Here is a 72,089-nt window from a genome sequence, read left to right on the forward strand (position 1 = left end):
AGAGAGATGTTCCGTAAGGCGTCCGTATATTTAACTTACGCTTTATTAACGAAATTAAGCACCCTAGTACTGATAAAGCCTTTAAAAAGTTAAGGCTTGTTGTATAAGCTTATAATGACTAGGGGAAGGACTTAGTCCTTACGCAATCGCCTATAATTTAATAGGTTAGTTAACGGATTATACTTACGCTTACGCCTAGACTATAGTAAACTAAACCTATAGCCCTCTACTTACAGGACATCTTATAAGCCTATATATAGTCGAATATCTACCTAAGTAGGGATATCTTTATACGGCTACTGCTTGAGCTTAATTTATAACTAGGAACAATCTTATAGGTTATAAAACCTCTCTACGGAGTACCGGAAGCTGGAAACTACTAGTTTAAGATGTATTACTAGCATTATATTAATAAGCTTAAAATGGAACAGTCGACCTATAACCCCTGCCTCCTATATAGCCTATTAAACGGCTTTGGTATTGTCGGGCTCTAAATAGATAATACCCTCTTCCTAGTAGACTAGACCTTTGTAGACGCTAAAGAAATTAAATTATAAAAGGCTAAGTTCTTAGTAAAGCCGTGAGAGCAGTTAACTAAGTAGGCTCTAATTAAGTTTAACAGAGGCTTAATTATATAAAAAGGCAACTTAATCTAACTGACCTAGGAACGCCAAGCTTAAAACCTAAAGCTTGTTATAGTAAAGCCTACGGACCTTACTAGTTCCTATAGAGAGACCTATAAGACCGTAAATATAAAGGACTAATACGCTGCATAGCGTGTAAGAGGCGCCTATATTGCTATAGTCTGCTAACCTAAATCTGCCTATGACTTATCCTTTACGGCCCAGGTAGTAGATCCGTAAGAAGAAAATATTCAGCAGCTTAATAAGCGCATTTAGTGGCAAATTAACAATGTAGTAAGGGGACTTACTTTTGTACCACTAGACCTAAGTTCCCTTAGCTTACTGGTATTTACGGACGCCTCCTTTACCAATAATAGGGACCTATTATCGCAAATCGGCTTTGTAATCGTACTTATGGACCGTAATTAGGATGTAAATATACTGTATTAGTCTTTAATTAAGTGTAAACGAGTAACCCGCAGTGTACTAGCTTCTAAACTATATATACTAGCTTATGGTTTTAATATAGCAGCCGCAATTAAATTAACGGTTTAAAAGATTCTATAACTGGAGCAGTTACCCCTGGTTTTGTGCACCGATTTAAAGTCCCTCTACGACTGCCTAGTTAAACTAGGTACGACATAAAAGAAGAGGCTTATAGTCGACCTAATATGCTTATATTAGGCCTATAAACGACGTGAAATTGCGGAGGTTAAATAGATTAGCGGTAGAAATAACCTAGTAGACGCTATAACTAAGGCAAAACCGTATTAAGCCCTTAAAACCCTAATTGATACAAATAAGCTTAACCTAGAAGTTATAGAATGGGTGGAACGAGACTGACGGAGTATTTACGGAACGTCTACGGCCCGTCAAAAGGCCGTACGATTCATTTTATGGACTGTAAGCAGGACTTATAGCCAGCTTAGGGCACCGTTTGGAAGGTAGCCCAGAAGGCACCTCGGGAGGAGTTTCCTATGTATTTTCTTTTATGTTCTATAGTTCTATTAAAGCAATTACGGAGACTATATATAAGTGGCTTTATTTTTTAAGTACCGCTAGTATATAATTACAGCACCTGTTGTACTAACCGCGTACCTACGCGTTCGGTACGCCAGGTACGCGTTTACGCGTTTAGTGCACTAACCACTCGCTTACGCGTTTGGTGCACTTATAAAGCACTAACTAATTAGGGGGGGAACGCATCAGTATATAGACCACGTAGTCTGCTTTAATATAATTGACAGTTACTATCTAAATAAGCATATAATACTATATGTATTTTGTGCCCGTGGATACGACTTACTTATGCTATTAAGTTAGTACGAATACTTTCCTTTAACCTAAAGGCTGCCTTTTATTTATTGCCTTCCTTAATCCTAATCTAATGGTACGCCCATCTTAGATCTATTTTTGTAAAGATTTGCGCATTACCTATTATATCTTAGATTTCGCTAATTAAGGGTAAAGAATACCTATCCTTTCTGTTACGGGACTTATACGCTCTTACGTCTTTGCGCGTTTTGACGTTCTTAACCCGTGCTTATGTTTGTCCTAAGACACCTACGTATATTCCCCTACAACCCCTATTTATACCTGTACCTAACCTGTTCTGTTTCTGCATTTAAATGTCTTTATATTAACTACGCATAGTTACGCGTACGTAGCCTTCTTCAATTACTACCCTGTTTAGTACATTGTATTCTAGCTTATGCCTACTTCTATAACACTTTCTAGTAATGCTGTTTAACTGCCTATAGTTAATATATAGCCTTGGTTTGCTATTCTTCTTTAGTATAAATAGTAGTAGATAACCCGTTAATAACTGTAATAGTTTAATATATCCCTTTTATAAGTTTTCTTAAATAAACTCTTTTAATGCTCTACCTTCTTCTTTAGTAAGCTTATAGATTAGAAAAAACCTTAAACTTATTTCTAGTTCTAATTCTATCTTATAGTCCTATACTATATACTCTAATAGCTTTTTACTTTTTAGTAACTATAGTTTCTTACCATACTTATAGTATCTCTTTAGTATATAACTTAGTCCTTTTTCTATTTTTTTATAAGTTATTTCTACTTAGTACTATACCATCTTAGCTTATTATTATATTTTGCGGCGTTAAGTATCTCTAATATTAACCTAACCTATAATCTAATTAATCTTTAGATTATATTCCTATAACTAAAGCATTCCTAGTACTGCCTTATTATTTCCTAATAGTAATGTATTAAAAGACATCTTAATTTATCTCCCTTTAATAGTTAACTAAATAGGTCCTGTTTTGAGATTAATAATACCTCCTCTATAGGCTATTAGATCTCCTAAAATTATCACTAATAGGTAAGGATACTCCTTTTTCCTATATGGTAACCCCATTCTTTTAACTGCTACTAGTAAAATATGGTTCCTTATTACTCCACTATCTATTAATGCCTTAAACTGCTAATTTTACTATTTAACTTATAAATTTAGGTATTGTCCTTAAATTCCTTTAAGGGTTTAAGGCTCTATTACTAGTTCCCTCTAGTTTTATAGGCCTCTACTTTTTCTAACTATTAGCTGCTTAATCCTGTTTATACTTAGTCCTCTTTTAGCTAATACTTAGTTCGCTTTTTATTTTTAATATACTATAGACATATATTCTCTAGGTATTCCTACTACTATTATCTATTTAGGTATTCTTCCGTAAGGAATCTTCCTAGCTAAAGTATTAAGTCCCCTTAGCTTTGCACTTCTACTAGGTGCCAACTATATATATATTTAGCGTTTCTATAATTTGCCTTGTCTGGTGCCTAATATATCCTTATTATATACTTTTAGTTCTTATCTTTTAGTGCTTTATATATATTATCTATATTATCTATATACGTAATCTATGCCAATATATAGTGTACTTAGTGTTTTAGGTTAACTCTTAGCTTGTCTTTATCCTTAAGTTTAAACCTTTCTCGTATTAATCTAAGCGTTATAACTTCGTTTATAGGTACTAAGATTTGCCTTTTACTTCTCTAGTCCTTTAATTACTCCTTTAGATCTTTAGACGTTATAATTAAGGCTTTAATATAACTTATAGCCTTTTCTACAATTGGATAGTCTTAGACAACTTTTTTGTTTAGCTATATATAAAAATCTTTCTACTCGTTATTATGTCGTTATCTATACTACTTTTAGTATAACCCTTTAAGTATATACGGCTTATCCGTAAGGAAGTATCTTCTTATTACTATATTGTAACAGCCCTTTATATATTATTCCTTAAACCTAATTAAAATCCCTAAATCCTCTTCTTGTTCTAGTTTAGTAAGCTACTTAGCTCTTAGTATACCTATTCTAGGCCTATTAATAATTCTTTATACGGGTACTTTGTCCTTTATACGACCTAGTATGCTAGATCTCTTATCTAGTTTCTAATTTTGCTATAAGGTAATTCTTACCCTAAATTCCTTTATGGTTTCTTTCTTTTCGCGTCTTATAAGTGGATCTTTAAAGTCTTCTTGCTTCTTAATCTTATTAATAGTCCGTATTCGTGTCTTAAAGTCTTAGTCCTATAGGGTTTTTAATCCTAAGCTTGCTTTTATTTTAAGCTTAGCTCCTACCTTAGTCTACCTAGGCTTAGGTATTCTTATTTTGTCTTAAGAGTCTTAAATCTTACTTATCTTGTCTTAAGAGTCTTATGCCTATAGGAAACTCTATCCCAAGCTTATTTATATATCTTTAAACTAAGCTACTACCCTACTCTATCGGTTTCTATCTATTATAGGTCCTTAATTCTACCTTATCTTATCTTAAAAATATTAGTTATCTCTTATCTCCTCTTAAGAATCTTAAGCCTTTGGCCTTTTACCTTTATTAAGTGCCGAAGTGGTTTACTATCCTACTTCTCTTATATCTTGTAAAGCAATAGACACCATATCTAGTGGTATAAGGGTTATTTTGGCCCTTACTCGGCTGTATCGCCTAGGAGCTCTAAGGGGTAGCCAAGGCCTAGCCGAAGGCTAGGCTTGGCACCTCCTTATAAGCTCCTCGGGCTTGCAGCCCTTTCCCTCCTCATCGGTTCGTCTCCGTACAAGGCTATTGCCTACTCTTTACTATATCGTCCTCTTCCATCGACTCCCTATATAACTTATGCTTGGCTTGCCTACTCCCTACCGTATACCCTGGCAATACTACCTTATACGTGGGGTCTTAATCCCTACTAATGTTCCCTATTCTATAGTGGAATTATTCTTTACTTTTTTATAATATCTCTAAGGTCTATATACTCCTAGTAAGCTACTTTTATCGCCTTATCGTTACTAGATGTTTCGCCTATATCGAATTTATTGTCCTTAATATCCGATCTACGAACTAGTTTATTAGTTCCTCTATACTCTAAGGTTTTTAGCTCCTATGGCTAATAGCTTACGCTATACTTAGTGTCTTTATAAATTTAGTATGCGTTATTTAATAGAACGCGAAACTTCTAATTAAATATTCTTTTGTTTTTTATAGTATACTATTATCCCTTTATATATATATGTCTTTTGCTAGTCTAGTTCCCTTTATTATATAGTAACTCTAACTATCTTTATAATCCCTTGCGAAGTAACCTTGTTTTCTATAATTTATATAAGCTTTATCTTTAAACTATTAACTTTGCTATAGAGTCCGCCTAAATATCTTCTGCTACTAAGATCCCTAGTTTAGCCTTTACTCCTTAGTCCTATAATTACTAGATCCTTAACCTTTAGGTTTTTATAGTTTTTTACTCCATCTCTTATAGGCTTCTTTAGTACTACTTAGGTCTATTAGCTCTGCGCTATACCATATTTTTTAACTTAGCTTTAGTTATTACGTACTCTACGCCTTATATAACTGTGGAACTCTATCCTAGCCTCTCTTAGCCTATTCCCTTTGGTAAATCCAATTATTAATCTTAATTGCTTAATCTATTAAATCCTATAGGGTGTCTATATCTTCTATTAAGATAATTACGTCCTAGACTTTAGCCTTAAGTCCTTATTTATACTATACTATAAGCGCCTTATTATTCCACTTAACTTATATAGCTAACGTCTGGAACTGCTTGGTATACTTAATTACTAAGGTTTATTGTATAATGTCTTGGAGTTTTCTTTCCGCTATAGTTACTGCATTTAGGTCTCTAAATATTTATATAAATTGCTCCGTAAACCCTCCCTAGCTTAAGAATATAAACCACACCTCTTAATTAGTAGTTATTATTCCGTTTGCCTATATTTCCATAAGGTAAAACTTAAACTACTTAAGTGCTTTTCCTAATAGGAATAGTCCTGCATAGGCTATTTAATCTATAGGTATTAACAGCTTTGCTCCTTCTTATATAACCTTAAAGTACATTTACGTAAGAAATCCTTTAAGCTTTAATTTTTCTCCTAAGTACCTTTTAATCGATAGTAACTTAATCTTTACTACTCCTATTCTATTAACCCTTTCTTCTGGCGCCGCATTGTTTATTATTAACTAGTTAACTATCTCTTATAGTTATCCGACCGTTATAGGTTGCTATAAATTAGTATCTACTATACTGGTATCACCTCCTAACCTTAAAGTAGTTGCCGCCGTTAATAGCGTTATAGTGGCTACTTTTAGTGGCATATTATTTAACTTTCTATATTTGATACTCTAACTAGGTAGTAATTATATAACGGAACCTTATAGCAAGTACTATAATATGCTCGTTAATAGGTTAGGTGTATAGGTAATGCAAATTAAAGTTAACAACGTAATAATAACTAGTGGAGTAGTTGCCTAATAGATTAACTCTAATTATATTCTAAGAATTACTATAAGGAAGGAACTATCTAGGTAGGGACTGTAGTCCTTTAAATACACAACTGTACTCCTAAGAAATCCTTCTTATACGTGATATATATGTGCTCTGCTTAGTCTATTATAGATTATATAGATTACGTTATATAACCTTAGTTACTATTCTTTATTACATGGTTCTATCGGCTCTATCCTAAACCGTACTTATATTAACCAACTAGTTTCGTCTAACTCTTCCCTAAGTAGTCGTAACATCGTACTTAAAGCGTCTGTAATACTAATTAATTTATTATAAACTGGTAGCTAGAATTTATAGGTTAAAAGGAGTACGCGTAGAAGTATATTTAATAGGAATTAATTAATTTAATATAGCTAGCTATTAGGGAAGAGCTAAAAGAGTAATAGGGGCAATAAAAAAGGTAGCGGCAGTAGTAGCGGCATTATTCTTTAAACTAATTAGTAGAGAGAGAAGGGGATAAAGGGTTAGTAGATATATATAAAGTAATAAGATAATTAATTAGGCGAGCATTTTAGATATATTGGTTAAATATAATAAATAGATCTGCGTTAGAATATATTAATAAATATAAGGTTAGGGAACGTTTAAATAAGTAACTATTTTACGTAAAGTATAAGGTATAAATAATCTGCAAGTATAGTAACTACTAGGTTAAAATTCTTTAATATTTATAGAGAACGTATATAAAGGCTAAAAGGCTATAGTATATACTAACTCCGCGATAAAAAGGATACTTATTTTTTATTTAATTGCTTACTAGCAGAGATAAAGAGGAGGGTAGATTAAACATTTACGCCAAAAGGCAAAAGATTAAAAACGCTTATTTAGCGTTTTAAATAGCTATATTTAATTATAAGCTAAAAGCAAATAAGTATAAAAGCGGCATTATTAGCAGACTAATAGTAATTAGTTTAGACGCAAATAAGGGTAAATAAGTTAAGGCTTAAAACTTTATACTAGTTTTATTAGCAATTATAATAGTAATATATATATTAGTTGCCTACTAGATATATAGTACGGTAAAAAGAGATATATAGCCTATAGAAATAGAGCTTAAAAGTATATAAGAGTAATATAAAGGCGCCGTCTACGTTTAAGCTAGTAAAAAAGATAGTCTACTAATTTATAATATTAATAATATATAGTAGAGTACCTACTTTTATAGATTGGGTTTTATATATAAGGAAAGAAGGGTAGTATAGAACGGTAATAAAATCTTAATTAAGAAGTAGAGCTTTATGCTAGTAGATTTATAGTTAATAGTTAAGGGACTATATAAAGCAGTCCGATTATAGCCACTATAGGAATTACTCTTATTAGAGGTTAATAAGTAAGGTATAGTCTAAGAGGGGACTATATAACTACTAGATTTAAAGTTAAAAAAGCTATATAATAACTATATAGAGATAATAAAAGGCTAGAACTTCCTAAAAGATGTATATAACCTATTTAAAGAAAATAATAAAAGATAGCTGTTTAAATGGGTATTAGTAAAGGAGAAGCTAAAGAAGAAATTTATATATAAAGAATAGAGTAATATAAAGGGCAGTAGAGGCATTCTATAGAAAGATTAAGGCGTATTTAATTATATATAGGCGGTACGGAGATTTAAGGAGGGATTATTTATTTTAGTCTATAACTAGGGGTATACTAGCATAAGGGACGAAAATTATAAGTATTTAGTATAAAAACGGCGTAAATAGTAAAGGTATTAAAGGGGTTTATATTAACGGAGGACTAATTTTTATTTATAATGTTATACTATAAAGAATATAGCGCAAGTAAGAAGGTTAAGATTATTTACTACTTTTATTATTTTTATTATTATTATTACTTCTACTATTATTACTACTTCTACTACCTTTATTACTTATATTACCCTATTACTATTCTTACTACCCTTATTACTATTTCTATTATTACTTCTACTTTTATTATCTTTAATATTATCTAATTTACCTCTATTACTACTACTATACCTATTATTACTACTCTTATTTTTATTATATTTACTACCTTTACTACTTAATTTATCTATATTACTATTACTATTAAAATTACCTTTATAGCTACTTAATCTACTACTTTTATTTTTACCCCTATTACCTCTACTATTACCTTTAATCTTTTATTTTTACTATTTTTACTATTACCCCTACTATTACTTTTACTTTTATTACTACTAGAATCTTGTTATTGGGGAAGACGCAGCCGGATTTAGAGGTTCCTCCCCCCCGTTTTAGGAGGCAGTTTCTCCTCGCTTAAACCTATATCTATTACCGCTTTTATAATATACTAAGCATGCTAAGGACGGCAGGGTCTCCCTCACTTACCTACTAAACCTAGAATTGCGCGTGTAGCCCTATAACGCACCTCTCGAAGCTCCCTAAATAGCCCTTAGCGGCTAACGTTATTTAAGAAGCTATAGACGTCCGCCACCTACCTTTATCCTTATCCTCCGCCAAAAGCACTACCCTTATACGACAAAACCTCCCTTCTGCACTACGCTCCTTCAACCCTTTTCCTATAGTAGCTACGTATGCATTTTCCCCTATTATTATATCGTTTACTTCTAATACTCGATTTCTAGGTTTCTACCTATGGGGTTTTTTTTGCCTTATCCCGCTCTTAAGAACGCCAATCTCCCATAGAGCCTTTTTTAGCGTTCCCATTAACAGCAGTCGCTCTTAAGCTAGCTTCTGCGTATAGGCAACTAGCAGCTACTAAAGCACTAAAATACTACGCGTTTAACCACTATACCTTTTTAAAGTAAGAAATAGCGAAATATAGATCTAGCCTCTAGCTTAGACTCTAAACCAGGCAAGCCGTCTTATTCTAAGCCAGCTTTAGACTTAGATTTGAGCTCTAACTCTAGAGCTAGGGAAGACGCCAATTCTAAGGGGGAATATTTACGGTAGAGGATTGCGTATTATAAGGACTAAGGAAGGGCAAAGTTAAAATAGAAGCCCTAGTCTACTTCTCTTATTAAGCATAAGTTCCGGAATTAAGAAAAGTTCATTTATATTTAAACCAAAATTTACCTTATAATACTAATAATTTATACTTAGGTTCTGCCTAAAAGTTAAGTCTAACCTAACCGAGGCCCTTTATTAGTGCGCGGCTAACACGTTTAAAATATACCTCAAATAGCGCATAAAGAATTCTTAAATTAAGAAGGAAAGTATAACCTAGGCGTACTAGAGACAAATACTATGCAAATTTATAGATATAGCAGGCTATAGTATAAACAATAGCGCAGAACTTGATATATAAGATATAGGTAATCTTCGATTTTTTTAAAAAAAATCCTAGCTAATTTATTACAGTAGATCCTAACCTACTTAACGCCAATATACAAGCTAGACACGTTAGAGAAAGAAAAAGATGCTATATATATATAGGACTTATATATAATTATTAATGCCTATTAAATAATAGACGCGAAGCCTTACTATAGTCGTTTTTAAGTACAGATAGGAGTAATCCTCCTCCTCTTTAGTGCCACGGCAATAAGACCCTAAGCTCTTATTAAAAGTTTAAGCGCGAGAGGCTCTAATAAAGCGCTTTTATATAAACATATTACAATCCTAAAAGTTCGCGATGCGAAAAACTTTAATTAAACCATAACTGTCGCCCTCGTAAGTCTTATATATATTAAGAATTCTAGAGGCACAGGCAGATAGTATATAGCGACGTTAATTAAAGACGGCGCAAATGGTGCTAATAGACCTATAGTAAGAGGTTCATTTTCCGTCTTAAAAGCATTCTAGCTTTTTATATCCTATCCTATCTTATAAGCCTTACTATTACGGATAATATATTTTAACGCTATTACACTTTACCGGAAGAGATTTTTAGACTTAAAATCCTAGCAAAAAAAGAGAGTTTTAAAGTAAAGTTTAAAAAGGAGATAGAAAAACGACCTATCTTTTAAGATATTACGATAATGGCTAGTTATAGGGGAGTGTCGGACACTAAAGCATTCCCTTACCAGAAATGCCGCAATTACTACGTATAGTTAGGCCAAGTGGCTAGGTTTAAAAAATCGCTTAAACTTTACTAGCTATAATAAGCGTCTAGAAGGAAATTAAATAGTAAGTACCTAATTTAATATAAGTGTATATATTAACTAAGTTTTCTAGGCGCCCTTACTCTAGAAGAGCGAAATTAGATAATAGGTCATTACGGTAATACCTACTAACAGTTTTATTTACCTAATTTAATTAAGCGCGATTTCTAGTCAATCTACTTTAGGACTCCATTGCAGGACGACCTTATCCAACATACTGCACGGATAGGGATCTTAAGGGATAAGCGGGCCCCTATAGGTCTAACTAACAAGTAGAAGCTTAAATTCCAGCTAGAACTTAATTAACACCCTAATATTTTATAGCTTTGCGAGAAACGAGAGCGATATAAGCAAAAGATCAGGAGCCGGGGATATCACCCTATTAATACCGCGAAGGAAATAAAACTATATAACCATTACAATAAAGCTAGACGTAAACTTTATAGTATTATAAACGCCCTATACAAACAAAAAGAGGACTAGGTTATTCTCAATTTTTATAACGCCATTAACGATCACGATATTAAAAGATGGCTTAGTGGTAGCGTTGGGACGGAAATTCCCACCCATTTAGCTGTATAGTATGAATTTCGCGAATATACTGCTATTGCTAAATTACTATCTTAGCCGCTAAATAAGCTTAAAGAAGGACACGCTATAAAACTCTATATAAAGTTTATCCGCAATCTCGTTAAGTATTATAATTAATAAAAGAGTTGGCAGAATAGGATCCTAAGCAAAGCTATTAGATTTTAACTTAGGTCTAAAGTAGACTAAAGTATAATAGGCGTAAAAAGAGGTATAAGTGACGCCAATACTAGTACCTATTAATAGGTAAAGCGGCAGAAAGAATAGATTAGCTTAGACTCGCCTTTTTAAGAAAACCTAAATAAGACGCGGAGCGCGGACCTAATTAAGGAAGAGGGTGTTAAGATAATATAGCTACCGTATCCTATAACGTTTACTAATCTTATTTACCTTATCTGCATCAGCAATAACCAACTCTTAATACTAAAGCAGACCCGCCCATTTATAAAGAAGGATACACTATAGAAGTATCTTAATAATCACGTTATAGAAGGAGTATTTAGGCAGGGGTTCCACTATAAGCATCCTTATTGCTTAGAGTGGATTAAAGGACTTAAGCATTTTAAAAATCACGCAGCCCTTATGCATAGCGTATAGCATCCAATTAAGAGGCATCGCTAGGTAAGTCGCCTTACCTATATGAGAATCCTATAGAAAGGTATATAACTAGTAAATTCAGAACTATACGTTCCTTATATATGGGACCTTTTCTTAGTTATTACGCGCTTATCTTATTATTCTTTACCACTTTTTATTTTATTTTAGTCTATTATTATCCAATCCTATTCTAGTATTTAGTAGAATAGATACAATAACTGGGATTTTGTAATTCGTTTAGGGGGGTAAGGGGTAAGGGTAAGGGTAAAGGTGAGGGTGAGGTAAAGGATAAGATGAAGGGTAGGGTAAGGGGTAAGGTAAGGGGAGGCTAATAGGAGATAGATAATACAGTTACTATATAATATCTAACGGACCGACTATGGATAAGATATACATTCGAATTTCTTAGATCAACCTAAACGGAGAAAGGAAGAGAAGTATTATATAATGACTTCCTACCTAAGCCGATCTCCTAAGCTATATATCTTTACTTATGTATAATACTTATACCTTTTGCAACAAAGTATATAAGGGTAATTAGGGTCGGATAGATAACTACTATCCTTAATATAATATATAAACTCGGCTCTATAACCAATATTATAACAGGTCCTGGTCGTGCAGAGGGTATTAAAACAGTTATTAATGTTTTCGCTTTTACGCTTAGCCGCGGCATACCTCGCCTTAGTAGATTAAAGCAGTAATTCTGTTTATTATAGCTGAGATTAGATAGCTTAAAGTTTTAGTATAAAATTTTCCTCTATATCCTTAGATGCGGTAATCGCTATCCGTATAATGCCAATAGCGAAATTGCCTATAACGTCCAGCTCTATAAAGTCCTTAAGTTTAATAAGCTCTTTAATGTACTTGGCCGCTGTTAAGGTAATTATATTATATAATACTAAGTCACCTATTAGGCTAAAGACATCCTTAACAATATTAGGAAACCCGTCTGCGGACTAGCTAGTTTTTAGAATATATTAGATTTTTATATTTACAAGCTCTTTTAGCTATAGTATATTATAGTAATCGGTAATTATATTAATATAAACGTGATGAAGTGTAATATAGGCTGTCGTTAGCCGTATTATTATATCTTTATTATCGCCACTACTATTGTCTAGTTTATATAGCAATAAGGTATTGGCGTCGTCAATATTAGATCCTTACTCCTCCTTGCCATTCTTATAGTCCCTCTTGTATATAAATTAGATTATCCTCTTAACGGTGCCGGAATTGAACTCGTTAATATTTATAATATTAGTCGCCGCCTCCTACCCGTTAGTTAGTTAGTTAGGGTTAATTCTACTAGATGTTTAGTTAGCTTTTACCTAAAAGCCTCTATTATAGGCAGCTATAAGTACAGGAGATTAGGTATATATAATCGCTTTATAGACTTTAAACTCCAGCCCCTAGTATATAAGTTTTAAGTCGCTATATTTCTCGCTATCTATAAGCTGCGCTAAGCCGAATAGAACACTCTTAGATGGCATATTTCTCTAGTTTTAATTACGTCTCGAGTAATGTTTAAGGGAGTGATTTGGTGTTAAATAGGATGATTAAGAATAAGAACTCTGCTTTATTAAACGTGGCTCTAGAGCCTCTATATATATATTAAGAAGTCATTATTAGCTTCGTCTAATCTGCGACGGATTTAGCTAGTTAGTTAGAGCTTTAAATATTAGTCGCTTAACTAAGGACTAGTATAACTTCTAAAGTTCCAAGAAGGGTAAGTGGTGGGGTATACGGCCGCAGCGCCTAGAAGCAGTTAGTAGTTATATAATAGAGGCTTAGTTAGAGGACGTGTTCTTATAGCTTAGGTTAAGGCTTTATACTCCTCTAAGCCACATTAAGGAAAGTTAAATAGTATTATATTCCTGCGTACCGGCCCACTAATTATACTATTTTACTTTTTTCTTAACCATATGCTAATATAACCCGCACGATTACCCAGCTTGTAAGATTAGCCATGCTTATATAGTTTATAAAAATTAAGCATTGGGTTTTAAAAGACTACTTTTATATAGCCTTTCTATCTTTATTACGAAAGAAGTATATTTATACTAGGTATTTTAGTAAGGCCGGGAGAAGAGGGCATAGAGAGGGGGTTTAATTTTAGTGGGGGTTGTAAGTATGGGCGAATGTAAAGGTATAAGGCGCGAAGGGCTTTAGGCTTAGTTATAGAATGATAGCAAATCGCTAGATTATTATATAAGCCGCATAAAATCTTATATTCTTTAAACGAAATTAAGCAATTTAAGTAATGTAGTTCCTCTATATAAACTTAACTATTCCCTATACGGAAGTACTAAAGCTATCGCAAGTATTAGGGTAGTAAAGTACGCCAATCTAGCTAAAAAGGGAGGCGTGGTAGCCCAGTTGGTATTATTAAGTTCCTTTACCTCTTTATCTAATTATTTTAAAGCTTCCTTTTTACCTTCTATAAACTATATATTGCTAGAAAAGCAATTAGACCTTATTAATGTTCTATTGTAATTAATTTCCGGTATAACTAATTTGCTACTACGGTAATATGGCACGACCGAAGTTATTTAAATAATTATATTATATATCGGACCTATAGCCTAGCGAATATTGGGTTAAGTATACAGAATGCCGATAATCTTATAAATCTTTAAGATATTAGGGACCTGCTACTTATAATATAGGTAATTACTTACTTTTACTTTACGTAAATCACCTTCTTCCTATCCTATAAAGGTAATAACTCGTTTTTTATCCTCCTTAGAAATCTCTTCTCCTAACTTTGGAACCTAATAGGCTGACTTTTAGCTTCTATTAGACGTATCTATCACGACAATAGGTACCTAAGAGTAGCGATTAGATTACTAAAGATATAGAAGGGGCGGGTTACATACTACTTGCCTTAGTAGGTAAGTTGTCGCCGGTCTTTAGAGGTTGTTAAAGGCCTTTAGAGGTCTATAGAGGTCTTAGAGGCCTATTTATATATTAATTAGTAAAACCCTAGCAGAGGCAGTGCATACGTATTAATAAGGTTAAATTACGTAGCAGTTCTTACTAGAGCAATAAGGAAGTATATAGATTTAAGTTAGGCTATAAATGGCATAGAATGCATAAAGGCAGGCCTAAATATGACTTACTAAACGGCATAAATACGAGAAGACGCCTATTCTAGCCTTACTATAGGTAGTAAAAGATTAGTAAAGGGTAAGACTAAGTATGCTTGCAGAATATAGGAGGCTAACCTATTATAAGTAAAGAAGCCTAGCTCGGCCGGCTATAAGTATAATTGCGTAGCATAGGGGGAGGTGTAAATTGGTACGCTATAATTATACGTGGAAATGCGAAAACGTTATATAATAGCCTTCGCTATACTATTTATAGAAGGAATAGTTGCTAGCGGAGAGATATATTCTTCTTTAAATTAATCCCCAAAGCCTTAATCCCGGCAACTATATCCTCCCTATATACGTCCTTATATACATCCCTATCTTTATCCCGGTTCTCTTCTATACTATACCTTATATTGCAATTTCTATCATCCTATATTTTACGCTCTATTTATTATAGGATTTCTTTTCCACTATTTATCTTCTTAACTGCACCCAAAAATGTAAGAACTTTATAATAATTCCCTTAGTAAATAAATTCCCTAAAGAAGGTTTTCTAACCGTAGTATTAGTAATGGGCTAAAGTATAGCGGATAGCTAGTAGCACTAATAAGGTGGGGGTATAGTAGACTTTAATTCTGAAAATATAGGGAGTAAGAAGAAAGTGAAATGGGAGAAATTGATGCTATTTAAAATAAGAATTGATAATCTAGTAGCTAAATAGTAGGTTTTCCTAGATATATAATATATACTATAGATATTCTATATAGTTAAGCCCCATCTTAAAGCCTAGAGTACGTAAACCCTCCTTTATATTACTCTTTTCTAAGTCGCTAGGAGACCCCTCTAGTAACTTTAACTATTTAACCTTTAATTTTACCACGTTTACATTTTTTATAATTTACTCCCCGCCTTATATTAGCCCTACTACTTCTAATAGAGTATATAACTACCTTTTAATCCTACCAATATGAAAATATATTAGGACTTAAGCGTACTTGGGTTTAATAGGTAGATTATAGCGGAAACTAATCCATTTTAAAACCTATAAAGCTTAAGATTTATTAGAAATTACCTAGATTTATAACCTACTTTAATAAATTTAAACTATTCTTTTCCCTAAGCGTTAGAAAAGACTCCGGCTATTTTATTATAGCCAGTTTTAGACGTTTTAAAGAGTATATAATACTCTTCTATTCTAGGCATATTTAATAAGGATAGGTATTTTCTCGGTAGTAGTATAATGTAAGAGGTCTAGGTTAGTTAGTGAACGTTTTAGCGGGTAGTAAATTAAGGTGTACTTTATCCTTACTCCTAAGGGCTTAAACAGTCTAACTTAGAAAGAAAAAAGTATTAAATGTAGTACTTATTAGTTCTAAAAGTATAGCTATATAATTATAGATAGGAGCGGGGGTAGCGATTAATAAAGATTGTTAAGAGGTTATGGTGCGTGCCATATGCCATTTATAGGCCTTATTACAGCTAGGTAAGAAGTCTAGGCCGCTAGATATATTAAAGGGCAAAAAGGGCACTATAAATACATCTACGCGGGATAAGATACCGAGCGTTTAATGTATATAGCGGCCCACATAGCGGCTATTATGCATATTAATCTTATTTCAGCAGTGTATTTAAGGCATTAAAAATATTACCACTAAATCCTTACTAATAAAAATGGTAAAGCCTAAGTATTACTAGTGACGCTTACTTAAGCGTTAGGGTGTTAAATATTTAAGGCTCGTTTGAAATGCTAAGCATTTTAATATCCGTACGCGTTGGCGAATTAGTATACCTAGCGCGCGAAATATAAATAGGCCGATAAGCCTACCTCTCTAAACTGCCCCACTACTTAGATAATTTTACTTATAGCGAGCTTATAAAATTGGATATAGTAATATAAAAAATAAGTGAGTATAAAACTCTAATAAAGGATTATCGGAATAGGATATATATAGTATCTGTAATTGATAAGTTGTATATAGACCGTATATAATCTAGCCTAGAGGAGACGATATAGAAGATCTAGAAGACTACGCCAACTAAAACTGTATCTATTATCGCCTTAATGGATACTACGGAAAGTAATAAAGCGTGTAAGCTTGCGAAAATAGTATATTTAACGTAGTTTACTTTGGTATAGTAACTCTAGCGGCTAACGTAAATAAGGAATTTAAGTTAAAGATACTAGAAATACTACTAAAGTTAGGAGTTAAAGTAGTTGATATAAACTCTTTATATATAGGCTTAATAGTCTATTTTACGGGATGACGCATTTTAATGCAATATTTAAACGATTTAGTGGTGTGTATATTAGCTTTTAGCCCTTATTAGGACTTCTAGGTCCTACTTAGTTATATTATCCCGTATTTAGAGAGCGGGTGGGGCTATTACTAGGCTAGTTTATAATGGGTAGAATAGAACGGGAGTGGAGGTGGCATTGATGCAATGATTATAATGCCGATTATTAGCTAAGCTTAAACTGCTGGTTCTGCTTAATAAGGGATGTTATTAAACTACTATTATACCGTATTAAAAACCTAAAACCGGGGTATATAATAATATAAGAGTTTTAGAAGAAATTTACTAATACTTATAAGCAGAACTTATAGCAACCGCACTATTAAGGGACTTATTATATACCTATTGCGCGGAGCTATAGCTTATCTATTCGCTGTTACTAATCGCTAATAGCGTATTACCACTAATTTAGTCTCTATACACCTATTGCGCCTTATTATAGCCTATTTATTCGCTATTACCAATTCCTAGTAGCGTATTACTATTGATTTGGTCTCCGTATATCTATTGCGCCTTATTATAGCTTATCTATTCGCTGTTTCTAATTACTAGTAGCGTATTACTGTTAATTTGGTCTCCGTATACCTATTACGCCTTATTATAGCTTATCTATTTGCTATTACTACTAATGTCTATAGAATTAGAGCCGCTAGGGTTTCTATTTAAACACGCTATACTATTTATATTTAGGTATCTTTATGTAAGGTTGCCGCGGGTATTAAAAGGGGTGGGGAAATCCTGTAATAAGCGTTCTTAACTAAGGCGTAGTATAAGGGATTTGCCCGCCGGCTTAGAGGCTTAAGGATATTATTTAATAAATCGTAAAGAAGATGTTCTATAGCCTATAATAAATTAGAGATACTACTATTTAGAAGTATAACTACTCTTATATATTTATATGCTATTTATTAAGGCCGTTATTAGTAGCTAAGGAGGGTGCGATATTATTAGATCTGCGCGTTAGTAATTATGCGCTAATATAGGATCCCTAAGTTTAGTAATTTCTATATAGGGGCGTTTATAAGGGGAGGAAATTCGCTTTTCTGGGCTTGGCTAGGGTGGGTTAGTAGTGCTAAGATGTGTTAGTTTAAGAGAAAGCATCTAACTAGAATAAAGCTCTTAATACTGTCCCATCTAAACTAAATATTTTTACGCAATTTTGAATATTATAAAATAAGACCGGTGCCGTAAAGCTATAAGAAAATCATTAATATTAGGTAAATTTAATCTCCGGTAGGCGTTATAGGTAAAGGCTAAGAGAACTAATAGCCCTGCCCCTTTAAGCCTTTATATAATATAAAGCTTAATTCTATATTTAATAGCTAAAGCCGCTTTAGTAATGTTATAATATTCTATACTTCTTATAAATAATATAAGATAGCTAACTCCCTTTATAGAAGCGGCTCGACTTTTAACTAAACTTTTAATCCTTAACGCACCTATAAACTTTAATTACTATTTCTTAAAAGAATCCGCAAGCGTCTATTGGCTAAGAAGTTTTCGAAAAATAGTGTTATTTAATAAATTGCTGTTGGTAGTAATAAGATCCTTAATAAGGGGATGTTCGTTTAACCACTTTGGTTTACTAATAATGGCCTTTAGATCTTTCCCTATAGATATATTAACAAATATCTTAATCTTAGAGAGGTTTGCTAATAATGTGTTAAGCAGGTTTATATATCTAGGTAAAAGGGGAGGTAGAGAAGCAACCTTATTTCCTAAAGAAGGCTAGACACTCCCTAGAGAAGGCTAGATAACATTATCCTTATTTCCTAAAAAAGGCTAGACATTCTTACTCTTTAGAGAAGGCTTAACAACATCCTTATTCCTTAGAGAAGGCTAGACACCCCCTAGAGAAGACTAGACGGTATTACCCTTATTCCCTAAAAAAGGCTAGATATCCTTACTCCCTAAAAAAGGCTAGATAATATCCTGATTCCCTAAAAAAGGCTAGATATTCTTACTCCCTAGAGGAGTATAGAGCGAATTATAGTGGCCGTGTTTATTCTTTAAGAGAGGTGGTAAATATTAAAAGGTGTTAATAGGAAGCTTTTGGAGCCTTTAAATAGTATATATAATATTAGGGAGATAAGGTTAAAGCTGCTTATTAGAAGTATTATGGATAAGATTTAGGGCTACTATAATGCTAAAGTCTATAATGGTGGGTTATAAGTTATATAATTTATATTAAGATAAAAGAGTAGTTAAGTATAGTTCCCCTCCACTCTTGATTCCCTAGTAGGTCGCTAGCGCCCCTAAAACTTAGAAGAGCCTTGCGCCAATTATATCGCTTTAATTAAGTATCGCGCACTCGATTAAAGTGATGTAATTGGCGCAAGGCCCTTATTGGAGCTGCGCTAATATAGTGGCGATTATTAACCTCGCTTTTGCTTATAATGCGCAGTTAAAAATTAGACCTCTTTTTTAGCTAAAATAGGAGGTAATATAAGTCGTAAACTTAATTGGGTGTGTAATATAAAATATTTAGTAATATAGCTTGTTCCGTCGCAGAAGGCTATAAGCCTTAATACTATTAGAGGATTTCTTTTCTAACTAACGCGTAGGATATATAATTCGTAATAATTTCTTCCTTAAGAAGCTAAAGAGTAAGACGCCTTAATAGATCTAAGGATGTTATCTAAAGGAAAGGACGCGGAAATACCTAATATATAGAGCTGATTTCTGCCCCGTTATACTAGGGATATATAATTACCTTTATCGCCCGCTCTGCTGGTTGCCTTAATGCGTCTTTTATATTTTTTATTTGTTACTACCCTGCTTTACTATTTTTACTACTCCTTTTAAACTATTCCTTAGCTTGTCCTATTTCCGCTAACTATTTATAGCCGCTCTTTACTCTTTAATATGGATACTTATTTAACTATTGGCTTGCTTATTAAAGCCGCAACTCGCTAAATTACGCTAACTATTAGTTTCTTAAAGTGTTATATTTAGCTGCCTCTTATATTAATTATTAGTACTTTAATAGCCGCTTATAGTTGGGATTAAGATTCTAGATATGGTGTATTAATTACTAAGCTTTATTAATAAGCAAATACCCTATAATCTGTTAAGGTGGATTTAGAAAAGGCGTCTTCTATTACTAGGATTAGTTAGCCTATAGAGAGCTTATAAAGTGAGGAAATGATACCTTTTAAGTTAGACAATTCTAAGCGTTTTGGCACTAGTCTATCGTCTAATTAAATTACTGTGGGCCTAAGTAACTAGTAAAGGGCATTTAGGGGTTTGGTAGATCTTATATATATAATACCGACAAGTCCCCTAAATACTTAATAATATAATATTAAGTGAAATTCTTAGTACTTGCCTAGATAAGACTCTAACAGATAAGACTCCGACTTATAAAAGGACTGCGGATATACTCTCTTATAAAATAATTTATTCGTTCCCTAAGCCTCTATAGGATTTCCTTAGTATTCTTTATAGAAGAACTAGAGAGCGAAAAGTATAGGATATTATCTATATATCTGCTTTCTCTAAGTTAATATATAATCGCTCTAACGCATTATAAGTCTAAGTATATTTAATATCTCCTATATAGTATCTATTCTAATTAAATTGCAGACTATAATCTAGGCGATTCTCTAAGACTTGCAGGACTATATTAAAGAGAAAGGTGTATATAATGCTCTATTATAAAAGCTATGTCTACTCGTTAATATTACGGACCTTTAATGGTAGTTTTGTGTATCTAGCTTAAAGTTGAGATTTCGGTATATAATTAAAATTAATCCTTTAGTCTTTAAATAAATCCGCTTGTACTATAATGTGAATTTACGTGCATACGTCTAAAATTCTTAAAATTGCAGCGCTTGTGTATTAAGGGGGGTTTATATTAGTAGCGTTATTGCATTTATTAGCCGCCTAGTGCTCTATTAAATGGGTATATTCTGCTAAATGTTCTCCTAATTGCTGCTAACGCTTCTACTATACCTCTTGCAGTTTAATATAAGATGCACTTTAATTAATTACTCTGGCAATGCGATCTATTACTATTATTTTTAATAATAATGAAATTTATTGGTCTAGATAATAAGGTTTACTTTACGGATATTCCTAATAAGTTGAGAGCGACCAGTCCAGTGTCTAGCGAGGGTTTTACTAATAATAGTTAATCTAGAGCTACTAGCGCCGATCACCCGCTTAATGTTAATTAACTTAGCTCTCTAAAAACTACCTAAAATGTTAGTTTATACCATTAGCCTTTCCCTAGTAAGACTCTATTAATACTTTATAAAGTGTAAATTAACTAGCCCTTATATAAACGATAAGCCCTTAGTATTTATATACGAGTCTTAGTTAGTTAAGGAACAATTTAAGTTAATAAATATAACCTTTAAGGATGGTAATAGTTAGGGTAGTATTTCGTCTAAGCTTAATAGATTAATATTAGGTTATAAGCAGAAATATTATAGCCTTTTTCTTAATGCTAGAGTAAGTAGTAAATGGATAAATGAAGAGAAAGCTATTTAATACTTTTTAAGGCAGGATAGGTTTCTGTTTATAAATATTGCTAAATAGGTGCCGTATTCGCTAGCTTAAATTTCAGAGATGTACCTAATCCTATATGTTTTATACCTTATCCTACTAAGGCTATCTATTACTTATATTTGCTAGGTTAAGTAATACGTAGGATCTTTTATAACCCTATAACCTAGATATAGAGTTTTAGCGTATATCGCCGGTTAGTTTCTTTTCTTAGATGTAATTTTTAATAGCTTTGCTAATATTTTTAAAGATTGTTATTGCAAATAAAGCCTTGTAGAAGCCCTAGTCTTAAAATTAAACACCCTATAAAGATTAAATCCTTATAGAGCTAGGTTATTAGGTATTACTTATAGTTTTATTATAGGATAATATTATAAAAGCCCTATTGGGAAGAACACCGGGTATATATTAGCACTATTATAGCTATATCCTTCGCGCTAAAGAGCCGGTATAGATAGTTAAGGAAGTAAATCTCCTTATAGAATTGCGTAATAAGAAATTTCTATTATAGGAAGTTATTGAGGGATATTTTCTAAATAGGCACCATTGATTAATTAAGGAATTCTATAAAAATAGCGAGTTAGGTAGTTGGGCGTAGCGTCCTCTAAATGTGCAGCTAGGATCTTAACGGATTTAGCGGCTGTGGCTTTGGTTTTATAAGCTAGGAGGTTATAAAAGCTAGGGACTTATAGGAGCTAGGGGATCCTATAAGCTAGGTGATTATATAAGTAGAGTGGTTTAACCTAGCGCCCTCTAATTAATGCCTAGCGTGTAAATAGGGTATTAATAGGTTTAATAACTTCGCGGCTTTAATTGTGCGAGCTAGGTAATCCTGCGAGCTAGATACTTATAAAAGCTAGGCAATCCTATAAGCTAGGTAATTATATAAGTATAGTGCTCCTGCGAGCTAGGCGATTGTATAAGCTAGGTAATTATGCGAACTAGGTAATTATGCGAACTAGGTAATTATGCGAGTTAGGCGATTGTGTGAACTAGGTAATTATGCGAGCTAGGCGATTATGCGAGCTAGGCAATTATACAAGCTAGGCGATTATGCGAACTAGGTAATTATGTAAGCTAGGCGATTATATAAGTAGAGTGATTGTGTAAGTAGAGTAATTGTGTAAGCAGGGTAATCTAACTTAGCGCCCTCTATTAACGCCTAGTATATAAATAGGAAGTAAATATTAGGAAAATACCAGAACTATATAAAAAAGAAATATATAAGTCCTAGATTTAGAAATATTAAAGAAGTTCCTATATAAAGACCCCTTATATATACTTAGAGAAGTTCCTATATAAATAGCCCTATAAGCGTAGCTATAAATTTAAGCCCTCTTACGTAACCTAACTATCCCTCCTTACTACACCGGAATAGATAAATAACCGCTATATACTATAAGCAGAGAAATGATTTAAATAAAAAGAAAATACTAAAAAAAAATATGTTTATATCCTTAAGATATAAATCTATAAGTACTGTAGTCTTAAATACAACTAATAGTTACTAAGGTAGCATGCGTCCTAGGTCTATAAGAAATTTAAAAAATCCTAAGTCGTTAGTATAGATTTTCCTTCTATTATTGCTTTTAAGGTAGTGAATAAATTTATCTAAGTAAAAGTATAGATTATTGCGAATGCTTTATAGCTCGCTATAAGTTAAGCGGGTAGAGACTTTAGTAGGAATAGTAAAATATTGTTTTGTTTCGCAATAGGCTAAATAAAAAGTAGCTAAAGTTTTAACCCTTTTACTAGCTTTTATTAGAAATCTTCTTTATATTTATATCCTATATTTATAGATTTAAGACTATAAAGCTAAGGCTACTGTATCTAACCGTCGCCTATATGGCCTCATCACTTAATATCTCTTTATTACTGTCTGCCCCTATTTCTTAATCTTTAGTATTAAAACCATTTTTTTCGTTATATAATGTCTCTGCGTCCTATTTTTAATCCTTATTACTAAAGTCACTTTCCTAACTAGCTAACGCCTCTATATTGCCGTTATCTTTAAAGTTGGTTTCTCTATCTATAAACGCCTACTTACTAGCTAATAATTTAGGGACGCTGTGCTTATAGGTACTTAGGGTTACGGATACTACTTAAGGAGAAATTGTAGTTAATATTGTTGGGATATAGAATAAGCCTGCAGACCTCTAAGTACCAGCTACTTAGCGCTTTAAGTAAAAGATCTCCCCTAACGTAAGGTAGATTAATAGGAGTTAATTACCGCCTATATAAGGCGGAGCGCTTATAAAGGGCTTAGCTAGAATAGCAATTAAACTACCCTAGAGGCACTAATAGCTCCTTTACTATAAATAGGGGGTTAATATACAAGATTAACTAGCTAGGATAAGTCTATTACTTAGGCGGTATCTTGCCCCGGGAAGGACGGGCGTTAGAAGTAGATTATATAATACTATTCCTGCTAAGGGAGGCATTATTAGGGGTTATTATTAACTGCCGATTCTAGTTTATAACTTTATATAAACGCTTCTAAACCCTACTAAGGCATATAGCGTCCGTTGGGGATCGTTAGCCATTTAAGTTTAGCAGTAGCTTAGCTAATAGCTACCCCTAATAATGCCTTACTTATAGATTACTCTAGGTACCTATAGTCTTGGGCGCAGACGATACGTAAGCTAAGAGTAATTATAGCTACTAAATATTGTACTATAGACACTATATAAAGTAAAAAGGGGCGGCTAGTATGCTCCGCCTTTCCCTTCTGCCTTCTGTCCTAACTCCGCCTTAGGAGAGAAATAAAATATAAACGTTATGCTTCTAGTTCTTATATGCTATTAATTTAACTCACCTTTAAATCTAACCTCTTAACTATATATCCCTTACCATCCTTATAAGAATACCAGACATTATATATATTACCTTAACTAAATTTAGATATGTTGCTAATATAGCCTATAGGCCCTTAATTAGTGCTTATAAAGATATCACCAGTGCTTATAAAGATATCACTATATGCTACTTCCCCGAAAATATCATACCTAATTGTTAACCTACTAGAAACCCTAGATCGTTTTAGGATTATATTAATACTAAAGACGTGGCGTCTAATAGTAGGGAGGAGAAATAATTACAGCTTTCCGGTTATATATAGGAGTAGATACCTACCCAAACACCTAATAAGGCCAGTTTTTACGGAAAGGACAATAATATAAAGGACAATATATAAGAGGATACGGTTTAGGCAAGTGTATAAAAAATATACCTTAGTTATCTTAGGGGTTTAGAAGGCTATAGTGAAACTAAGATAGACTTACCTAAGCTAATAGAGGACTATGGCGAGGCTAAGATAGACTTGCCTTAACTAAAAGAGAATTATGTTAAAGGCTTATCTTAGCAGATAAATACAGTCGTAGGTTCTAAATATATTTTGCTAGTACCTAGAGGTATATTTGCAAGACACCTATATTATTTAGCAACACTAATAATTAAGTAGAGAATGGTTTAGTCTATATATATCCATCTAAAGTATTAACAATTTCTAATACTAAGATCTTAAGCGGATAAGTAAAGTATCTTATATCCTAGTTACCTACTTATTATACAATAAAGGACATAACACGTCTCCAAAACCCTGGTTATAAAGGAATTATATCTTTATATAGCGATATCGTAGTAATATACTGGTATCCTACTTGGGTTTTAGCCGTGGACATACTGTAAGAGAGACTTATAATATACTATACTAAGAATCCTTATTTCCTCTGTCGTTATACTGAAATATATAAACTACTTTAAGATATTATAGTAGAGATAGCTAAGAGGGCATTAGAGGGTTTATTAAAAGAGCTATTAGGGAGAAGGATATGTAAGAGAAAGGCGGTTTATATTAGAGATAGAGGTTCTAAAAAGCCTAAGGAATAATAAATTTCTTATAAGGACAGATTTTCGCAATTACGCTTATCTCTTTTAGCATTCATTAAGAATTAAGGCGTTAATTAGGATTTCCTTAGCTTGGTGTTTTGTTTCTATCTAGTTACTTCTATATTGAGAATGTCTTATTATTGTTTGCATATAAAGGAATAAGTTTTTACATATTGGACTAAAGTTAAGAGACTCGCTTATAGTATGGAGGTGCGTTTTAAAAAGTCTTTACCGCTAAGAAATTGACCGCCTTAGCTTACCGCCTTTTAAATCTAGATATCCTCCTATTTTAGGGTGCGAGTTAACTCTAAATTTTATATTAATGGGGTGGGAATATTGAGAATAAATATAGAATCTACCCCTTAATATTGGCCCAAGTTTTGACTAAAAATAGGATCTTGTTTTAAGAACTAGATCCAATTCTAAAGACTATATTTTGATTTTAAAGACTATATCCCAATTCTAGGTTCCGGCTTAAATTATAATCCTAAAAACTAGATCTGATTCTGGAGACTAGATCCTAATTCCTGTTTTAGATATAGGCCAATTAACCGCTATAAAAAAGGGTGTAATTTTAAAAACTGGATCTAGTTCTAGGAACTAGAACCTGTTTTCAAGAAGGTTAACTATATCTGTATTTAGTATATTAGGTTTAGCTTATTTTAGGACTAGCTATGTAATTGTTTATAGGCGCTTATATAACTAACCCTATAGTTAACCCGTTCTCTAGCCCCCTTTTAGCCTCGCTATATAAGAGCCCCGCTATATTAGAGCCTTATGCGTCGCGGAATAAACTAAAACTAATAAGTATAATTAGTTATAAACCAGAAAACGCTGCCTACCCGCATTTAGGCCATCGTGGCTTAATATTTAACTAAGCCCTGTGAAGCCTTAGTCTAAGCCATATTGGGTCGGCTTGACTTTTCCGCGCCCAATCTTTAATCCTTACGTTTGCTTACACCTTACTTTCTTCCTTATACTTTTCCCCTTAGTTATTTCCTTATTATAAAACGCGCCCGACGTGTTCTCGACCTCCCTATATTTATTTGCTATTATACTGTCCTTATATACTGGCCTTTTTAATCTCCCCTCCCTATTTACCTACCTGCCTGCTATACCGGCCCTCCCGACGTAGCTTTTAGCGCGTTCGCTTATAATAACAAATCCCTCTAGACTAAAGATAATTAAGGCGAAGCCTATTAGGGAAGGACTGAATAAGTTTCGCGATTTATTTAACTTAACTTATTAGGATCTAGGTATCCCTAGCTCTCTAGACTCGCTACGCCAGATAGGCAATAAAGGTAATTATTAATTCGTCCGTTATAAGTCCTCTCTAATATATATAGGGCTTAAAAATCTCGTAGTCGACCTTATTCTAGCATTATAAAACCTTCTTACTACTTAACTACTACTGTTTAGCGCTAGCTGTGGCAATCTTCTCCGTAACCTTATCCGACTTAGCTCCTTAGTTAATTCCGACGACTTTAATATTAAGTGGTTCCTACCTCTTCTAGATGCGATCCTTTAGAGTAAACCTAATAAGGTCATCTAGGAAAAGGCGTATGCCACTATAATAGAGTCCACGCCTCTTCCCCGACCACTACCATTCTATATTTAAACCCTATATCTACATAATATAAGCAGCTTCACTAACTTGTCTAAATGTAGGAAATACGTAGATTATATTCTAAAGGAGGAGCTAGGCCCTCTTTATATGGGGATTCCTAGCTTATATAAAGCATTTTTTAAGGAAGTAGAAGGTCTTAAAGAGGCAAGCGCCGCCGTTTTTAAGAAATGTAAGGAAGGGGATAATCCACTATACGCCGAGGGCGGCTGGCGTAACTAGCCTAAAAGCGTAAAATAAATTAATGTCTTAGAGTGGTTTAATAACCTAATTAAATTATTTTTAGGTTTTGTAGAAAAGTATGGGTCCGCCCTAAAGATATAATAAACGCTTATTGTATATACTAAGCAGCCCTTATAAGGGTCTATAGTAAAGTAAAAGCTAGATATCGGTTTTATAGATAATCTAATAGCTAGCGAAAGCTCTTAATACTATTAATCGCATATACTTATGCTAGGAGAGCTAAAGAGTAATCTAAACACTGATATAGCCTCGCAGGTATAGTTTAATTTGGGAAAATATATAAAAGAAGTCTTCGCCGCTTAGGACACTCGTCGCTTTATCCTAGGCTTTACCCTCTATAAATCTATTATATAGCTATAGGAGTATAACCGGGTAGAAGGCATTATATTATTACTATTTAATATTAATAAAGACGGACTATAATTTACCTTAGTAATGTTGGGATTTCTCTAGATAAATAAGGAGTAGCTTAGGTTTAACCCTACTATTCTAATATTAGACAGTAAGCGATATATTAAGGTCGTGCGTAATAATTAGACTAAGTGTCTTATCCTTAATAAACCTATAAAGCGGGTATGCTATATCGCCGATTAAGTAATTACTTGCTAGAAAGTATACTATAAAGGGGATACCTTTAAGATACCCTTCGTTATTAAAGACTTGTAGCAGTACCTATAGTGCGAGGAAGAAGGTAAACTGCTACGTAAGGTAATAGAGAAAAAAGTAGTTAATATAGCTAGGTACTATTACTATAAGACAGTTTATATAGGCGGTAAAGAAGATAATATTTACAATAACGTCTATAAGGGGCTAGATATTATAAGAGCAATAAACTATAAGCTAGAAGACTTAATAATACTTCTAAAACCGGCTAGAGTGAAAATCAGTATAAGGTAAGGCTAAAGTTCTAGCAGAAAAAGGTCGTCTAGCTATACTAACGCCCTATTACCGCTTAGTAAGCGTATGTGTTTGGGCTCTCTGCCTAAAGGCAGAAGGCGCCTTATAACCCTAAATTGAGTATATTAACGCGTTATTACTAGGGACTATAAAAAGCCTCTTTATAAGGTAAGCTTTTAGGCTATAATACTTACTATACTAGAGGGTAGTATTAAAGAATATAAGTCTTTATATACGCGGGCCGGCATTATCTAATATAACATTTTAATAGGCAACCTTATAATAAATAAGGAAGACAATAATCCTTCTTAGCTGGCATTCTTAATTAACTTTAATCTTGCGATTAAGAAGTAGTGGGAAGGGCCTTTAGGAGCGTTTATAGCGATTAGGGTGCTCCTAGGCGAGATATACTTAGCTTAGTATAATTTTAAGTCGTTTTTTTTAGGTGCTATTCTAGATATATATTTACTATAATGGACCTAATAAGAAAGGCAACGTTATTAATAGGTTTAATAAGTAGAATTCTATAAATACGGAAAAGCTAGCTAAAATAAAAAAAGGGGCAGTAGCTAATAAAGAGGATTTTCTTAAGACTGCAGGTGATAACTTTTTATTATACTATCAGCTACTAATCTCTTAGGTTAATAGATTGCAAAAGGTAGTATTTCTAGGCGGTAGGAGATAAAAGGGAAAGAATAAAAAACTTCCTTCTTAAATAAAGGAGGTGCTTTAGGAAGTAAGGAAGGATTTAAAGGTGCTAGTAAAGTAGATAGAATAACATTTTATTATTCTATACTCTTCCACTATATAAGTAAAGTTTTATAGAAATTCGGGCGGCTAAGGCTAGGTAGCAGCCTTAGTTAAAACGTATATAAAACAGCATAGGGCGAGTTGCCTAGGCTAAATAAACCTAGGAAAGCGGATAACCTAATCTTCCGCCAGATTATTAGGTCCCTATACCCTACTATTTTATATAGGCTTTATATTTCCATAAAATACGTAATTTACTCCCTAGCCTATTAGAAGCCGCCTTATACCGCCTAAATAAGGGCTATAGGAGAATTAATCTCCTACTCTAGCTAATCTCCTACTTAAATAAGTCCCCTACTTAAATAAATCCCCTACGGGAGCTAATGCCTATGTATTTTGCTGCCCTATAGGAACCAGTCCCCTACTTTAATAAATCCCCTACGGGATCTAGTCCCCTATTTTAACAAATCCTCTATAGTAATAAATCCCCTATAATAATAAATCCCCTATAGTAATAAATCCCCTATAGTAATAAATCCCCTACGGTAATAAATCCCCTATAGTAATAAATCCCCTATAGTAACGAATCCCCTGTAGGTGCTAATGCCTATATATTCTACCGCCCTATAGGAACTAATCCCCTACGGCTTGCATTCCTGTATAGCTTTTACTCCCCTATAGGAGCCTATAGCCACGTTTCCCTCTTCCCTATAGAAACTAATACCCTATAGCTTCCGTTCTTCTATTTCTAAATCCGCTAGCAATTCGCCCGCGCTATAGCCTACTATATAGGCCTTATTATTATAGGAGTAAATAAGTATATAGGCTTATGTCCTTATAGGAATAGAGGCTATCTGTAATTATAATTTTAAAAAAGTAATAAATACTAATACTATTAGCTATAAGATCTATAAAATGTATTTGCTAATGCTATATATATATAAGCAAATCTACGCGTATAAGTTTAAATTCTTAACTAATCTAGCGCCTTTAAAGTCACTCTTAAAATCTTAGTTTAACGTAAGAGCTATTCTTAAATACTTATATATAAGTTTCTCCCCCTTACTTTTAGCTAAGCTATAACTAATCTGTATAGTGTTCTTAATCTAATATAGTATATTAGTACTAGCCTGAAAACTCTTACTTAAACATTACCTTACCTGTCTTCTATTTAATTAATAGCCTAAAAGCCGCTCCATATCTTTTCTAGAGATATTAGCAATAGCATTAGCTTACTTTAGGAAGGTTTTCTATACCTACTCTTTTACTAGTCCCTTTAGCTTGTTATATCTAAGTATAAGAAGTATTCTACTCTATATAGCTATATTAAATATAGTAATCCTATTTATTGTAAGAAATATAATGCCCTAGAAATACTCTATTTATTATAGGAAGATAGATACTAGGCTATTACGTCAGATATTATTTAAAGTCCTTTCTATAAGAAAGATATTAGCCTTATCTAGAAGAAGGACAGCGCTCTAGCGGTAGACATTTTTAACTATTAGAGCTAGGTTTTATTCTAAATAGGCTAGATCTATATTAAGGTCTCCCGCTATCACAGGACACCTTTATAACACCTTGTATACGTCCACCTGTTTCCACTAACTTAGCAATTAGAGACTAACCGTAAAATAGCAATTTAATGGCAATCTGATGGCAATCTAACGGCAATCTACGGCATTCTGCCATATTCTGCCAAGTTCTACCAAATTCTGCCAAGTTCTGTCAGGACTACAACCTGAACCCTATTCTGCCCTATGCACGTATTAACTAAGCAACTAAGTCAATGATATACGCCCTTTCTTCCTGTTTTCCTACCTTCTTTCCTTACGTAACGTCTTGACCTTATTATATAGTTTATGTATATAGCTTAATAATATCTACTTCGTTATATATTATTACTACTTATGCTTACTCCGTGACACTACGTTGCGTTAACTACTTACACTACTACCCGAAATGGAAAACGCACCTAAAGCCCCCGTAACGGCCGCTAATATTATATCCATCCTTTAAGAACAAATGGTAAGTATATAGAAGTCCTTTATAAAGGCCCTTAAATAATAATAAGTTACCCTAACTTAATAATAAGCCGAATAAGAAGCACGGTATTAGAAAACAATAGAAGCCCTCTAAGAAGAAGTCCGTACCCTTAAGATGCCTACGCTAGAACCCTAAGACCGAACACTATCTCTGGAGATAAATACGCGAAACGCGAGTCCCGAATCTATAGCAGCTATTTACCCCAAACTAACTACCGCACTATAACGATCTAAGCGGTTACCTGACCCCCTAGTATTTACTAATAAACGATAAAAGCTCCGATTATTCCTAAGCTAGCTAAAAAATAAGCTAATTAGTAACGCTAACTGTTACCTAACTAAAGCTAACTGACTCTGTTACGCCCTAAGTTGACTAAAAGGAGAGGCAACTGACCTTATTAAACCTCTTTAGCCAACCTTAGTATAAAGCCTAGTTGTACTTCTTAAAGCCTTATATGGTGACCTAAACCGCTAAGCTACTGTTTAGAGAAAGATAAACTATATGGCTTAAGGAACGAAAAGTTTCCTAGTATACTTCTCCGAATTTAACTGTTATATAAGGGAAATAGGCTGGAACGACTCCGCACTAATTAATAGCCTTATTAAATCTCTAAGCTCTAAACTAAAAACCTCCCTAATAAGCGTAGACCTACTAGAAGCCCTTGACGCCTGCGTAAACGTTGTTAATAAATGGTATAATAATATACTACGCCTAATACCGAAACACGCCCCTTAATACAATATAATAGCCCCGTAAACGTCTACTAAGTCGTCTTAGCCTAAGCACCCTAACGCTATGGATATTGATACTGGAACCCTAGAGTACGCCCTACTAGGGTCCCCTAAATAAGAAAGACGCATTAAGCTAGGCCTCTGCTTTAAGTGCGGAAGTAAGGACTATATCTTAAAATATTGTCTTGTCCCCTTACCTACGCCCTAAAACAATTTATAAACGGCTAATATTAGCAGCTATTTACCGTATTGATCTTCCAGTTACCGTTCCCGATCTCTACCTAGTTCCAGCCCTACGTCTAATAAGCACTATTTATAAGGACGAAGCTACAGCCGACGTCCTATAAGAACCTTACCCCGATTGCCTTTAAAAGGAAGGTCTTAGAGCTAAGTCGCTCTCTAGGACGGCTCTGCTATAGGATCTCGTTAAACGCATTTGACGTTATGAACTCTGACTCTTGGGACCGTAGCATAACTATCAACTGCCGTCTTTGGTAGAATGGTTAATAGGCTAACGCTTAAATCCTAATTGATATAGGAGCTAACGGCATAGGATTTATTAATAAGATCTTTGCGTAAGATAATGGTTTTACCCTAACCCCCCTTAACCGGCATATTGACGTATTTGGATTTGATGGTAAACGCACCGTCTTAGGCTGTATTACCTACGTAGTATTTCTGAGACTCTGATACCTAAACTACAAAGAATTAATTAAACTTTTTGTTACCACCCTAGGTTACTTGGTGATCCTTAAATAACCCTAGATGAAGCTATATAAGGTAACTATTAATTAGGACAACCTTAAGCTTCTATTTACCGCCTTTTATTATAAGCAAAAGTGCCTTATAACCCGCTGCTTAGACCCAGAACTAAAATCTGAAAAATCCACTAGAATCTACCAGTCTAAAATTTCCACGACTGTCTACTTCGCGCCTGAAGAATCTACCAGATTCCACTAACCTAGGAATTCTATTAAATTCTACCGACGTAAGATTTCCACCGATATCTATTAAGGATCTAAAAATTCCACTAAACCCTATAAATAGACCCTAAGTACTGCACCGCCCCGAGTTAAGCAGAAGCTTAAGCTTAATACACGAAAATACTAGAAGGACTGGTATTCTACTATGAAAAGGATTCTTAAAGAACTTAAACCCGAATCTGATACTGACTTTATACCTAATACTAAACCTAAACCTAAGTAAGAAACTACGAGTAATCTGAGCGAGCTTGGTACCCTAGATATCCGCATAATTGGAGCTACCCTGTTAGCGTAACTTGCTAAGAAACCTAAGCATACGATCTTCGCTGTTATGATAGCCGATATTAAGAAGGCCTTAGTACTAAGGAAGCATACTGACCCTGCCATGAAGGTACTAATAGAGTATTATTATCGCCTAGATGCGTTTTTATGAAAGGAAGCCGATAAGCTACTAGAATACCGACTATATAACTATAAGATTATACTTGAAGAAGGAAAGCAGCCCGGATTTGGACCCTTATATGGGATGTTCTAAAATGAACTCTAAGTGCTATAAAAGTATTTAGACGAGAACCTAAGTAAAGGATTTATTAGAGCAAGCTTGTCGCCTATAGCCGTACTAGTAATCTTCGTTAAGAAACCTAGCGGCGGTCTGCGCTTCTGTGTAGACTACTAAGCTCTTAACGCTGTTACCATTAAGAACCGATATCTGATCCCGTTAATATAAGAGATGCTAAACTGACTAAGTAAGGCTCGTTATTACACGAAGCTCGATATTATCTCTGCATTTAACCGTCTCTGTATTACAAAAGGGGATAAATAGCTTACTGCATTTTGTACCTAATATAGACTATTTAAATACTTAGTAATACCCTTCGGCCTTATAAACGCTCCGAGCTTGTTTTAACATTATATAAATAATACCCTGCGCCCCTACCTAGACATCTTCTATACTACTTATATTAACGACATCCTAATATATAGTAATAACCTAACCGAATATTGGAAACACGTTGACTTTGTTTTATAAGCCCTGCACGAAGCTAGTCTATAATTAGATATAGATAAATGCAAGTTTTATAAAACGGAAGTTTTATATCTTGGACTCCTTATTTTTATAAACGGTATATAAATGGACCTAAAGAAAGTTAAAGTAATTGTAAACTGGTAAGAACCTAAGAACGTTAAGGACGTAAGATCCTTTATAGGATTCGCTAATTTCTACTAACGGTTTATTGATAACTTCTCCGCCCTGGTTTTACCCCTTATAGCTCTAACCCAAAAGGATAAAGTCTTTATCTTTAATAAGGAATGTAAGAAGGCCTTTGCCTATTTAAAGGTTATGTTTACTACTACGCCCGTATTTTAATACTTTAACCTAAACTTGTAACGGAACCTTGTAGCAAGAACTACGGTAGGCTCGTTATTGGGCTAGGTATGTAGGAAATGCAAGTACAAAAGTTAACAACGTAATAATAACTGGTGGAGTGGTTGCCTAACAGATTAACTCTAATTATATTCTGAGAATCACTATAAGGAAGGAACTATCTAGGTAGGGACTGAGGGTCCTTAAATACACAACCGTACTCCTATAAAATCCTTCTTATATATAATGTACGCCTTATCTATATTAAACGTAACGTCCCTTACATTTAACGCAGCTAATACGTTTAACTATTATATGACTTGCTTACTATTCCTTATCACATGGTTCTATCGGCTCTATCCTAGACCGTACCTAAATTAACCAACTAGCTTCTTCCGTTTCTTTTCTAAGTAATTATAATATTATACTTAAAGCGTTCGTAATACTATCTCCCTCCTCTTTATCTTTATCCTTAAAGATTTAAAACATCTCTAAGTTGTTTACTAGAGGTGTAATGTCCGTCTAATTAATTTGGTTAATATTATTGCTTATTATACCTAAAGCAATTTATTCTCTCTCTTGGGTTAAGCGTCGCCTTTATACCGTCTCCTTGATACTATTACTAGGTGAAGTAATAGCGATACCTTGCTCTTATTGTGCGAAAGAGGGGTTAAGTTATATTGCGATCGCGAGTCCCTCCGGTCGCTAACCTTCCTCTTGCTCTAAATGCACCCGCGCCAATATGCGTTTATTATATGACGTTTGTTCTACGTCCGATGCTAAATATACGCGATCTATTACTCTTAATAGTTGTCTAGTTCCCTAATTGATTTATTTTAGGGTCTTATGTTTAACCTACTACTGCAAAACTTAACGGTGAATTGGCCTCTGCGCTGCTTAAGGTTTAGTATACCTTAGAAGAGTCCGTATATGTCCTTAAAGCTTAGCGTCTGGCTTATACTCGTCTTTAGTATTTGGAATGTGTTCGTGAAAAAGTTCGCTTAAAGGAGTGAAAGCTTATTTAATAAGGTCTTTAGGAACTAGGTAATAAAAGAATGGATTCTCCTCTAACAGAGAAGGAAATAGATCTAAGTAGTTCAGCAACTACTCTTCTTAGGTCCCCCTTAGGTGACTTATTCTTTGGTAATCCTTTTTTATTAATGCTGCCTAACCTAATCTCTTCCAATACTCCTATACCTTTCTTATAGCGTTCTTTAAATTCTCTAGTAGCTCCTAGGTAGTCTTAGTGTAGCCTATCTACTTAACCTTATACTATGTTTTGTTGTTAATATTCTCGTAATTAACGATCCTTAAAACTTGCTATTTGTCTTCTTCTTATCCTCTATATATATCTGCTTTATAAACCGGTAGCTTAATATTCCTATATACTAGCTCTAGTATTATAATATGCTGTATAGGGTAGATCTTTATTTTGGCTAGTAGGTTTAACTTAAACGTAACCAGTGAAATCTTCTGCGTAATTTTAAAAGGTCCTAGTCTGACGTAGTCTAACTTCTTACTTAGTCGTTGACTCTTAAAATTTTTATATAGTAACTATACTTTATCTCCCTCCTTAAGATCTAGTCCCTTAGATCTCTTAGCATTATAGTACTTTTTTATTCTCTCTTATACTTTCTTTACTAATTCTATAAGGTCTATATAAAGATTTATTAATATCTTTATTCTCTCTTTGGCTGTACTACTCGTTTTCTTTACTTACCGTGGTAATAATAATGTTCTTGGCTTATATCCGTAATTTGCCTTAAATGGTAATATACCTATTCCTTCTTAAGGTGTTGCATTGTATATAAACTATATAACTGGTAATAGTAATACCTAATTATTCTGTATATAATTAATATAATGCCTTAGGTACTACTCTAGTGTCTAATTTAACCTTTCTATTTAACCGTCTGTCTGCGGATAATATACGGTAGAAGTTACTGCTTAAACTCCTTACTCTACTAAGAACACTTCCTAAAATACTGCTACGAATCTTAGATCTCTATTCAATATAATCTTGTTTAGTACTCCATGTCTTATAAACACTTCTTTAACGTAAATTCTAGCGACATCTTCCGCTAAGATTTCTTCTGTATATGCTATAAAGTATCCCCACTTTATAAGCTTATTTACTATCACTAAGATCACGTTATAATCTTATCCGGTAATAGGATCTTTTAATTTTGGCAACTTAATAATAAAGTCCTATAATATGACCTCCTATGGTCTTTCTGGTATTTTAATAGGTTATAGCCCTCTATATAGCTTATGCCTTATTAGTTTATTCCTTTAGCAATCTAGATATTCCTTTATAACCTTTCTAGCTATTCCCTAGATTCCGTTAATAATATACTCCTCCTAGAGTCTTAATACTAAGCCCGTAGCTCTATTATGTCCTTAAGTTAGTCCCTTATAGAAGTCTTCTATAAACTGCTCTGCTATGCTTCTTAGGATATACTTCACTTCTTGATTTTTATATATATCCGTTTATAGATCTTCTAGCTATGCTTTTAGAATTCTTTATGCCTAAAAGCTTTCCAGTGTCTTATAGACTTTCTCTAGTTCGTTATCTTCTTAAGTTGCTACAATTTTCGGATAATTGTACCTAATTAATTCGTCTATATCTTTTCGTAATAAAGCCCCTAATGGCTTCTCCTCATTTTATAGTTCAGCTTTGCGGCTTAGAGCATCTGCCCTTATATTATCTATACCTTTGGTATACTAAATCTCGAAATGGTATTTTATAAGCATCTCTGCCCATCTAACCTATTTTTAGTTAAGTTCCTTCGTCGTTAGGAATCTTGTTAGGTTCTTATAATCCGTTTTAACTATAAATGGTTTCTCTATACCTTATAAGAATGCTCTCTATTTTTTTAATACTGTAACTATACCTAACAACTCCTTATTGTAGATGTCATAGTTTAACTCTGGTGGTGTTATCTTTTAACTATAGTATGCCACTAGGTGCTATTTATCTTAATACCTTTATATAAAGTATACCCCTAGTATATAGTCTAATGCATCCGTCTTTATAACCGTCTCTAGTCCTAGTTAATAGATCTTAAGAACTGGCTCCTGGGTAAACAACTCTTTGACTTTCTTAAAGAGTTCTCTTTACTCCTCTCCCTATGCCCATAGTTCTTCTTTCTTTATTAACCGCGTAAATGGCTTAATATCCTTTAACCACTGCGCTATAAACCTTCTACAGTAATTGTAAAACCCTAGGAATAATCTTAATTATATAACGTTCTCTAGTTCCTACTAATTTACTATAGCCTTAATCTTCTTTAAATCTATACTAAGTTAGCCTAGTTTAATAATAAATCTAATAAAATCGGTCTTTCTAGTAAAGAACTCGCATTTCTTAATTACTACTAGCATCTATTCTTCTTATAGTCTCTTTAAGACCCATTTAACGTGTTCCCCGTGTTCTTCCTTAGTTATTAAGTAGATAATAATATCGTTAAGATATACTATAATAAATTCATCTAAGTGTTCTCCTAATATATTATTAATACACTTTTAGAACGTTGTTGGTACGTTTATAAGCCCGAATTATATAACTAATGGTTTATATAGTCCTTCCTTTAACCTAAAGGCTGCCTTTTATTCGTCGCCTTCCTTAATCCTGATCTAATGGTACGCCCATCTTAGATCTATCTTTATGAAGATTTGCGCATTGTCTATCCTATCTTAAATTTCGCTAATTAAGGGTAAAGGATACCTATTCTTCCTAGTAATGCTATTTAACTATCTATAGTTAATACATAGCCTTAGTTTACCATTCTTCTTTAGTATAAATAGTACTGGATAACCCGCTGATAACTGCGATAGTCTAATGTATCCCTTTTATAGATTTTCCTAGATAAACTCTTTTAACGCTCTACCTTCTTCTTCGGTAAGCTTATAGATTAGAAAAAACTTTAGACTTATTCCTAGTTCTAACTCTATTTTATAGTCCTATACTATATATTNTAACAGCTTNTTACTTNCCGGTAACTATAGTTTCTTNCCGTACTTATNGTATCTCTTTAGTANATANCTTAGNCCTTTTTCTATTTCTTTATAGGTTGCTCCTACTTAGTACTATACTAACTTAGCTTATTATCGCATCTTACGGCGTTAAGTATCTCTAATATCGACCTAACCTGTAATTTAATCGATCCTTAGATTATATTCCTATAACTAAGGTATGCCTAATACTGCCTCGTCCCGTCCCAATAGTAGGATATTAAAAGACATCTTAATTTGTCTCCCTTTAATAGTTATCCAAATAGGTCCTGTTTTAAGATTAATGATCCCTCCTCTATAGGTTATTAGATCTCCTAAAATTATAACTAATAGGTAAAGTTGCTCCTTTTATCTATAAGGTAGCCCTATTCTCTTAACTGCTACTAGTAAAATATAGTTTCGCGTTACTCCACTATCTATTAGCGCTTTAAATTGCTAATCTTGCCAATTAACTTATAAATTTAGGTGTCGTTCTTAAATTCCTTTAAGGGTCTAAGGCTCTACCACTAGCTCTCTCTGGTTCTATAGGCCTCTACTTTTTCTAACTATTAGCTGCTTAATCCTAGTATACTTGGCTTACTCTTTAGCCAATACCTAGTTCGCTTTTTATCTTTAATATACTATAGATACATATTTTCTAGGCATTCCCACCATTATTATCCGTCTAAGTATTCTTCTGTAAAGAATCTTCCTAGTTAAAGTACTAAACTTCCTTCCTCTTGGACCTTTACTGGATGCCATCCATATATATATTTAGCATTCCTATACTATTGCTTGTCCGTTATCCAGTATATCCTTATAGGGTATTTCTAATTCTTTTCCTTTGGATTCTTATATATTTTGTATATATTATCTACGCACGCAATCCATAATATTATATAGTGTACTAGGTGCTTTAGGTTAACTCTTAGCTCGTCTTCGTCCCTAAGTTTAAACCTTTATTGTGCTAATCTAAATGTTACAACTTTATTTACAGGTACTAAGATACACCTCTTACTTCTTTAATCCTCTAAACATTCCTTTAGATCCTTTAACGTTATAATTAAGGCTCCTTTAATATGCGTTATGGCCTTCTCTATAATTAGGTGGTCCTGGATAACTTTTTCATCTAACTATATATAGAAATCTTCCTACTTATCATTGTGCCTTTGCCTATACTACTTTTGGTATAGCTGCTAGAGTGTATACGGTCTATCCATAAGGAAGTATCTTCTTATTACTGCATCGTAACAGCCCTTTATATATCATTCCTCGAACCTAGTTAAAATCCCTAGATCCTCTTCTTATTTCAGTTTAGTAAGCCACTTAGCTCTTAGTGTGCCTACTCTTAGCCTATTAGTAATTCTTCGTACTAGTACTCTGTCCTTTATACGTCCTAATATGCTAAATCTTTTATCTAGTTTCTATTCTTGCTATGCGATAATTCTTTATCTAAACTCTTCTATAGTTTCTTTTATTTTGCGCCTTACGCTCTAATCCTTAAAGTCGTCTTACTTCTTAATCCTAGTATTAACTTTTTAATCTTTAGTCTAAACACTTTGTTTAACTAGTAAATCCTCTAGGTCTATATATTCGTCTCCCAGTCTAATTGCTGTTTATGCTACAGATTCTCTAATCTATAAAGAAGCTCCTTGCCTCTTATTTATGGGTGTTCTAATTCATACCCCAAATTCTTAACCCCTTAGGTTCTTTAATCCCGAGCTTGCTTCTAACTTAAGCTTAGCTCCCGCCTTAGTCTAACTAGGCTTAACTAGTGTCCTTATCTTGTCTTAAGAGTCCTAAATCTTACTTATCTCATCTTAAGAATCTTATACCGTTGGGAATTCTTATCCCGAGCTTATTCGTATATCTTTAAACTAAGCTGCTACTCTACTCCATTGGTTATTGTCCGTTATAGGTCCTTAAGCTTGCCTTATCTCGTTTTAAGAATCTTGGTTATCTCTTATCTCGCTATGAGAATCTTAAGCCTTTGGCCTTTTGCCTTTATTAAGTGCTAAAGTGGCTTACTATCCTACTTCTCTTGCGTCTTATAAAGCGATAGACATCATATCTAGTGGGGTTTTAATCCCTACTAATGTTCCCTATTCTATAGTGGAATCATCCTCTACCTCTAGTATAACATCTCTGAGGTCTACTTACTCCTAGTAAGCGGCCCTTATTACCTTATCGTTACGGAATGTTTTGCCTAGGTCGAATTTATTATCCTTAATGTCTAATCTGCGAACTAGTTTGTTAGTTCCTCTGTATCCTATAGGTGCTAGCTCTTATAGCTAGTAGCTTACGCTATACTTAGCGTCCTTATAAATTTGGTATACGTTATTGTAATAAAACGCAAAACTTCTAATTAAACATTCTTTTGTTCCTTGTAGCATATTGTCATCCCTCTATATATGTATATTGTCTGCTAGTCTTATACCCTTTACTATATAGTGACTCTACCCACTTCTATAGTCTCTAATATAATGACCCTGTTTTCCGCAATGTATATAAACTCCTTCTTTAAACCATTTCTCTTATTATGGAGTCCGCCTAAATGTCTTCTGCTAATAAGATTCCTAATTCGGCCTCTGCTCCTTAGACCTTTAATTACTTAATCCTTATCCTCTGGGTTTTTATAGTTTGCTCCATCTCTTATAGGCTTTTTTAGTACCACTTAGGTCTATTAGCTCTGCGCTATACTATAGTTTCTAACTTAGCTTTTGTCGTTGCGTACTCTACGCCTTATATAACTATAGAACTCTATCCTAGCCTCTCTTAGCCTGTTCCCTTTGGTAGATCTAATTATTAATCTTAATCGCCTAATCTATTAGATCCCTTAGGGTATCCGNATCTTCCATTAGGATAATTACGTCCTAGACTTTAGCCTTAAGTCCCTATTTATACTGTGCCATAAGCGCCCTATTATTCCACTCTACTTATATTGCTAGAGTTTAAAACTATATTGTATACTTAATTGCTAAAGTTCGTTATATAAGGTTCTAGAGTTTTTTTTCCGCTATAGTTGCTTCTTCCGGGTCTCTAAACATCTGCGTAAGTCGTTCTGCGAATTCTTCCTAACTTAAGAATATATATCGCATGTCTTAGTTAGTAGTCGTTATTCCGTTTGCCTATATCTCCGTAAGGTAAGGTTTAAACTACTTAAGTGCTTTTCTTAATAAGAATAGTCCTGTATAAGCTATCCGATCCATAGGTATAGGTAACTTTACTCCCTCTTATAAGACCTTAAAGTGCATCTGTGTAAGGAATCCTTTAAGCTTTAACCTTTCTTCTGTAAATCTCTTAATTAATAGTAGCTTAATCTTTGCTGCTCCTATCCCATTAAGTCTTTCTTCTAACACTATATTATTAGCTGTTAGCTAGTTAACTATTTCCTATAGCTGTCCGACCGTTATAGGTTGCTGTAAGTTAGTATCTGCTATACTAGTATCACCTCCTATCCTTGAAGTAGTTGCTACCGTTAATAGTATTGTGGTGGCTGCTTTTGGTAGCATGTTATTCAACTTCTTATATTAATACTATAACTAGGTAGTAATTGTGTAACGGAACCTTATAGCAAGAACTACGGTGGGCTTATTATTGGGCTAGGTGTATAGGAAATGTAAGTATAAAAGTCAATAACGTAATAACAACTAGTGGAGTGGTTGCCTAACAGATTAACTCTAATTATATTCTAAGAATTACTATAAGGAAGGAACTATCTAGGTAGGGACTAAGGGTCCTTAAATACACAACCGTACTCCTATGAAATCCTTCTTGTACGTGATGTATGCCTTATCTGTATTAAACGTGACGTCCCTTACATTCAACGCAGCCAATACGTTTAACCATTATGTGACTCGCTTACCATTCCTTATTACATGGTTCTATCGGCTTTATCCTAGACCGTACCTAAATTAACTAACTAGCTTCTTCCGTCTCTTCTCTAAGTAGTCGTAATATTGTACTTAAAGCGTCCGTAATAAAACTAAATAAGTGTTATAGAAGCCAACTTATCTAACTATGTTATTAGAGGCATCCTGTCTTAATATAACGAGGATAGAGTATTGTACCCTATAGTATACTTCTTAAAACGACTAAGCCTAGCCGAATGTAACTACGAGATCTATGATAAGGAATTGTTAGCTATTATTAGATGCTTTAAACAATGGCGACCTGAACTAGAAGGCGCTGGATTTCTAATTAAGGTTCTTAGCGACTATAAGAACCTATAGTACTTTATAACCACGAAACAGCTAAGTTATTGTTAGGCCCGCTAGTTAGAATATCTGTCTCGTTTTTAATTCTTAATTATATACTACTTAGGCGTTTAAGATTAGAAGCCTAATGCCCTAACCCAACGCTTGTAAGACGCGCCAGCCCTAGAAGAAGCGCGCTCTTACCGAAATTAGACCCTACTTCGCCCTAAACTATTTAACCTTCCTACTAAAGATCTTATGGTACTCGTCCTTAAAATGACTAATTGATCGATTAAGTAGATTATAGTTAACGAATACCCAAATAATAAGTTTATTTAAGAGACGCTTAAGCTAATATAAGATGGCACTAGACGCTCTAAAAAGATTTCTCTAAGTAAATACGAAGCCTGCGGAAACCGCTTATATTACTGGAACCGTCTAGTTGTCCCTAATTACGATAAGCTTAAGCTTAAGCTCCTTAAACACGTATATGATTTACTGGTAGCCGGCCACCTAGGCTAAGGAAAAACCCTAAAACTACTCTAATGAGAATACTATTGGCCGAATATATATAGTATGACATAAAGGTACGTCTCTAGCTGCTATATCTACTGACGAGCTAAAGCTTCGCATAAGATGTATAATGGCCTTCTAAAGCCACTGCCTGCTCTAGACCGAAGATGGAAGGATATCTTAATTGACTTCGTTGTTGATCTCCCCGTAAGTAAAGGCTGCACGAATATTATAGTAGTTGTAGACCGACTGTCTAAAATGAGATACTTAATCGCCTGCCCTAATATGTTAATACCTGCCGTCGCTTAGCTGTTCCTGGATTATATATGGAAACTCTACGGACTTCCCAAAACGATTATCTCTGATAGAGGCAGCTAGTTTGTCTTTGTATTTTGGGAAAAACTAACTACCTGACTCCGCATTAAAGCACTATTGTCTATAGCTTACTACCTAGAAATGGATAGTTAAACGGAACGTGTAAATGCTATAATGGAGCAGTATATTTGGATATATACGTCGTACTTATAAGATGACTGGATTAACTGGCTTGCATTTACTGAGTTTATGGCGAATAATTCCGTTTTAGAAACTATAAAGGTCTCCCCGTTTCTGGCTAACTACGGCTAGCACCTACGAATGGGTTTTAAACCCTTTAGCAACGTTCTTTGCCCCGCTTATTAAGCCTTATAAGTTACAGAAGTAAATAAATTTGTAGAAAAGATGGAGGAACTATAATAGTTCCTTACTGATGAAATGATATAGGCCCAATCTGTTTATAAAGCTGTAGCGAATAAGAAATAAACCCTAGTATTAGCCTACTAAATTGGTAACTTTGTCTGGCTAGATATAAGAAATCTATATATAAAATGACCTGCTAAGAAACTTAATTGGAAGAACGCTGGCCCTTATAAGGTTAAGAAGGTCGTCTCCTCTTACTCCTACCGATTGAAGCTCCCTGATACGGTTAAAATCCACCCCGTATTCCACATGTTAGTCCTCTGTCCTACTACCCCCGTATTAAACGCCTTGCCTAAATAGATATAGGACCCTCCCCTACCAGTTGAAGTGGATGGTAAGAACGAGTACTTTGTTGAAAGAATTGATGATATTAAGTATAACAAACGGAAACGCTAATATATGTATCTTACGAAATGGAGAGGCTTTACTAAGTCCTTATAGGAACCCGTTGACTTTATAGGACTTATATAAGCCGCAGAAGACTTTTATAAACTCTACCTAGAACTACTACAGCCCTATCTCGCAGAAGCTCGAGTTTAAAGGGGGGGTACTGTTATGGGATACCCTTGTGACACCTTGTATACGTCTACCTGTTTCTACTAACTTAGTAATTAGAGACTAACCGTAAAATAGCAATCTAACGGCAATCTGATGGCAATCTAACGGTAATCTACGGCATTCTGCTATATTCTGCCAAGTTCTACCAAATTCTGCTAAGTTCTGCTAGGACTATAACCTGAACCCTATTCTGCCTTATTTTTTTTTTTTTTTTTTTTTTTTATATCCAATTGTATATACTATGTACAATACTGCGCATGCAGCCTCTAGGCTATGGCGCTATAGTCCTATATACATGAATCCTTCCTAGGCAGCTTAACATGTACTAGTAACTAAGTGGACACTCTGGTCCGTTTTTAAATGCTAGGGGAGTTTTGTCCTGGTATTTTGCTTCTCTAATATTTAGTTTGCACCAAGGAATAAAGAAATCCTGGCTCTTTTATCTATTTCTGCTGTATTCTGCCGTTCCTAGAGTAGAAAAGCGCTCTAAAAGATAGATTTAGTAACATTTGCATATAAAAACAAGGGCTCTATATAGTTTGCCAGCTTGGAGACAACTACCAGTTATTCCTATACGACTTTTTTCGGGTATGTAACCTATTCTTTCTCCTTGCTTAAGAATAGGTAGGAATTAGTAATTAATAGCTACTCTCCCCAAAAGTAGGCTACTAGTATTTTAGAAGGGCGAACCTTACTACATAAACCCACCCTAGTAGGAAAATTTTCACAAAGGTTGTCTGTATAGGGTATAAATACCAATTCCCCTATACACCTTATATTTTACGTGCTAATGGTACACGGGCCAGCCCCCTTCCCTATCCCCTACTATAGCTACCCCTGCAGTGCATCGTCTGCGGTGCGCCTGCGGTTACGCCTGCGGTACGCCTTCGGTCCTCTATGTTTGATTGCCTATAGCGCGACAGCCGTAGGACTGGTTGTAGTAGAGGTCGTCTGCAGCACGGATGGCTGTAGACTGGATGTAGGAGGTCGTCTGCCTTGCAGCAGACAGGTTGTAGGAAGAGTCGTCTGCTCTGCAGCAGACGGGGTTGTGGAGGAGAGGGTCGTCTGCTCTGCAGCAGACGGGTTATGAGGAGAGGTCGTCTGCTCTGCAGCAGACGGGTTGTGGAGGAGGTCGTCTGCTCTGCAGCAGACGGATTGTAAGAAGAGGTCGTCTGCTCTGCAGCAGACGGGGTTGTGGAGGAGGTCGTCTGCTCTACAGCAGACGGATTGTAGAAGAGGTCACGAGTCTGCTCTGCAGCAGGACGGTTGTAGAGGAGGTCGTCTGCTCTGCAGCAGACAGGTTTGTAGTGGAACTGTGGTTGTGGTGGCTGGTCGTCTGCTCTATGGCAGACGGTTGAGAGGAGGTCGTCCGCTCTGTGGCAGACGGGTTGTTAGAGGGGGAGGTCGTCCGCTCTGTGGCAGACGGGTTGTAGAGGAGGTCGTCCGCTCTGTGGCAGACGGGTTGAGGGAGGTCGTCCGGCTCTGTGGCAGGACGGGTTGAGGGGTCGTCCGCTCTGTGGCAGACTGGTGGTGGTGGCTAGCGTCGTGATGACGCGTCCTCAGGGGTATATAAACCAGCGGCGCCCCTGCGACGACGGCGGAGGAGCAAAGGGCGACGAACGGAGGTCGAAAGGGAGGCTATTCTGCCTTATATACGTGTTAACTAAGCAACTAAGCAATGATATACGCCCTTTCTTTCCGTTTTCCTAACCTTCTTTCCTTACGTAACGTCTTGACCTCATTATATAGTTTAATTACATAGCTTAATATAATATCTACTTCGTTATTATTATTTCACCACTTATACTCACTCTATGACACCCGCATAAGCCTTATTATAAGGAAGGGTAAAGCTAGGAGACGTGGAAAATTATATCCCCTAAGCCCCTAGTTGGTGGTTAGGGTATTTCCTAGACTCTAAGCTTACTTTTAAAGAAACATATAGAAATAAAATCTCTAAAGGCAAAAGCAGCCCTTCTATTTAATTAAGAAGACTAGGCAATATCTATAAAGGAGGTACTATCCCTACAAGCCCTTGCGACAGCTCTATATAATAGCTCTGCAGGTACTACTATAGCAGACTACGGAGTACAATGCTGGTAAGAAAAGCAAATCTAGAGACTACCTACTAGCTAGGTACCAGTCTCTACAAAATATGAGGCCCTAAAAACTAGTTCTAAGGAGTCGTTTAGAGGATCTCCAAGCCAAGCTAATAGAAGATCGAAGCTTCTACTCCCTCCCCCTAAAATTAGATTTTGAAAAAGCTTTGCCAATAACTAACGCATTAAAGAATCCTAAAATTTAAGGAAAATCCACGCAATCAAAAAGGCCTATATAGAAGAGGTTAATAAAGATAGGGACGAACTAGCAGCTAGTTCTTAGGCTCTAATTCCTAGCCTCTAAAAACTCTACTATAAAGCGCACCTCTTACAGCCAAAAACACAGCTACTATCTCTAACTTACTAGAGTTCAAATTCAGAAGCTAATCCAAAATTGGAATATAGAGAGAGTCTCTCTAAACTAGCAAAAACCGTGGTCTCCTCCTATTCCCGCCCTTTCTTTACTATCTCCTAAGGGGTAGTAAAAGAAGAAGCTACACAAGAACATCTAAGACTAGTAAAAAATCTACAAGAATCCCTAAAGTGGGACCTAGTAGATATATACCTATACAGATGGCTCTAAAGACAATAAATTAAATGCAGCAGCCGTATGCAAAATAGGAGAGAGAAATAGGATTAAATATGCAACAAACTGGAATCTAGGGCCCTATATGGAAATTATGGACGCAGAGCTTTATGCAGTCTATAGGCCTCTAGAACACCTAAAACAATAAAGGACTAGAAGAGAAACAGGTTAATATCTTTATAGATAGCTAAGCGGGCTATTAAGAGATTACAGCTTAATTCTCTTACAGGAGGGCAAGAACTAGTCTTTAAAATTACGCAAAGCTGTTCCTTATCTAGCTAGTAGGAATATCTCTATTAACTTCTATGGGTCCCCTAGCCACCTAGGAATCTACGGAAATAAAATAGCAGATAAACTAGCTAAAAAGGGCCTCTCTAGAAGAAAAATAAAATCTTCTTATTTCTTCTCTAGCCTACCTAGGGAAACGAGCAAGAGAAAAGACACTAGAAATAGTGGAAAAACAATTGGCAACAGAACAAAAGCAAAGGAAAACACTATACCGTAGAATCTGTAAAGGAAACTACCCCTTATCTCCTTTAAAGCTTACGATCAAGACGATAAATATCCTAAAAGCAATTACAATTCAGCTTTCTTTATAACTAAAACTAGTGGAATAGGCTTCTTTAAAATCCTTCTCTAAAACAATAGGGAAGGATAAAGAAGGTAGATGCTTTAAGGACTGTACCGCGGTACAAACCCCTACGCACCTCTTACTAGAATGCAGACTACATTGGGAAGATAGAAAGGAAATGCAAAGACAAATAGGCTCTTCTCTCTCCTTAGAGAAGCTTTTTTGTACAAAGAAAGGAAAAGGGCGCTTTTTCTATTCTTAAGTAGGACAAAAATAGCTACTGGGAAGTGGCTAAGAGCAGAAGGATCTCTAGAAGGAGGCAACTCCTACTAAAAGTCCTAGTAGATAGACCATAAAAAGCAAAAGGACAGAAATAAACTATAAAAAGGACAGGGACAGGCGTTAGGATTATTTTAGGATTTTATTCCAATTTTTTCTATTATTTTCCTATCGTTTTCTTACTACCTAATAGTTGTTAGCAACCTAGTATCTTACGAGGAAGCTGTAAATCCCTAGTTTAGGGATTTATAAACTACTAGGACATAGCTACTAGTATATATTAAGCTGCCTAGAAAGGATTCATGTATATAGAACTATAGCGCCATAGCCTAAAGGCTGCATGCGCAGTATTGTACGTAGTATAATACAACGGATAAAAAAAAAAAAAAAAAAAAGCCTTATTATAGTTAGACTAGTATATAAATACACTTATAAAGGGGAATAAACTATATAGAGGGGTCTCCTCTAAGATTCGGCAAGTGCTTTAGCTATTAATATCTTTTTTACCCTAGGTAGGCCACTAAAACGGTTAGCCTATAAAACAGCTAATGCCCTACTAGAAAACTTATTATAGTAAGAAAACTAGGCCTTTCCCCTTCCCTTTAATTATATTATTAAACTTTAATTTCCTGGACTTAGACTAGTAGCTCTTTATAAGTCCTTAAAGCACTATTTTTTTATCCTCCTTAATTACGAGTGACTTAAATGCTAAGGCATTCCATTTAATGTCCTTAATATTAGCGACGGCAAATTCACCTATTGGTGCTTATATTAGTATATATAATTCGCTAACTCTAAAAAGAGAGTGTGTAGAAAGCCTAACCCTATTTTTTATCTATTAAACCAAAGGCTAGGGCAGTTAGTGGACAGATTAGGTGCTTATTATCTCCCATCTCCTTAGGAACTAAACCCTAATTCTTTACGTCGCTATATTAATTAGTCCCTTAATTATATATACCAATTTTGTATACATCTATAGCGATTAGCTGCTTACTATAGTTAGGATTCTAACAATAAAATGCTATCGCGTCTACTATAATATGGCCGCTTATAGAAAATCTTAACGGGCTATCTTTGGTCCAGAAAAACGCGATCCCTTTATATTTATGGTAGTTAATGCCTCTTAAAAATACAAACTTCCGGCCATTACTAATAAGATCCTACTTTATCTCGGCTTGTCTCTTATAACGCTCCAGCGGAAATACCTTAAGAGATATAATTTTTATAGTTAAACGGAATTCCGGAATAAAGAGGGTGGTTTTTACCTCGCTAAATACCTTCCTATTATAGCCGAAATAGTAACAGTTAAGTTTAAAGCTCTTTTCGCTAAAAAGTAAGGTTTTAAAGTTGCCTAAATTATATATAAGGCATCTTGGTTAATCCGAGCCTTCGTAAATTATAAGGACGTGCGTATTTAGTTTAAATAAGGCCTAAAGGAGATTAAAATTAATTTCGCTATAGTTTAGAAGCGGTAGGAGACTATTAGTTATAGGCGCGAAATGGTTTTTAAGGAATCTTAGTAACCCCTAAAGGTACTTAGCGCCGATTAAGTTAGGAGAAAGACTCTCCTGGTGTATTTTCAACTGGGGTAGGAAATTAAATATAAGGTTTATAGGAATCTAGAAGTTAAATTAAAATAAGCTATATCTATAAAAAGGTCTACTTACTATAGGCTTACCTTCCCGAAGGGAGATAGCTTATACGCTATTTAGCACCACCTATAAGGCGTCTCTCACTTCTTCTAAATTTATACTTAGGTACGTGCTACAGTCTTTCTTATCCTTTTCTGGCTTAAAGTTAGTATTTAAGTTAATATGTTTAAAGGCACCTAAGAAATAGACCAAATTTCTTCTAAAGGACATAAATATACTAATTATATATATTACGCTCACTTAACATATCCGGCGAAGTCTCTATAGTCTTATACTAGCAGTTTTGTTTATCCTAGCTATAGCAGACGTTATATTAGCGTATTTTTAAGTATATTTTAGGGATTTCGCGAGTATATATTTTATTTAACACCTTAACTTTAACCTTAAAACCTCTTACTTTGGGTATCTCTTTAACCCCTAAACTTATAGGAGGTAGAGGAGGTAGAGGAGGTAAAGTTAGAGGAGGTTAGGCCGCTTAGACTATCTTTAACACCGCTATAAGTATTTTAACTGTAAGATACTGCCCTAACTGCCCGTAATACAGATACGTTTTACTTAGACTACTAGGGGGTATATTTATACTATTATAAGACAGTAAAGGCGCTGGCGTAACTAGCTTAAATATAACCAGCATTATTACTCTATAAAGCTTTGGTAACGTAATACTAATTTAAAGTATAAAGTTGGAGTAAGGAACTAAGTGTAGATAGTATTATTTCTTTAAAGGATCCGCCCTCTTTTATACCCAGCGTTACGACATAACTTGCGGCTATGCCGCAAATATTCGCTGCACGCCTCTCTTAGTTATAGTACCTTCCTTTGCTAATCCTAGAAGCTGCTAGATAATGTATATTTATATTGCTTCGACGTAGTAGAGAGCTAGCGAAAGTATAGGGACGTTCCGTCCTTAACTATTTACCTATTACTAATAGTTTATATATAGATAACGGGTTAGAATACTAGTAAAGAGCGCTCTAATTAATATATAGGAGATAGACGGTGTCTTAGATTGAATTAAAGATATAAGTACAGAATTGGTACTAGCAATGCTGGCCTAATTGTAATAAGTAATCCGGCTGCGCATAAATGGGAATAATAGAGGTAGTGCGCTATTAAAGGCGTATATATAGACGAATATAATTAGTTAGGTCTAGGGTCCTTAGTAGAGTAAAATGTCTTTTTTACCCTTATTAAGCTCGATCTATCGCATTCCTTATTAAGCCTAATCTGTTACACTACCCTTACCAAGCCTAAATATGGCGCACTACCCTTATTAAAAAGCCCTATACTTAAACCAGATAGGGCCTAAATCTCTTTTAATACGTTAAGCGAATTTTTCACTTAAACCACTGGAGTTCGAAAATTTTCACTCTTTTACTACCGCTGGGGTGTTAAGTTTGAGATGGTAGTCCCTTTATTATAGGAGCTTAGGCAGAACCCGGATAGGGTTAGGGGAGATATTTAGTGCTATAATGGTCCCGCCTTTATTTTAGACGACATTCTAAAAAGCTTGTTAGAGCTATATGCATAGCTAAAAGTCTAAAGTGCGCTTTAGATAACAGCGGAACTGCTATAACAATATTTAAGTAATAAGTCGCTTCTAGGCAAGTAGGCCACTAAGGTAAAGCACTTTATTAAGTTTATCTTTAAAAAGGCAACTTATGGAAATAAAAGGTAAACGCGGTTGTGGAAGCTAGATTGCGATGCCTTAAAGTTCTATAGACTAGCTTATAAGGTTAGGGATATCCTTAAATTACCGCTAGTAGAGTTTAACTTTCTTATTGCGAACGTAGCGGACTTTATACATCGCTAAAAGCTTTTATAATATTTATATCGCGAGGACATTAATAAGGCCGTTTATAGTGAGTTTGATCCTAAGGATGACGACTTATTTAAAGAATTCCTAAAGTATTCGTCCGCCTTTACCGATCTAAAATAATAGGGTAGCTGACTAGATTAGTATATGTTAAGCTCTAACCTGCAAAATATAAGCGAGATAAAGGTATATAAACCTCTATTCCCTATTTAAGGAGAGAGTATAACTAATTACAGTAGCGTTGCTAAATTAATAAGCTGGACCTAATGAAGAAGCTTAGTTAACCAGAGCCTAAGGCCCGGGCTTAGGTGCGTAATAATTAATTAGTTATATAGTTGGTACTTAGTATTAACTATTACTAGGGTTAGCCTAAGACTCTTAGTTATTGGAGAGGCATTCTAAAGCTCTAATCCCTTAGGACGCTTATATAACGCTTAGTATATAAGTCTTAGGGCTCGTTAATTAGTTGCTTATATATCTTAGAGCAAGATTTATTATAAAAGGAAAGTACGATCTTATTTAATAATCCTAAAACTAACGGTTAGATACCTTATTCCCCAAATTTAATATATTAATGCTTATCTAAAATAAACGCCTCTTCTAAAAGTCCTTTAAGCGCCATTGTGCTAGTATATTGTTAAGTTACTAATAAACCATTATTAAAGCGTCCCTGGTTGGAATTATAGCAAACTCTAGGTCTATAAAATGACCTTTAATAAAATGTTGCATCTATAGTTAATATTAAATAGGAAATCTAATATTGCTAGGGGAGGGCTAGTACTTTTCTTTTTTATTTATAAGGCGCTATATGATTAAAACCCTTTCTAAGCCATTTTGTACCGGGATAAAGACAAGCAATTTATAGAGAAAGGAAAAGGAGAGTGGAGGACTAGTGGTTATAAATTGCCTATCTATATACATGCTAAAGGATAATAAGGACGCTCTTTTGTTAGTTAGGATTGGCTATGAGGATAGATAGAATATCTTTAATTTATTTAGTTTGGGGACCTAGATACTTTAGAGTTTTAGGGAAATACTATAGAAGAAGCTAGAGATTGACTTTTATCTATAAATAAATGGTATATATTGCTTTGGATTACCACTTAATACTACTTCTTTTTTAACTTAATCCGTGCCTTTATTATATAATATTTATACCTAGTAAGAACCTCTTTTATTACTTGTCTATCTTCTATACCTAATACTTTAACTACCTTCCCTTTACCGTCTTTAATAAGGCATAATCCGCCTTTAAATATTATAGTTATGTCCTCCGTTATCTTAAATTTATAACCTCCGATCTCCTTCTATTCCCCACTAAGCGCCTTATCCCTAGCCTTAGCGGATATAATCTATATAGCTAGAAGTGCGACCGTGTGGGTTGGCGGGACTAGTGGCTATAAAGGAGAGGTATTCTATAGATGTAAAATATTAAGTAAATATTATCTTTTGTAAAGCGTTCTTAATTACGGATAGCTGTCTGAGGAGGAATAGCGGCTGATTTAGGAATTTGTTTTAAAATAAAAGGCTGTAAAGTATATGCGCATTAAAGCACAACTATTATAAAAGATATAAGTAATTAGGTATATGCTGCGCGGGGTAGAATAGCTAAGCTAATATTTACCTTAATAGTAAGAATAGAATTACTAGATAACTGTAAGAGGCAGAACGTAAGAAATATAAAAAGAGGTGGATTATAGGCTTAAATGGAGAGCGGCTTTACGGAACTGCGCTGTAAACAATTAACGAAGTAGGGTTAAAGGAAATTTATAAGGGAAAATAGAGGTATTGCTGTAGTTAATAGGTTTATAGCTACTTAGCTATTAGTGCCCAACGGGAAGGCTTATATAAAAGAATTGCTAAGTGGCTACCTCTTAGGCTAAGCTGCGGCCGGATTTACCCTGCCCTACTATTAAAGCTTTCTAGTATAGAATATTATGTGTATAATTAGGCCACCAGCCGAATAGTAGAACAGGTAAGGCGTCCGCTATGACGCGTATTTTAGCTATATATTAGAGTTACTAGATATATATAGCCCCTCTATTAACTAAAATATCTTATACGGATTGGATTCTTATAGCTCGTTCTTATTTATAAGGTAAATTAACTAAAAACTAAGTTTCTGTAGCTAGTTTATGCACCTTTACATTGTATATATAAGTTAATCAATTATTAACGCCTAACTTTATATTATTCGGACCACCGCTTGGTTTTAGCTAAGTTACGTAATTTAAATTGGCTGGCTAAGTTGTAAACGTAGTTTTAGCCTTATATTCTCTATCGTCTATAGCGTTATAAGTAGTGATAAGTGGCTCTTGCTTACCGCCCTTAAAAAAGTAATACTCTTACGGACTATTTTATGCAGCCCTTATATAACAGGAAATGCGCTATAAATAGATTAAGCCAGAAATGGAATATATGACAGGAAATGTTAACCGCTAACTAGCATTAAAAAGACCAGTCCTATTAGTAGCGCCAATTAGGACAATATATAGCCTTAAATTCCGGTTGATAAGAAATAGACCTCTAAGCTAAAAGAAGGACACCACTATTATTGCCGTCTCTTCTAGCTAGTAGGCCGGCCCCTTTTCTTCTATATAGTAGGCCGGGCTTTTAATTTTGAATAATAATGCGCCTGTAGTGATCTAAGACTTCTCTTTAAAAAGCGGTCTTTAATCTATTCCTATAAAAGATTCTATTCCTCCTTTAAATTAATAAGTAGTACGTCTTCCTTTTCTATAAATTTTATTCTAAACTTTAGCTTTTAAGGCTTTAATTCTTAGGGCTTTAGCTCTTAAGATTGCTTAACTAGGTTAACTGGCAAGTAGAGTTATTAAAGAAGTATGTTTAGTATATATAACCCATCTTCCTAGCGCCTAAAAACTGCTTAGATTAATAACTCTTTTAAATTATTTAAGGCAGCTCCTAGTATTGCTTTATTAGAGTTAGAGCTAAAGGCTAAGTTTAGTAGCGGGTTTTAGGTACGCAGGTGATTATATATAGGGGATGTAACCCGCTTATAATAATTGCTAGTAAGCGTAGTGTTCCGTTTAGATGTGTGCGTAGATAAGACTAAATAGGAATACTAAGACTGCTAGAGATAATGCTTCGCAGTATGCTTTATCTTTAATTAACTATTAATAGGGGTTAGCAATCCTTATTGCCCTATATACCTACGGGCCTCGTTATCTTTGTCGCTACTACTACTATCACCGTCCCTAGAGTTGTTATTATCCGTATTGTTACTGTTATTACTTCCATTGCTATAGTTCTTGGCCTTGCCTTTATCCGTAACATTCTCGCCGTCTTTATTATTACTTTCTTTAGTTAAGCCGTTTATAAGATTGTTTAGAATATAATTACGACTATTATTAGCCCTATATTCTGGTGGTCTAATATTATAAGGAGATATATAGTACTAGGGGGAGGGGCTGGTGGGCTGCGTAGTAGAGATAGCTCGCTCCTTAATACCGTTACTGTTGTTAAGGCCAAGGGTGGGAGAGCTGGAAGGTATAGTCCTCCGGGAAGTAGGTGACCTTTATTACTTCCTAGGTTATATACTCTTGCCGCTTTTGTTACTCTTGCTAACGGAAGTATTAGAGATATAATTAATGCTGCCTGGTTGATTGAGCTAATTAGACCTCCGCTTCTTTAACTTTTTGGCTTTTAAAGACTCTTAACTAGTAGCTACTAATATTCTAAGCTCCTGCCTAAACTACGGAGTAGTTCTAATATAACACCCCTTAGCTAAATTATCTATTTGATTACTGTCTAGTGTTAAGGGTATAGTACGATTATACGCAGATACGCGTACCTTCTCTTATAGCGCTTCTAATAAAGGCAGCTCCTTATCTTTATTATCCTTATTACTATCGTTATTTTTATTATCTACTAATTATTAAATAAGGCCATTATAAGTTAAAGGGAGGTATATACCTAATTTATGGGGCATTAGTCGGTTATCGGCTTTACTAGCTTCGTTAACTTCGCCGGCTTTATTGTTAGCGTTACTAGCTTTATCGCCCTTAGCTTCTAAGTCTAGATTGGCTGTATTGTCTTTAATAACTATTGGATTTGCTGGTAGTTATTAAAACTACATATTTAGAACTGCTAGGGAAAGAGGGAGAGTAGTAGGATAATTACCTTAACTACTTCCCCCAGAGACTTCACTGTTATTTCCATCCCTATAGAAATCTTCCTCATTATCCTCGTTATCCTTGTCATTCTTATAATGCTTATTATAAGCTTTCTTATAATTATATATAGGGTCTATAAGTGCTTTATTAGACGGAATCTCTAAATTAAGGCCCTAGGTGGAATAATATACTATTAAGTGCCTAAGCTTCTAATACTTCTTAACTTTTTAGGGGGAAAAGAGGTACTCCCCTATTTCTCCTTTTAGGTTTACTGCTCGCGCTTTTCTTAGGGGCTGTAATTCTATAGTACTAAGATGAAGCTATTAATCTTCTAGGGGGACTAGTGTAGAAATTGTTCTTATTAAGTGAAATTTCGTAAGGGATATAAAATGAAGATTAAGATAGTACTAACATTATTATTATTAGAGTTGCTATTACTTTATAGCTTTTAAAAGCTTTAAGGGGGGATTAACGGTCTTTTTAAGTGTATATTAGTTCTCCCTTTACCGCTAGCACTTAACTATTGCCTTTTACCCCTTATTTGGGTTTCTTATTAAATTAAAGCATTTAATATGTGCGCCTTCGGCATAGATTGGGGTCAATTACCATTTATAGGGTAAGGTTTATAAGGGCTTAAATTCCGGCGCCTAATTAACAGGTTTAGTAAATTATGGTTAAACCATATCCGCCTATCTAAGCTGGCGTATTTAGCTCTGATATAGCCGTCGCATCTAGCCCCTTATTAGGAGGTTAATAGCGTAAATTCTCTACCCTAGTTTCTTAGTAAAGGGTAGCGCTAATATATCTATTTACTTCCCAATAATGCCGATCTAGTTAATCTTCTGCGCCGCTTATATTAGTAGGTAAAGCCCCGCTTATATTAGTAGGTAAAGCCCCGCTTATATATATATATTATAAGCTATCTATAATAGAAGGAAGTAGTATCCTTATTAGTAGTAAGTAGGGCTCTTTAATGCTAACCGCCTAGTGACGGATACGCCTGCCGCTCGCTTGATAATTATATGCATGTCCATAAATATATTAGGTAAAAGACTGTATAAGGATACTTACCCTCCTAATATAGCTAGCTAGTGTTAGAGATTTCTTTGTAGTTATGCCGCTGTGCCGCTAATTTATTATGCGCCTAAAAGCTGCAACCTTCTAATTTTAATCTAGGTAGTTCCTATATAGCCCCATAGCTTAGGAGCCTAGATAGTTAATCCTTTACCGCTTTACCGCTAAGCAGTTAGGCAGAGCTAATAGCCCCTTAGCCCTAAACTAGTAGATTAAACGGCGTTTTCGAAATATCTGTAGTAACGCAATTATACTACTAGGTAGGTATATATAGCCACCTAGGTAACGCTTTATATAATGTCCGTTTAAATAATGCCTAACATAGCCCTGTATAGGGTGGTTACTTAAATTAGTAACGTCTAGCTGCTTTTCTGCTAAGTAGCCTAGTAGGCATACTAGTTATAATATAGGTAGCTTTAGCTATCGGTAAACGCTAAAGTGGGCCGTTTAACTAATAGTATATCCTAGGTAAGAAAATAGCGCGTAGGCTAGCTAAAACGAGTGTAATATAAGCTCGCTTAAGCCCTTAAGGGGGGCAATATGGCATACCTATCCCTCCCTACCTTAGGAGATATACGGCAGAGTTAAATAAGATAATAGTGCTAACGCGGCTAGTAACTACGGAATTCCCCTAACTCCCTTCCTATGGGACGGTTGCGGACTAGCGTTATCCAGAAGGTAAAAGGAGAGAGGGTATATATAAGAAAGAGAATAGAATTATAAGGATATGGACGCGCTTAGCGGATAGAGGCGGCGCTAAAAGAGCTTAATAAAAATTAAAGCTATTGGCTCCAGAGGCGGGAATTAGGAGAGGAGGCTAAGACTATTTATATATTATTATAGAATAGAGACTTACTTATTAGAAAGGCTGTAGTTAATTGTATTAATTATTAGTCTAAGACACGGGGGAATAAAATAATAAGCGGGCTAGACTTGTATACGTATTAGCGCTAAGGGGACGGCAGAAATACCTTAATGCGACCGTGCTAGGGACTAGCAGTAAGAAGAGGAGGAGGCGCAGTATTGGGAGAAAGGAAAGATGGAGGATAAGAGGAAAAGTAGCGAGAGAAATGGCCTTTTATGGGTGAGGTTAAGGGGCAGTCTTGGCTTGGCCGGGGTTAATAAGCGAGGGCGCCTTGCCCGTAAAGGAAGCCTCCATTTCCTGATGTAGATTCCCGCGTAACAAAATAACTACTAATAAATCTTTTACTTCTATTAAAACTACTACTTAATTTATACCTATTTTTATTTCTACTTACTACTACTTAATTTAATACTAATACTACTATTACTATTTTTATAACTACTATTTTTTTTACTAAATTTCCTACTTAATCTACTACTTTAAATCCTATTAAAATTACTATTAAAACTACTACTACTATTATATATATTTCTACTACTACTTTTATTATACCTATTCCTTTTACTAAAATTACTACTTTTACTACCTTTATTACTACGTTCTTAATACTATTTCTATTACTATTATTATTACTTTTATTTCTACTACTTTTATTTTTACTACTATTACTTTTACCCCTACTACTACTACTACTACTACTACTGTCAGATAATCTGTATTCTCGGAGGCGTAGGACGTGCACGAGTTACGTGCACGGGTTACGTGCATTGTAAATATCTTCGTTTAAGCCTAGGGGCCCTAGGTTAAGCACCGATTAAGATACCATTAAGATTATTAATTAATCAACCTATTTCATCAATGAATAGCTCTATATGAGTTATCTGACAGTTATGAGCCCGGTCCGCCGACATAAGAAGCTATTCAGCTATTATTTAATCATTTGAAGAAATTCTACCTTATCGTTAGACTCTGACACCTTATCGTCATAAGACGACCCTGATCGAAATCCTACCTTAATTGTCACAGGACGAGATTCCATGAGATTCCACGAGATTCCACGAGACTCCACCTCAATCGTCAAAGGACGATCCTGACGACAAGGACGATCCTGACGACAAGGACGATCCTGCGATAAGGACGATCCTGACGACAAATTCCATCTCAATTCCTATCTGCCTATTGGTCAAATGACTCCACCGACGTCGAGTTCGTCTACTATAATTATCCTCAATAAGCCAGAAGACTGGGAGCAATGGATCTGGCAACTATAAGCCCTCGCGGACAAACGAATTTGGGCCCACGTTGACCTAGATAATGCAGCACCTTAACGAGGTCTACTATAAGAACCACCCTATCTAGAAGTTATAGATTTTAATAAAAATGCAATCTTATATGTATAGCTCTCGACGAATTAACAGAGGGCGTACAAGAATAGTAGACGATACTACGACTAGGATATAAAGTATTTCCTAAAATAAGAAGAGCACCTTTAAAAGATTCGCACCTAAATTATATCCATAGTATCGATTTAGAAGAAGCTACTGCTTAACCCTTTTCTTATAGTTAAGGAATGGATATCTCGGTTAAAGGAGAATATAGAACCTACCTCGTCGTTTGTTAGGAAAAAGGTACAACACCAGTATACGGAAGCTCTTAAGGGGTTTAAACACTTATTAAAATTGAATTAGTGGTTAGATTAATGGGAATATATAATGGTACTAGGAGAGAAGTATAAAATACCCTAAATATTTAATGGAATCTGGCTTTAAAATCTGGTAGAAGTTATTCAACCTTTTAGCGATGCCTACTGTATAAAGTATACTACTGAGTCGAATGACCTGTAGAAGTCGAGATCTTCCGAATACCGTAGAGTAGTAAAGGAGCTGCAAGAAGGGCTCAGAAGACCCTTAGAGAAAGCTAATACTACTATAAGAGGGAGTACCTTTAACACAGACTTTGCAGAGTAAGCTATTGAGGATTACTCTAATACTACTAAAGGTTTATAGAGAGGAAATACCTTAGTACGCACTAGCCGCTTAAAGAGAGCCGGGTTACTAGTTGAGGAGACGTCCTAAAAGAAGCTAATACCTAAGTGCTTAGCGTGCGAAAGACAAGGACATTTACTTCGGGACTATTGGTGTTTATTTGAAGATAAGAGACCTGTAGGAGTTATGGTTAGAGATAATTGTATCGAAAAGGCACTAAGGAAGGTAGAATAGAATAAGGATCTTGCTAATCTAGTTGCCAAAATTAGACTTGAATAAGAAGACGAAGCTTAATAACGATAAGACGAGAGCAAGGGAGTCCTATCCTATGTTAAATGGAAGAACGTCATAGACAATAGACTATCGAATACGTCCGACTAGGAAGTCTATTAGCTTTTAATTCAAGCTGACTGCTAAGTCGCCAACGGAAGCGCAGAATCTTGTCAAGAGACGTTCGTCCAGACTCGAAAGGTGATGTATGGCTATGGCATCTGCGTCTAGGTCACCTAGGACCTATGAGCCTTTATCTAGGTCTCACGAAGGTTCTCGGATTGGAATATTGATAAACCCTATCTCGACGTCCATATTGACTGGACTGACCTTAAGGAAGCGCATGCAAAAGACCTTAAAGAAAGCTTAAGAAGCACTCAAGGAGCTGAGCAAGGAATACCAGATGAGTACCCTTGGAGAGCTAAAATGGTTCCTAGGAATCTATGTGCTACGCGATCGTAGCTAGAGGCTCCTGTGGCTATCGCAGGAAGCCTATATCGAGAAGATAGCTAACTAGTATGAGATAGATCTTAAAGGGCGTCTTCCAGACACTCCTCCCTACCGATCACCGATCGATCCGTCCGACGCTTCCGTCCCCCGATATAGACCTACTAGTCCGTCCTATATCCCTACCAAGAGAAGCAGCTTCTACGTTGCTATATTAGAGACCAGTACCTATATGGCACGAGGAGTAGAGCAATCTACTATGGAGGAGATAAGGAACGAACGAACGCGAAAGGGAGAGATAAAGGAATAAGCGACAAAGGACGAGACGACGGAGACGGTAGAAGTGAAGCGCAATTATTTATCTGTGCTAGCGACGCATTATTCGCGGACAATTCCGTCGACAGAAAGAGCTCGCAAGGATATATTATGAAGCTATTTGGGGGACTAATTGCCTGGAGAGCAAACAAGCAGGACAGCAAAGGAAGCTATCTTCATCAGCAGGCTGTTTAAAGTGATGTTACAGCTGAACGAGCCCTTGATCATCGACTCTCCGACACGTCGACATCCATTGACACTGGTTGCGTCAAGAATACGCAATAAGATGAGTGGTATTTCAATGGAAAGCGACAAAGGAGATGATCGCCAATGGACTTACGAAGGCCCTGCCCAAGCAGAGGTTTTAGAACTTCGTCAACCTAGTCAGAATGGTGGATATTAAGGAGCGGCTGGATGAGGAGAAGCAACTGGAGGACCTAAGGGAGAAGGTTAGGGCGAGACGGAAGGATTTAGATGAGATTACGGTTCATTTGACGCATGGACGGACACGAGAAGGTGGCTAGCTTCGTCCTCGACCAGGTTGAAGCTAAGGGGGTGTGTCAGATAATCTGTATTCTCGGAGGCGTAGGACGTGCACGAGTCACGTGCACGGGTCACGTGCATTGTAAATATCTTCGTCTAAGCCTAGGGGCCCTAGGTTAAGCACCGATTAAGACACCATTAAGATCATCAATCAATTAACCCATTTTATCAATGAATAGCTCTATATAAGTTATCTGACAACTACTCCTACTATTAAGCCTACTTTAATATCCTAAAATTAACTTATTTTATAATGTTAATATATTAAAATTAACTTCTTTTATAATGCTAATATGCTAAAATCACCTACTTTACCGCTTTATACCTTAATTTATAATATAATTATAAATCCTTATATCTAATTAAAACTCTATAAATACTTTATATATCTTAGTGCTCTCTAATCTACTCTATTTAATTTCCTCCCATAACTTACTTTATTAATTGGTTATAGTAATATATTACTAGTAATAGTTAATAAGAATTAATTACTAATAATAGGTTTTATAGGAATAGGTTATAGGAATAGGTTATAGAAATAAGTTATGAGTATATATAGGAAATGGCTTAGGGGGGTATTTACTATTACTAAAATTACTACCTTTATTACTACTTAATCTATTACTTCTACTACTACTATTACTATTTTTACTACTACTACTCCTACTATTACTTCTACTTAATTTACTACTATTATTATTACTACTACTCCTACTTTTACTACTCTTTCTACTACTACTTCTACTGCTACTTTTATTACCTCTACTACTATCTACTCTTTAATCCCTTTACCTTTTCACTTTATTTACTTAACTAATACCTTTTATACCTCCTATTACTTATTTATAAACCAATATATAGAGTCCCTCTATTAACTATTATACTAACTTACTCTTCTTCCCCCTACTTTCAACTCGCTAATAATAATAAACTTACCCTAAAACTATTGCTAATTACTTTATCTTCTTAACTATATTATAATATACAACAATTTACTTAGGTATTAGGTACTTAACCTTTTTTTCTTTTACTAATTTAGTAACTACTTTATTTTTTTTATTTTTATCTTATATATCCATACCTAGTATACTATAGTTTTCTATATTATTACCCCTTAGAATAGGTTAAATGTATATATAGCTTCTTTTTACTTATAACTAATAATATTTATCTTAACACTTATCTTAACACTTATCTCGACACTTATCTCAACCCTTATTTTAATACTTATTTTAATACTTATCTTAATACTTATCTTAATACTTATCTTAACACTTATTTATATTAATTATTATTATATTATAGTATATTATTAGGGAATTAAGATAGCATTAGTTAAAAAAAAGGGAGGGGGGTTTAGTATATTAATATGCTGAAATTAACTTAAGGAAACCACTCTAAGTTTTCTATAATAAAATATACTACACCCTACTTAAAATTAAACTCTACTATAATAATAGTTAAAGAGGTAAACTAAAGTTCTTTTATTAATATAAGGAAGTATAACTATATTACTTATTATTAATTTTTATATCTAGCCCTAAATATAGAATAATTGGCATATATTTATTATCTCTTTTCCTATAATCTTGTTCTTCTTACCTAACTATTTTAATAGGTTTTACTTATTATCTTCTAATACTATTTCTTTTTTTTTATATAGTTTTAAGTAAACCTATTTCTAATACTCTTTATCCGTAAATACTAATATTACTACTACTACGTTCTTTAATACGCCTAGATACTAATAGTAAGCTCTTTCTCTTTATTAAAAACCCTATCCCCTTTTTTTATTTTTCTTCTATAAATAGTAAATATATTATAGCGCCTAGTATTGTATAATTACAGCACCTGTCGTACTAACCGCGTGCTTACGCGTTTGGTACGCCGAGTACGCGTTTACGCGTTTGGTGCACTAACCACCCGCTTACGCGTCTGGTGCACTTCTAAAGTACTAACTAATTAGGGGGGAGGCGTATTAGTATATAGACTACGTAGTTTGCTTTATATAATCGACAGTTACTATTATCTAAAAGAGTATACGATACTACATGTATTTCGTGCCCCTGGATCTAACTCACTCATGCTATTAAGTTAGTACGAATACTAATTAGTAAGCGCGCATAGATCAGCAATCACTCGATACCTCCCCTAAGCGATACTCGACAGTAACCACCTGTTTAGACTCCTAGTATGACCTGCTAGAAGGTTAGAAGTTAGGGATTACGGACTATCACCAACTCTATATACTTATTTAAGTCTTAGTACGGTTTACTAAAAGTTTATAAACGCGAATATAGACCTTTATAGAACCCCCTACCCTTCTATAAACCACTACGGACCTACTAATTACCTTTACGGACCGTTACAAGACCTTACGGAAACCCCCTACCCTTCTGCAAACCGCTATAGATATTAACCACCTTTACGGACTACTGCAAGACCTCTTCCACCCGCCACGTACTATATAGTATGGCAGATATCAGCAAGTAAGTCAGCGAAGGTTAAAAGAAGTGGAGCTAAGGAGTCGACCTCACGTCTACAAACAACGTTAACAACTATATTAATTTCAAAATCCTTAAATATGGACACTATAAGCTTCTAAACGACGACCTATGGGAGTAATATAAGGAAGACTTTGTGGACTTTACGGAAGCTATTCTTAAGACTTATAACCCTACTATTATCTATAACCTACGAACCCTTTTACGTCACTAAGGTGTATAGGTTAAAAAAGATAAACGAGTTACTATTATATAGTCCTTATATAATATAATATAGGAGGAGGACCAAATAGAATAGACTAAAGAGAAAATCCTAGACTAGGTTAAAGCCACGAATAATCTCTCTACTTCTCCCAAACTTAATGGTATCGCTGGCCTTATACCTAACCTACTTAACTAAATTTGTCCTATAAACCTAAGCGATTTCGGAATTGATTTTACGGGCTAAAGTATACCTAGTACCTAAGTTACGGACCGTAATACCCCCGTAAACTAAAATACGGACTAAAACCCTTCCGTTAACAAAGCTATAGATCCGCAACCTGCCCAAGTTATAGATCTGCAAGCTATATATCTGTAAACTACATATCCGTAAGCTATATATCCGCAAGCTATAGATCCATAAGTTATAGATCTGTAATACACCTAAGTGAAAACCTATGGCAAGGAACTAGCTAACCTAGCTAAGCTCTATACCGACGAATCTAAGTATAGCGGTGAAAACGACAATTTTGACTTTAAACTAACCATCTTTATAGACCTTTGCTAAAAGGCTGATATTCCTAAATAAGAGTTTAGCCAAGCCTACTCTACTATACTGCGCGGCCTAGTACTTAACCACTACTATACCAACCTTAAGAGCAACCCCCTTGGTGTTCCCTTTAATAAGCTATACAAAGCTACCTATAACTACTTTAAAGGACTAGAATATAAGCGTAATATCCTTATCTAATAGAATGCGACTAAGCTACGGACCGTAATTAACAAGAACACTAAAAAATTGACTATAGAGTGCCTGCAAATTCTTATTAAAGACCTCTGGCACCTACAGCACGGCCTTAACACTAAGCTTTAAACAGACGACTTCTTATATAACAAACTTATTACGGCCTACTAGGAAGTAGAGCCCTATAAATACGCCTATTGTAAGCCTATAGATACCTTAGCTGGCCTTATTAATAATCTACGCTCCTCTATTGTAACGTACGAAGTCTTAAACCCACTAGGCAGCACTTAAGCCTTTACTGCGGATATTTAATATCCGCAAACAGACTTAGACGTCTACTTTACGGACCGCCGCTACCGCTAGCAGCACCCGTACCAACTAAGTCCTACCCGTAACCCCCGTAGCAACTCCCGTATAAAAATATACCCCCATAGACGGACTAGCTAGAAGTACTTTATATGCGGTAAGGAAGGATGTTGGTCTATAAGGTATACCTAGGAAGAATATAATAAGTCTAGGAAGAGACTTAATAGCCGTATTAGCTAGTTCATTTTGGAATACAAAGGAGAGGAAGTAGAAGAGCCCCCTAATAAATTAATAGAAGCCCTTATAATTGACTTTAACTTAGACGCTTAGGAATAAGAGACCTTAGAGATATTTCTAACTACTTTTGGACCTTTTACGGATAGCTAAGCCTTTAATATTACGACCGTATTAGCCGACTGTTCCTTTATATACTCAGTTACGCCTAAAAACCATTCCGTAAGCACCCCTGTTATAAACGTTATAGATTATAAGCAGGACCTATTTGCATATATCACTATAGAACGCTATACCCCTAAGGAATTCTACAGTGTTATAATTAATATAGGTGCCTCTAAGAAGTCTACCGTAGGTTACGGACAATACCTCGTATATAGGACCACCACAAATAATAATACGGATATTGATATTATGTAAACTGGGGCCGTAACCGTCTAATTTAGCATTGGCTTAACTGCATTAATTAAATTAGTAGCAGTTAAGACTCTAATTAGCCTAGTTAACTTTCACGTAGTAAAAGCGGATACCCTTCTTCTACTCTGCCTTGCGGATATGGACAGGTTATAGGTATACTATAATAACGTTACGGATACCCTAATTGGCCCTATAACTACCCTAGGAAGTAAGCATATTACCCTACTAATTACACGACGATTTGGACACCCATTCCTTATATAGGGAGAGACCTTACGGACGTATATTTAGGAATCTTTTAATTATAACCCATGCTACCTTACCAGTACGGAAATCTACCGCCTATACCGCCGTTTCAGCTACCTATTAGCTAAAAAGCTGTATAGAGTCCTTAAACGCTCTAGACACGACGACGTTAATAGGAAGGTAATTAACTACCTAACTAAATACTGCTCCTACTGCTAGAAATACGGACGTTCTCTAGGCCGATTTAAGTTCACCCTTTATAAGGATCTTAACTTTAACCACTTAGTATACGTAGATATTATGTACATTAATAGCAGCCCAGTACTATATATAATTGATAAGGTAACCCGTTATTAAGCCGCCTATTAGTTATAAAATATATCTATAAAGTATACCTAGGATATTTTACGGACCTACTAGATTGATATATACGTTAGACCCCCGCAGTATATTACCTACGACGCTAGTAGGAACTTTATTAGTAAGGAATTCTAGCAGTATACTACGGCCATGGCTATATTAACAAAAGCCGTTCTAGTTAAGGCGTATTAGTCTGTTAGGCTTATTAAGCGAGCTTACCTAGCCTTATGGAGAGCTTACTAGATTATTATGGACGAATGTAAAGACATCTAAAAGGAACTAGCTCTATAGATGGCCGTAAAAGCCGTTAACGACACTGCTAACCCAAACGGACTAGTACCTACCCTCTTAGTCTACGGAGCCTACCCGAGGATAAGCAAACTGGATCCTCCTACCCCGTCTATTATGGAACGAGCAGCCGCAATACGGAAGGCAATAGCCGAGATAGTTAAGCTACGGGCCAAACAAACTGTTAATAACGCCCTATACTACCATAATGGACCTAATATAACCCTAGTACACGACCTCCCGCTTAACTCTAAAGTCCTTATATAGCATAAAAGCGGTAATTAGAATGGACCTTATTGCTTACTGGCCGTAGAAAACGAGACGTGCTGTATATAACTCCCTAGCGGGCCAACTAGCTTTAGAAGCACGTCTATAAAACCCTACTTTCAGCCTAAAGACAACTATAACGTTAAGCCAGACGAACTGGAAATATCTATTAAACCAGATAAACCGGAAGCACCCGCCGAACTAGATAGACTAGAAGTACCCCTGCCTTTAGACGAACTAGAAGCACCTATACCTGCTATAGAAGTCCCCCGTAAACCTACTAAACCTACTAAACCTGCCGTAAAACGTGGTTAAGGACGCCCCCGAAAGCATCCTATAACTAAGAACCCTATAATAAAGAATTACCTAACCTCCGTAGAAATATCCGCAAGGTAATCTCCGCCTACGGATATATTAGTTCTAGTATAGGAAACCCCATTTACGGACTTACGACGTAAAGAAATTAACGGACTATTTAAAAAGGGTGTCTTTGCGGTTATAATAGAAAGAGACGTTCCGCAAAGCGCCCGTATATTTAACTTACGCTTTATTAATAAAATTAAGCACCCTGGTACTAACAAAGCTTTTAAAAAATTAAGGCTTATTATATAAGCCTATAACGACTAAGAAAAGGACTTAGTCCTTACGTAATCGCCTATAATTTAACAAGTCAGTTAACGGATTATACTTATACTTACGCCCGGACTATAATAAAGCAAACCCATAGCCCTTTACCTACGGGATATCTTATAAGCCTATATGCAGTCTAATACCTACCTAAATAGGGACATCTTTATACGGCCACCCCCCAAGCTTAACCTATAACTAGGAATAATTTTATAGGTTGTAAAACCTCTTTACAAAGTACTAGAAGCCAGAAACTATTAGTTTAAGACATACTACTAGTATTACGTTAGTAAACTCAAAATAGAATAGTTAACCTACAACTCCTGCCTCTTATACACCCTATTAAACGGCCTTAGTATTATTAGACTCTAAACCAATAATACCCTCTTCCTAGTAGACTAAACCTTTGCGGACGCTAAAGAAACTAAACTATAAAAGGCAAAGTTCTTAGCAAAGCCGCGAGAGCAGTTAACTAAGTAGACTCTAATTAAGTTTAATAGAGGCTTAATTATATAAAAGGGCAACCTAATTAAGCTAACTTAGGAACGCTAAGCATAAAACCTAAAGCCCGTTATAGTAAAGCCTATAGACCTTACCAGTTCCTATAGAGAGACCTATAAGACCGTAAATACAAAGGACTAATACGCTGCATAGCATGTAAGAGGCGCCTATATTGCTATAGTCTATTAACCTAAATCTACCTATAACCTGTCCTTTACGGCCTAGGCAGTAGACCTATAAGAAGAAAATGTTAAGCAGCTTAATAAGCGCATCTAGTAGCAAATCGATAATGCAGTAAGGGGACTTACTTTTATACCACTAGACCTAAATTCCCTTAGCCTACTAGTATTTATAGATGTATCTTTTACTAATAACAAAGACCTATTATTATAAATCGGCTTTGTAATTATACTTACGGACCGTAATTAGGACGTAAATATACTATACTAGTCCTTAATTAAGTGCAAACAAGTAACCCGAAGTGTACTAGCTTCTAAACTATATATACTAGCCTATAGCTTTAATATAGCAGCCGCAATTAAATTAATGGTCTAGAAGATTTTATAACTAGAGCAGTTACCCCTGGTTTTATACACCGATTTAAAGTCCCTTTACGACTACCTAGTTAAACTAGGTACAATATAAGAGAAGAGGCTTATGGTCGACCTAATATACTTACATTAGGCCTACAAACGACGTAAGATTATGGAGGTTAAATGGATTAGTAGCGGAGACAACCTAGTAGACGCTATAACTAAGGCAAAGCTATGTTAAGCTTTTAAACCCCTAATTAATACAAATAAGCTTAACCTAAAGGTTATAGAATAGGTAGAGCGAGACTAACGGAGTATTTACGGTTCAGTTACGGCCCGTTAGAAGGCCGTACGGTGCATTTACGGCCCGTTAAAAGGCCGTATAGTTCATTTTACGGACCGTAAGCAGGACTTACGGCCAGCTTAGAGCACCATTTGGAAGGCAACCCAGAAGGCACCTTAGGAGGGATTTCCTATATATTTTCTTATGTGTTTTATAGTTCTATTAAGACAATTACGGAGGCTATATATAAGTGGTTTCATTTTCCAAGTACTGCTAGTGTATAATTACAGCACCTGTCGTACTAACCGCGTGCTTACGCGTTCGGTACGCCGAGTACGTATTTACACGTTTGGTGTAATAACCACCCGCTTACGCGTCTGGTGCACTTTTAAAGCACTAACTAATTAGGGGGGAGGCGCATTAGTATATAGACTACGTAGTTTGCTTTATATAATCGATAGTCACTATTATCTAAAAGAGCATACAATACTATATGTATTTCGTGCCCCTAGATCTGACTTACTTATGCTATTAAGTTAGTATAAACAAGTATATATTATATTACAAATATTACTAAAATTAGACCATTTCTATAATCTTTACCTATAGCTCTATAGTCTAAACCTATTTTATATTAAGCTCTCCTATTTATTCTTTATCTCCTCCGTATATTGCACCTTATATATAATATAATTATTCTTCTAATCCTTAAACTATTAAGATAAATCTTTTATCCGCAATCTCTTATTTATATACTATTTAATTCTCCTCTATTATATAATATCCTAACATAGTCTCTTTATTATAAATTTATCCTATATATCTATTGCTCCTCCATTTCCTTTTAATTTATTATTTTCTTTACTACTTAATTTAGTCCCCTATATATTTAACCTACCTCTATCTTTATCCATTTCTTTTACTAAACTCTTTTCTTTTTTTTAGACTTACTTATTATAGCTAATTATTTAGCGCTATTAATAAGAGCTATGTCTAGCCGCTTACTTAGAGTCGCTCCTTAATTTCCTACTACTACTCTTTTTTTCTTTATCCCCCTTAGGTTGCCCTTATATATATTATACCTTTCCTTCCCTATCTTATAACTTAGCCAATTTATCTATTTATCTATTTCCTTATTTAAAGTAATCTATTTATAAGTCTTATTTAATATAAACTCCTTTATTATATTATCTACCTTTTATCCCTACTTCTTTACTCTCCTCTTATCTCTCCCTATCTATAACGCCCGTATAATAATTACCTTACTTTTTAATCCGTTTTATTTTACTCTTCTACTCTCTTATATATAGTCGCGTATCTTCTTTAGTATTTCTATATATATTACTACTTATATTATTAGTGCATTATTACCTAACCCTAGCGCATTTATTGCCGTAAATACTTACTCTTACCTATTAGTTAGCTGCTATAAAATCCTCTTCTTTATATCTATCGCTATAACCTACTACTTTTACTACCCTTTTAGCCTATGCGATTTTCTTATAGTATACTATAACCTACCCTAGCATAGAATACTACTTTTTCTTCTTCTTAACTAGCGTTTATACTTTATTATCCTTTTATACCCTTTTATATAACTACACCCGATACTTTATATTTATTCTTATTATTTTATTTTAAAACTTAACTATATCTCTTTTATTTAATTCTATTACTTTATAGGATTAGATTTTATTTCTAGGTAGTAGTATTACTATTAAATATACTAGTTACGTTTACTTTTTTATTATCTTAACTAGTTTTAATATACTTAGCTACTATTTATTATTTAAATCTAATATAATATAGTATTTATTAAGTATAATCCGATTTAGCTACTTTATTCTTTTTTATTATTAATAAACCTACTAAACGCCCTTAATCCCGCCGCTTTTAAAGTAGCTAATATAATACTAGCCTAATAGGGCGGCCTCTACCTGTCTTACTCTGCATAGCTAATTCCTACCTTATTATATCTATCTTTTAGGTCCTTTTATAGTAAATTTAGTGGTATAATAATAATTATTACCCCTATCCTTATACTTACTACCACCAGTATAAAAAAAAGACTCTTTCCGCCTCTTATATGTATAATAATTAGTACCTATAACTATTATTATATAATAGCCTCTAATCTAGGTCTCTATAGCCTTTAAAACTTCTCCTATAATCCTACTAGCTATTTAAGCTACCTTTTAAATCTATTTTACGTAACCTATTTTATTACTAAAACTCTTTCTATTCCTACTCTACCTATACTTATTACTATATGTCTAAATTAATATATCCTTTCTTTTACGCTAACTAAAACCCTAGTATATAGTGCTAATCCGTATTAACTTTATAGAACTCCTATCTTTCTAATATAGTATAAAACGGCGATTTTATTAATAGTCTTCTATATATTATCTTCTCCGTTTGCTTATAATATTTAAACTACCTCTTTAATATATTATTAGTCTTATTACTACTCTTTTTATTTTTATATACTAAATCTAAATTCTAAATAACGCCTTTATTTCTTACTATCTCTTTCTATATAGCTAGGTAGATATATTACTAAATGCTTATAGAAATTCGCGCGTCTATTTTATCCGATATCTTTTATTATATTACTCTATATACGCAATTAAAGCCCTAAAAGCAATCTAGATTACTTAGTCTCTCCTTTAATTTAGATATATCTTAGGCTTTCTTACTATTACCCTTACTTCTACCTTTATTATCGCTCTATTTCGCTATATTACTTTTCTCCCGCTTATCTCTATCCTCTTTATCCTTACTATTACTCTACTATTCTTTTAGCTCCGGCTCCTATAGAAAGGCTTTAATTTTATCCTACCCTCTATATAGCATTTATAAAATCTCTATATATGGCTAAATAAGCTATAGGTAATATATAACTATTTTACTTACCTCTTTTAGTATATACTAGTTATATAAGGCGCAAAGTACGTAATAACAGATATAAAGTTAAAAACTATAAAATGGCGCAAAGCTAATAGACCTAAGTAGTACTAAAGAATCTAAGAGATAGATAAAGAAACTATAGAAACCTAAAGGTTAAGGATTAAGTAATTACAGGACTAAGAAGCAGAGGCTAAACTAGGGATCTTAATAGTAGAAGACGTTTAGGTGAACTCTATAGCAAGAAAAATAGTTTAAAGATAGAGCTTATATAAATTGCGGAAAATAAGGTTATTTTACTAAAGACTATAGAGGTGGTTAGAGTAACCACGTAGTAAAAGGTACTAGGTTATTAGAGTATAATATTATAGATATAAGTGTATTATATAGGACTAAGGAGGGTTTAATTAAATACTTTACATTTTATTATAATAACGTATACCAAATTTATTAGGACGCTAAGTATGGCGTAAGCTATTGGCTATAAGAGCTAGAGTTAAGAGGACTTAAAGGAACTAGAGAGTTAGACGAAGAATAAGATTAACTCTATAAGCTAAATTAAGATATTATAGTAATATATAGATAAAGATTAGTAATAATAATAATGGAGTTAGAGTACTTATTAATTAATAGTAATAAGGAAGAAAAAAAGGCTAACTAGGAGCGCTTAAACCTTAATAATATAATAGAAGTAGAGACTAAGACCTCTATAGAACGAGGATCAATAACGGGTATTATAACACTATTAAATATAATATCCATTGCTTTATAAGATGGAAGAAGTAATATTTAAAGATAATTAAGTAAGTAGACGACTGCTAGTGCTAGCTTACCACTTATAAAAGGCAAAAGGCTATAGGCTTAAGATTTTTAAGACGAGATAAAATATACCTAAGATTTACAAGATGTAATAAGGA

At 34.7% G+C, this 72,089-nt stretch overlaps 3 protein-coding genes across 3 annotated transcripts; 1 reads left to right on the forward strand and 2 right to left on the reverse strand.

The window, feature by feature from the left end:
- Positions 1-2,242: 2,242 nt before the first annotated feature.
- On the reverse strand, positions 2,243-2,433 carry K441DRAFT_731496 (uncharacterized protein; the record flags this gene model as incomplete). Its single annotated transcript, XM_067654231.1, has 1 exon — positions 2,243-2,433. A coding segment is annotated over one exon (171 nt), but the record flags the coding sequence as incomplete, so codon positions are not given.
- Positions 2,434-10,829: 8,396 nt separating this feature from the next.
- K441DRAFT_577916 (uncharacterized protein) lies at positions 10,830-10,988 on the forward strand (the record flags this gene model as incomplete). The annotated part of the gene is made up of 1 exon (XM_067644269.1): positions 10,830-10,988. A coding segment is annotated over one exon (159 nt), but the record flags the coding sequence as incomplete, so codon positions are not given.
- A 1,193-nt stretch (positions 10,989-12,181) lies between these two features.
- On the reverse strand, positions 12,182-12,358 carry K441DRAFT_577773 (uncharacterized protein; the record flags this gene model as incomplete). Its single annotated transcript, XM_067644260.1, has 1 exon — positions 12,182-12,358. A coding segment is annotated over one exon (177 nt), but the record flags the coding sequence as incomplete, so codon positions are not given.
- Positions 12,359-72,089: the final 59,731 nt, after the last annotated feature.

Source organism: Cenococcum geophilum (assembly GCF_001692895.1).
Source record: "Cenococcum geophilum 1.58 unplaced genomic scaffold K441scaffold_44, whole genome shotgun sequence".
NCBI lineage: Eukaryota > Fungi > Ascomycota > Dothideomycetes > Gloniales > Gloniaceae > Cenococcum > Cenococcum geophilum.